At 41.2% G+C, this 65,860-nt stretch overlaps 2 protein-coding genes across 2 annotated transcripts; one reads left to right on the forward strand and one right to left on the reverse strand.

Annotated features, from left to right (window-relative positions):
• Window positions 1-6,388: 6,388 nt before the first annotated feature.
• Window positions 6,389-17,287, forward strand: TMEM254 (transmembrane protein 254). Its single transcript, XM_018573431.1, has 4 exons — window positions 6,389-6,539; window positions 8,519-8,622; window positions 14,092-14,151; window positions 16,966-17,287. The coding sequence occupies exons 1-4, from the start codon at window positions 6,453-6,455 to the stop codon at window positions 17,081-17,083; spliced, it is 369 nt and encodes a 122-aa protein (XP_018428933.1). The 5' UTR covers window positions 6,389-6,452; the 3' UTR covers window positions 17,084-17,287.
• A 4,487-nt stretch (window positions 17,288-21,774) lies between these two features.
• On the reverse strand, window positions 21,775-58,062 carry LOC108801539 (L-threonine ammonia-lyase-like). The gene is given in 12 exon segments (XM_018573427.1): window positions 21,775-21,962; window positions 25,993-26,050; window positions 31,712-31,879; window positions 33,709-33,834; window positions 37,562-37,637; window positions 41,918-42,014; window positions 42,868-43,033; window positions 44,947-45,188; window positions 47,444-47,560; window positions 48,640-48,966; window positions 54,507-54,537; window positions 57,944-58,062. Coding segments are annotated over 12 exon segments (1,626 nt in total). The 3' UTR covers window positions 21,775-21,863.
• Window positions 58,063-65,860: the final 7,798 nt, after the last annotated feature.

Genomic DNA, 65,860 nt, shown 5'->3' on the forward strand with positions numbered 1-65,860 from the left:
GTAAGATATCTAAAATATACAGTAGATGAGAACGGTAAACACATACTGCATCAGTTTGACGTTTCCTGGATGAGGTACTCTGACTGTTCTTACAGGCACATTTCTGTAATATTCGGAACAGCAGGTTTACCTTAAAGCTGCCCACCCCAGAGAGCCCTGTTACAGGTGCATGCCCAACGCAAATGCCCTCAGGTATCTATGTCTTTGTTGGGGTTCCTATGCATGGGATCCTGTTTTTTGCAATAGAGATGTTTTAAGTTTATCTGTTGCAACTTATTGACAACCTAACTGCTTTCCAAATTTGTTAAAATAGGAGATATTAAAAAACAGGTATCTATGAGTACCAATAAACATTAGACATAGGTGACCTTAGGTCTGCAGGACAGCTTCTTTCTAAGAACACTAGTAATCTGACAGGTTATAAACCCAGTCCTCAATGCTACCTTCCTCTATGAATAGCCAGTAATGGCTTCCTGATCCCTGGAGCAGTTGAATAATGGCCAGGTGAGAGCTTGTCTTAAGAGCAGTTAGAAGTATGGCCAGCACAAGGACAGATATATTTACTGTATATGGAGCTTTTAGAGATGAGACAGATGGAGGCACATGCCACATAATCCTAAAAAAGGATTATCTGATAAGGAGTTTGAAATGACAAAGTGGAGGACAAAGGGTACCCACAAGCAAGCCATGATGCCGACACTTGTTTTAGATGAGGCATTAAAGCAAATATCCAATGAATTTGTTTTCAGAAAGATTGAGTTTTCAGCAGTCAGCCACTGGCCCTATAGACATGAGACTGTCAACTAATCTGTCCAAAAACAGACAGATTTAGTAAGTGCCTATCTATGCTTATTGGTCACTGTGAAAGTATGATCTTTCTATTCAAACACAAAAGTGCTCAGGACCATTTTCAGGAGAAGAAGATGATGCTCACTGTATGTGGATTAATTAATTAAGTCCTTGATGACTAGCAGGACCAAGGTGATAACATGCCTGCAAATACTGTGTGTGCACCCAGGACACGTTCTACAGATCTCCCCACTCTCAGGACCCCCTCGTCTGTGCTGGTTCAATCATCACATAGATTCTCTTTAAACAACGCAGGTGTCTGTAGACATTAAATGACTGGCACCGACGCTCATGGTTTTTAATGCCCAAGCTCTGCAGATCTTGGCTGACACCCCCAGTTGAGAGATATTGGAGAAGAAAACTCATAGGCTGGTTGGCATAGTCCAGACTCATTCTTTAGACACCCTCAGATAACTACAAGGCTTACAGACACGGATGCTTATCCATGCCTGTTGCATTTCATTCCCATGTAAAAATGTCAGAAAAGGTGATTTCCATCTAATACATGCCCCTGCATGCCAAATACAGTACAAATTAAAAGTTGATGTACCAAAATGTTATGTGTTTTTCTTCAATAATGATGATGATGTTAGTGTGAGTTAGTTATGGAGTAATTAGCTCTTGTCTATCAAGACAACCATGCAAGGTGTAGAGGCTTTGAAGTGAGCCCCTTTATAGCTTATAGACAAGGTCCATTATGCTTTCCCAGATTCTACTCTCCTAAAACTGAGCCCACAACGCAGCAGTGCCATTAGCTTGTTGATTCTGGTCCATGTGCTCTCTATAGTATGAACAAAACCTAAAGTCTTTGGGTCACCATTAGCAGCAGTGGAGAGAGTTTAAGCACAAGAAGCATTGAGCTAATGGCCAGAAGCATTGAGACAACATTGCCTTAGACCTCACACTGCAGATGTAAAGCTTTGTGGTTGTAGGTACAGGAGTGCCTAGGTACCCTCACATATCAAAAAGTACACTGCTATTTTTCAGCAGGAATTCTGGACTCATAATCAATTTTTATGATACTAACTGGGCACAATTGTCATTTCTAAATGTTCATTTAAAATATAACAAATCTTTACTTTTTGAGTTTTAATAATGGCAAATGCCCATGCATTACCATCTCAGCCTGCAAACACAATGTTTTTTGTTTTTTTTAAATGTATATAAAAAAAAGGTGTGTGTCTCCTGATGCGTGCCACTCACTATCGTGAATACACTATTTACACTATTGTTAGAAGAAAAACAAGACTTTTTTGTTTTTGTTTTCAGCAAGGCTGAGTGTTCATCAGTCAGCCACTGGCCCTATAGAAATTAGAAAGTCAACCAATCTGTCCAGAAACAGACACATTTGGTAACTGCCTCATATGTCTATTAAAATTGTGATGTTTGGGGAAGTTAGCACAAATGACGAGCACTTAAGGACCAGTCTTGAAGCCGTTGTAACATAAAAAGGACAGTCTTTTATTTTCTTCCATAACAAAAAAGAGATTTACTTCAGCAACACAACAGTCTGCTTATGTTTCAGCAAGTAGACAATATCACAATGTCTCACCAATTCAAGATTGTCACATATCCTCCATGTGACTCTTCCACACATCCCTTGTGTGTCACAGGCTCACTAAGCCTCCTTGGCTCCACTCTGGCATCTGGGTGGAGTCCTCCTGAATCCTGAACACCTCTGTTCCTCTTCCCAGGCGGAGCCCTGAACATCAGCCAGCAACCTTTGCATAAGGGATGTGCACATGTGTGCAATCATTAGGTGCTGGCCCCTACTAAACCACAGACCCAGGACTGGAGATCTCATCCCTCCCAATTCTCTTTGAAATCTCCTAGTTCCAGGATCCCATGCCAAATCCATAAAACCTGGTAAGAACTGCAAAGTCCGCTCTTTCCCAGTACAAGAACCTGCTTCCTGGAACCGTTCAGCATCTCTGGCTGAGAGTCCAGGGTGACTACAACCCCCAGTTCTACTGTGGGATTGCCACACAATACCACAATATGAAAAACCCAATCCACTGTTACTAGCCTACTAACCTAATTAAAGAAAAGTCTGGCATAGGACTTTACAACTATAGAGGAAATGGAGTCTCTAAGTCAATGTTTCTATACCAGGGTTCCAAGGAATCCCAGGATTCCTCATGAAGTTGATAGGGGTTCCTTGAGCTGTTAGCAATGGTGGACTGATATCCCACCTACACTGACCACTGCTGCAAAGGGGAAATTATCCACTAACCACCAAAGTAAGGGGTCACTTATACACTGACCATCAATGCAAGGGGGCAATTTTCCACTAACCACTAATCTAAGGGTCACCTCTACAATGACCACCAATGCAAGGGGCAATTACCCACTAACCACCAATATAAGAGGTCACTTCTACACTAATCACCAATGCAAAGGGCAATTACCTACTAACCACCAATATAAGAGGTCACTTCTACACTGATCACCAATGCAAGGGGCAATTACCCACTAACCACCAATATAAGAGGTCCCCTCTCAAAACCACCTAATTTTAGATGACGCCACAATGTTTCCTATCTTCCTGTCTTTTCTATTGATATCATTCATTTTACTTTAAAGTAAATCATTTTGTAGGATGTATTAGAAAGGTACAGCAGATGACTTATTCTTTTATTGAAATCCTTCTACCATGTATTGAGCACACTGGCTATAGGGAAGTCTGTATAATGATGATCACATGATGACTTCACATTCATCTCTTGTACATTCATTACAATGCGGTTTATTCTACAGAGAAAGGAATATTGTACCCTGTATCCCCATTGTTATTATTATGAGCTGGCATCAGAAATTATTCCACAGGACATAAGTGACATATCATCTGCCACCCGTGACATTATTATAGTGGAATAAGGTGATGGTGTTGGAATGTGCCCATAGGTATGAGATGGTGATTCTGAGGTCTGGTTGTCACCTGCACTATGGAGCCTGCATGTATCTTGTAGGTGACCGGGACAGCATATCCTTGTGTCATTACATATAGGAGCAATCCTGTCCTACAGGGGCTCATTCACATCACCCCGCTGCACTGAATATACAGCCGATGGTGTACGCTGGGAGGAACAACGCTGCTGTGTCGATCTCAGCAAATCTCACTGTTTCTTTTATTGTTAGATCTTTATTGAAACTAAATAAGTGACATTTAATTCCGATCTATTCACCATGGTGGTGGTTTGTGGCGCAACACCCCAGATAGCAAGGATAACTTGCCACAGACTTGTGGCAGGGTTAAATTGTAATTCTTGTTAAAGGAGAACTATGGGGTCAGGGCTTTTCCCCATAGTTCTCCTAAGGGTAACGGGAGGACACACCCTAGCGTCCTCCCGTGACCCAAAGCTCAGTATACCGCGAGCTACAGCTCGCGGTATACTGAGACCGCCGCAGCCGGGACGGATCTTGACATTACTGTCTGGATCCACCCAGCTGCGTGATTGACAGCTGGCTCTGCCTCCAAAAATCACTCGCCTCATAATTCTCCTTTAACCACTTGAAGTCCGCGGTGTTAAACCCCCTTCTTTACCCCCTTTTTTGTAAACTTTTTTTATACGTGACTTTTATTCTTTCAACTTTTTTTTTATATATATATTTTTTTTCACTTATTGTTATTGCTATTACAGAGGGGGATAACAATCTCCCTATATAATAGCACAGGTACACTGACAGGTCCTCTTTATGGAGACATTAGGGGTCTCTAGGACCCCTAATGTCACCTGGGGACCCCAAAAGAAGCTGATGAAGCACAGATCTGCTTCATCAGCTTCTTTTCTCTGGCTATAGCAGCCAGAGGACTGACAGGTGAATGCGGAAGTGATGTAATACACATCACTTCTGCATTCACAGCCCGGAGGGAGATCAGCAAGGAGCTGATCTCCCTTCCTCTTCCTCCTGACGCCCTCCCGAGCCGCAGATGGGCTAGCGGATCCCGGGATTGAAGGTGAGGGATCAGGGAAGGGCGGCGGCGGCAGCAGACCTCTGCCTCTGGCTATAGAGCCGCCGATCGGGTATATGTTAAACAGCCGGTAACGCCTCTCTGCAGTGCACGGGTTTCTTCTGCCCGTGCGCGCGCGCTAGGGGTCACGCGCGAGCAGGAAAAAAATGTCGTCTGGAGACGGCAACCCGCTAATGCAGCAGTGCCGTCCGTCCGTTTTTTTTCAACGGACGGCCGGCAACTGGTTAATGATGACACGTGACCAGCAAGCCTCTGCATGAGCAGCTCTGACTGCAAATACAAGAGCAGACTAGGTGCGCTATTGTTCATAACAAGGGGCGGGGCTGCATGGCGATTGGCTGGGTGTAAGCGGGGCTAAGGTGTGGCTGCTTCTCAGAGGGAATCACACTTCGTGGTCTTGCAAACAAAATTACTTTTAATGGCCGGATAGGCGTCAGTGGAAAATATTATTTACAACACTTGAGAGAATGGTTTCCTTTCAGGTATATAAGGCACAGATTCACAGTACATCCGCAGAAGATACAGATTGCAGCTTTATCAATTGATACTGCAGGCAATATCCATTCTTCCGGCACAGGTATAATACACAAAGCACACAATGAGTACTTGCCAGGGGCTGGTGTCCATAAGCAGGTTACCCAGATGCAGCAGTAATCGTTTAGCAGAGAGATATATTGAGTCTCATTATATTTTCCCATACACACAGCAGTGGTGCTGATTCTGCATCATGCATCTGGGAGTCTCCCAAACGATTTAGTTTTCCTATACATGACTCCTGAGGATCCCTGATTTGCCCCTGCAGACAGGAACACTCTCCCTGAGTAAAGCCTAAGGCCCCGTTCACACCTGGGCGTTTTGTAGCGCGTTCGAACGCTCTGCAAAACGCTCAAACACCGAAATCCCATTATTTCCTATGGGTATGGTTCACACCTGGGTGTATTTCAGCCCGTCTGAACGCGCTACAAAACGGCCTACGCCCAAAGAAGTACATGTACTTCTTTTGGGCGTTTTGGTCGCGCGTTTCCATTGGGATACAGCCAAAAAGCCCTCGGAAACGCGCGTTTGTCGTGCGTTTTTTTTTTAAAAACGCACGACACGAAACGCGCGACAAACGTGCATATTCAATATGCCTAGGTGTGAACCTAGCCTAACTTTCCCTCATAAGCTGGGTATCTGTCCCCTTCTATAATAACACATATACTACTGCCCATGCCCACAATGGTGGCTGGGCTCTGTTTATATATAAAAGCCAACCCAAAATGGCTGACCAAATCTCACGAGATTTCGTGCCCTATCAGGACACGAGACTTCTCCAAGATGGCTGCTGGAGACAACTACAGAGGTCAGCTAGTTCCCAACATGTTTTCACATAACAGCAAGAAACATAAACAATAATCTACATGTAACATAACATTTCTGCGTGAGAAGTGAGTATCTTACAATCACTGACCCACTTTATCTCACAGCCAGCCAGGCTGTCCTGACACTGACAACTGCCTGTGAGGGGACTTCCAACATGGGTGTCGCCTCTCTGTCTCTCTATTGGCTGTACGGGTGACAGTGTTATAGGAAGCTGGAGCAGAGGTGTGTGTGGGTTCCCGACATTGGAGCTGTGCGCGCTTTTGACATCATGGCATCGGCCGGTAGTGCTGCCTATTTCCAGAGAGCCAGTTTATTGTGGATGGTCGTCATCACCCTGTCGATGGGCTTCTTTGCAGTAAGAGGGGGATGGGGGCAATCATGCCATGGTCAGGCTATAGGGAAGTCTGTGTAATGGTGATCACATGATGACTTCACATTCATCTCTTGTACATTTATTACAATGCGGTTTATTCTACAGAGAAAGGAATATTGTACCCTGTATCCCCATTGTTATTATTATGAGCTGGCATCAGAAATGATTCCACACTGGGGACATAAGTGACATATCATCTGCCACCCGTGACATTATTATAGTGGAATAAGGTGATGGTGTTGGAATGTGCCCATAGGTATGAGATGGTGATTCTGAGGTCTGGTTGTCACCTGCACTATGGAGCCTGCATGTATCTTGTAGGTGACCGGGACAGCATATCCTTGTGTCATTACATATAGGAGCAATCCTGTCCTACAGGGAGTCATTCACATCACCCGGCTGCACTGAATACACAGCCGCTGGTGTACGCTGGGAGGAACAACGCTGCTGTGTCGATCTCAGCAAATCTCACTGTTTCTTTTATTGTCAGATCTTATTTGAAACTAAACAAGTGACATTTCATTCAGATCTATTCACCATGGTGGTGGTTTGCGGCGCAACACCCCAGATAGCAAGGATAACTTGCCACAAACTTGTGGCAGGGTTAAATTGTAATTCTTGTTAAAGGAGAACTATGGGGTCACACACTAGCGTCCTCCCGTGACCCAAAGCTCATATACTGAGACCGCCGCAGCCGGGACGGATCCCGACATTACTGTCTGGATCCACCCAGCTGCGTGATTGACAGCTGGCTCTGCCTGTCCAGAGGCAGAGCCAGCTGTGCCCGCCCCCTCCCCCGTCCGTTTCGTCAGTCAGCGCTGGAGGATCGGACAGGGGAGGGGGGGAATGCCTGCTGGGAGCCGTGAGTGACAGTCACGGCTCTCTGCAGGGATAGATCGAGAAGTGACGGTATGTGTTCGCTCACTTCCCGATCTACTGAGCTCAGATTATGAGGCTGAGTGAAAATCACTCGCCTCATAATTCTCCTTTAACTTGCTGCACACATTCCGGGCAAGTTGTAGACTTGCAGAACACTCGCAGCACAAATTCTAGTTGACACTTTAAATGATGCCTCTTGATCCGATCATCTTCTTTCCAGTAGTTTTCAGGAGTCCCTCCAGCGCTGGTGTCGGTCTATGATCCAGTGCTGACTGCTGTGTCTTCCTATCCCACGGAGTCTGTGCGCGTGCCAGCTGCCTGAACTGACTTACCCTGTGTCTCTCCTCTTTTCCCGGCCGAAGATCACTACTGCGCATGCGTTTGCCCCATGATCCTTCACAGCCGCTCGAAAATCTTCAGGTCTTTGGACAGGAGCGAGTGGCGGAGACACAGGCAAGTTTTTACCTATTTGGTAACTTTTTTTTATTTATTTTTTTTCTAATGTTTTTGCATGTATCTGCTTGCTAGCAGTAGATCTATGCAATGGTTTAATTGTACTTTAAGCAATTAACCTGGAGTTCTGCTTTCATATGTGACTGAGACACCCACAAACCATTGGTAGTTCAGACCAGTGATGATTCACAGTCTATGTGGAGGTTGTTTGATATGCTTTTCAGGGGGGGGGGAGTGGTTGGGGGACAGCGACATTTACCATGCAGATCTGCCCTACTAGGCAAATATTTTGGGGGGAGTTGACCTTCTTGGAGCTTTCTACCATAATAATCTTGACGATCCCCTTTGGCATGATGTCTGATGATCTGAAGGAGTTTCTGTCCTCAGATGGCCACCAGATCATTTGTTTTAGGGGACTTTTGATGATCTTTAGGTCTGCTGGAGGACCTAGAGCTTCCAGATTTTCCATAAATCCCTTAACCAAGCTACTACCTACTATGTCTTACTGGATGAAAGGAAAATCATTCATAAAAAGAATTCTGGTAAATTAGAAATATATGTCTCTGGAATCTGTAACGCACAATAAGATCTTTAGAGTCTCTGATTATATATAAAATGTTCTTTTCCAGTTGACAGTCTTCTGGCCTACAAAGGTTCCGTATGAGCAGCTTGGACCTCTTGGATCACTCGTCCAGTATCTGGTAAAGAACCACTATAGCACCTTGTTTAACGGGTAAATTTCACAACCTTCTTTCAATACTATTATTTCTTACCAAAAGTAATGAATGCATTGATGATATGGTGCGCTAGTGTTTGGAGAAGTACCACTAAGAAGCTTTAACTGGAATTGTAACTTAATTTTCAAGGGGTGGTCAGAGTATTTGTGTAACCTGCAGGGGAATAGTAAGGTTTATAGGCAACCTTGGCATTCCAGCTGTGGTGAAACTACAAATTCCATCATGCCTCTGCCTTGGGGGAGTCATCCTCTGGCTATCAGAGTCCTGAGTGCCCCATGGGCCTTGTAGTTTTCACAACAGCTAGAGTGCCGTGGTAGCCCATGCTTCTAAACTTTGCTATTCCCCTCCAGGTTACAAAAATACAAGTCCCATGGAGCATTGCAAGACTCGCAGCTGGGGTGCAGAGGTTGCCTACCCCTGGGTTATAGTATTACACACACCCATCTTTATTTGCTTCAAGTAGAAGTCCTGGCAGTTTTTTTTTTTTATAACTGTAAGAATCCTTACTTTGACTCAACATGCCTCACTTTATCAGGTCCTAAATCCTACTCCCGATATTGGTAACTGGTTTTCTGGGCCATACAGGTGGAACGGCAATAAAATGAAAAGTGATGCTGCCCCTTCAGTTCCACCACAGCTCTGACTATGTACCAGAGAGGAACTCTTCAGTGACATAAATGTATCTCCACCACTTCCGCTCCCCCATAGATGTTGACTGATAGCCTGTAACCTCTCATTGTCATCTGGATAAATGGCATGTTACCGCCTTCTGCCTCTGCAGCAATCCCTCCTGTTAGGCGTCTGTCTTAAGCAGACCTGTAGGGTCATGTGATCTTACAGGATGGATTTATAGTACTTTTACTATTTATTTTTATCATTGAAGGTTTTTAGCACATGTACCCAGGTTTTCTCTAGTGACCTTTTATTTTTTTTCTGGTTCCTCTAAATCCACTTTAAGGGCCGGTTCACACCACAAAGAGTGCGTTCCGGAGCGGTCAGGCTCTGGAATGTACTGTATCACCTGTATCACACTCTGGTCGGCTCCCTGCCTTCAGGGGTGGAAGGGGGCTTGGCGGTGCATTGAAGTCAGTGGCACCGCAGCCACGCCCGCAGTGCAATCGCACGAACACGTGGCACATTAGTGTCTGCGTTCCGTTGCAATCTGCAAAAATAGTGCTTGCAGCATTTTGGCAGATCGCACTGGACCAGAAAGCATGCACTATTGTGCCACGCGTTTGGGTGTGGGCAATGCTGCAGCGATGACTTCAATGCACCGCCACGCCCCCTCCCACCCCTGAACGCAGGGAGCTAGCCAGAGTGCAATACAGTGCATTCCAGAGAAGATCATTGTAGCGGGCAGAATATTACATTATTATAGCCACTAGAATGAATTCACACCCACATATGCATTTACACCAGTCTGCTCCTCACATGTATGCAGGTTTGGTTGATTTATTTTTTCCCCAATCTCTGATCACTGCTCTAAATTATGGCTCTAAACACCAGAATGTGCATGACACATTGGCTATTATAGAGCTGCATTAAGAAGAAAAAAAGAAGTGTTTTTTCACTCTTGTGCATGAGGCCTAAAATCGTATCATTTAAGGCCACATTCACACGGGGGACTTATTTTGTGTTCTGGGATTCCTGTGGGGAGAACCTACAGATTCCTGCAGCAGGTGTCCCCCGTTCAGATGCAGCCACTGTGCTCGTTCAAGTTAATAACACGCTGATAGCAGCAACATCTGTCAGCAGCAGTCCCCATGGGATATATGATTGTCCCTGGGTGTTGGAATTTGTAGTTTCTTGGCACGGGTATCCCAGAACGCCCCATGTGAATGTAGCCTTACACTGTTACATGTGGCAGGAATTTACTAGTCCTGATCCAATTAGCTGAGCTGGGAATTGATTACATTGTCTGTTCCATCCAGTGAATGTCTATCATTGGCATAGGTGTAGTATAAAGCAGGATGGAACAGAAGAGGGTAAGGGTGGCTTCATTGGGGTGGGTCATCCATACCAGGCTCACTATGTTATTAGTCTGACATAATGCCCTCTCCTTTATGACCACATATCATGTATAGGCAGACAACATTGACCATTGCATGTCATTTAGAGCAGTGGCTCTCAAACATTCTTCTCCAAGTCCAACATTCTTATCATCTGACACAAAGGGGCTGATTAATAAGTCTTCTGCCCAGCATAAAGCTGGGCGAATGCTGTTTGCATGGCAGTAGATGGTGCTGAGGAGTATAGGAATTTCCTGTGCTCCTCGGCTTCATCTAGTAGCTGTAGTTTTGTGCGAATGGCATTCACCCAGCTATATGATGGGCAGAAGATTTAAAAACCAGCTCTTACTGTGAGCTCACCACTCATGTTACATTCTGATTGTACAATCTCTGTTAAGCTGCCCATACACCTTGCGATCATCGGGCGAAACTTTTCATCAAATGATCGAACCGTCGTACGATTTTCGAACTCCGGCCCCATCCTGCCCCGATTATTGCAAGGTTCAATCGGCAGTAATTAAAAGAAAGCACCTGGACGAATTGCGGTAATCAACCGCACATATTTTCGCCTGAGCAGTGTAAATCGTACGAATTTTGACGTACGGAAACACCACCAACCTTGCGAAAATCGTATATGATCGACCAAAGTTTGAGGTTGTACACTGCCCATCAACCTTACAAATATCAGACGAAAACACGATCACATACAAAAATCGGCCGATATTCGTAAGGTGTATGGGCAGCTTTAGGTCTACATGCAAGTATGTCATGCAAGGTCCTGCCTGATTGCATACAGGTGGATTGGATAATTAAGGCATTTCCTCATATTAGATAAGATTAATAGATCTACAGTTGATTGTACAAAGAATGTATGGTCAGATTGTAACGTGTGTGGTGAGCCTTGGAGCAAACATGTCACCTAAACTTTTTTTGCAGATTGAACTAGACTGGAATGCAGGCACTAATGTGCTTGCGTTCCGGGTGCGGGCGATCGCAGTGTGGGTGGGGGGCATGGCTGAGTTGCCATTGACTTCAATACAACCCCACGCCCCCTCCCGCCCCTGAATGCAGGGAGTCGGCTGGCTTGCATTCCATTGCGTTCTAAAGGCGCCGGCGTCCTGTCCTCCCGCGGTGCTCGTGTGGCCGACGTTGCACACGGGGAGAGGTGTCCTGCCCCTTTCCATCTGCGGCGTCTAACACATTCAGCCGGCAGCCACACAATCACCGTGGGAGCGTAGCCGTAGCTAGCTCCTTTTGCACCCGAGGCAAGAAAAAAAAACGTGCCCCTCCAACAGGCGTGTGATGTCACCCGGCGCCCTGCCTCCAGGATTTTTTCTTTTTTACTATTTTTTATTTCTTATTTAATTTTAATTAATTCATTTTTTTTACTGTTGGGGGACTTTGGAGAAATATTAGGGGTCTTAACAGCCCCCTGATATTTCCCTTTTAAAATAGAAAAAGAAATTGAGGACACAAAGTCCTCAATCTCTTTTTCTGGAGGCTCTGTTCTAAATGAATAGAAAGCAGAGGCTTCCCATTCATTTAGAAAATATTTACTATCATCCAGTTTCTGAATGGGGAGGAGCCTCTGTACAGAGTGCTACTCCCCATTGAGAAACTCATGAAAACACAGGAAGTTATGTAAACCACTTCCTGTTCATTCATAACCGGGGACACATAGTACTATGTGTCCCCAGTTATTTACAAACACTGGAGTGATCAGCTGATCGCTCCAGTGTTTGTCCTGCACAGAGGATTGGTACAAATCACTGACATGTACCGATCCTCTGCCGCTCGGCCACGCACACAGGGGGGCTCAGCCTGCAACTTCTCCTCTGGATCCCCGCTGCTCTCCCGGGCAGAGGCAGCAGGGGACCTGAGGAGAAGTGAAGGAAGCACTTCAGCCGCTATCACAGCAGCATGGACAAGCGGTGAGGAGAGAGAGAGCCGCCGGCTGTCAGATCCTGGCCGAGCATCTTTCTCTCTCTCTTCCCTCACTGCTCAGCCATGCTGCCGTGATAGCGGCTCCCTCCTCCACCTCCCGCCTATGGCTGCAGCGCTTCCTTTACTTCTCGGATCCCTGCTTCATACAGATGGGGGAAAGCAACGGGGGTCCAGAGGAGAAGCCCCACGGCGGGAGGACAGGACATTGCGATCTACCAGTGATCACTTTGCGATCACTGGTAGATCGCAGCCGACCTAATGGGCACCCCTGCTTTAAAGGATAAATATACCTTTTAGTACAGTTTTTTACTTTAAAGAGACCCTGTCACCAGACTATTCATTTCAACCACTCCTACCAGTAAACTATAGATGCATTTTACCTCTTTCCTGTTGGTTATGTACCTGTAAAAGCTCTGATACGTGTGTTTTAACTCGCATGAAATATACAAGCAACACATTTAAATTCGGTGTAGACAGAAGTAAAGGATCACTCATTTTTGACAGTTAAGCAGCCATAGATTTTTGTAGCAAAGGCAATTTAGAGAATTCATATAAATAGAACTGCTCTTTACCCTCTTCTAGCAAAATCAGATAGTTAGGCAGATAATGGAGTTCAGTGCGTGTTTTGTACAAAGCGCTCTCCACCTTTGAACCCAAATGACTGAACTCGAAGAAGAGTTCATGTTCAGCAAAAAGAAAGGACATCATACATAATGCTGACTAATCGATCCTACATACCATGTTGCAGATTTCCTTGCAAAGCTAAAAACGTAATTTTCAGTGGGACCCTCCAAGCATACCACATTTTTGAACTGCCTTAGATTCAGGTTTCCAGTATCTTGATCAGTGATTCTCAATCAGAGTGTCACAGCACACTTGTGTTTCGCCTGAGTTTTATCGGTAGCCCCAGCAAAAAAGATCTAAAATTTGCTACAGCCTGCGTGTGCCCATTTCCGCTGTAGCAAGGGAGCAAGTGGGCCAAGGAGCGGGGGCGAGTGGGAGTCCTAGCAACCAATTAAGTCATCCCTTGCTATAGATGCTGTCGGTGGCCACAGTCTTGAGCTGTGGATGCCGTCAGCGTCTTTAGCGACAGATGACATCAATGGTTGCTAGGAATCAGTTGGGTGGCTTGCGGGACACCAGCTCCGGTCCCTGGCAAATATTGATTTGGTTGGCAGGCAAGCCTGCACAGCATCGTTTGCCAAGAGCTTAGACACTCAGCAAAGTATGCTGCGCAGGCCACCTGTCAGCTGAGATCATGTGATCTGGGGCATTTGGACCAAAGAGACAAGTTCAAGGACTGCCAGAATAGGGGTAGAGCTTTATGTTCCGTCTTTACACTTCGATCGAAGAGCGAAGACGATCAGGAGGTAATTTTTTATAAAGGTATGCTTTGATTTTCACTATAGATCCCATGTAGGCTGCTTCTATTTCTTGTACTAGATTTGTTATAGATTCACATACTGTTTGCAATAGTAAACCCTCTTCATACTGACAATTTTATCTTGCCAGGTTCTGGGTGGCGTGGCTGTTACATGTTGCTGAAGCTGCTTACAGTTTACGACTGTGCAGGTTGGTATTTAATAACCTGTTGTTTTACTGTTGTGTATAACCGTTACATACATACATACATACATACATACATACATACATACATTATTTATCTGGATCTGTAAGTTAGTATATTAACAACATATATTGGTAAGCTGTCAGTCCGCAACACTGGTTTAGCAGACTAAAAACTACAAAGTTCACTGGTGAAATATAATTATTCTGTGACCATGTTTATCAGCTTACAGCTCTGCTACCTTTGTCCTAGAGTCCCAGGGCACAAGATTATTTCTATGTTTGCTGCCTTTCAGACATAAAGCACAGAGAAAAAGAGAAGACATATATTTATAATGCAGTGTCTGTGACAGTAAAGTAAAGTAGAAATGCCATTCCTAAGCCATTTTTTTGGCTTTCTGTGACTATACCAGGATACAGGGTTGTATTTTTTTTTTTGCCCTTAATAAGGACCTGTACTGTGGAAGCAGAGGACAAAAGGGCTAGTTACTAGTATTGCCTGTAGGCTCCGTGCAGTTGATCTTTTTCCCGTTTCTGACTTACCATGCCATATTCCAAGCAGCCATCTTGATAGAGGTAGGACTTTGTTTCCCTATGTCAAGCTGCCCCCCTGATGGCTGCTGGTGTAATGAACTAGAAGCAACAGGAGAGGTGCAGAAAACACAGATCCACAGAATGAATGAAATAGAAGCAGGGAAATCCTTTTCACTGTAGGTCCTCAGATACAGCTTACTCTCCAGCAAAGAGAAAAGTGAGCCGCACAGTAGTGACATAACCAAACTTCATGGGTTTAACATTTAGAGGCAGCGGTGGCTTGATCTCGCACTGCAGATGTACAACGGTGGCTTGATCTCGCACTGCAGATGTACAACTATGTGGCTCGAGGCAGAGGAGTGCCTAAGTACAAATGTGCACTGCAGTTTTTCAGGAGGGATCCTAGACACAAGGTACATTTTTCAGGGTATTGTCCAGACACAATTAACATTTCGAGGTTTTCAGACAGCCTAAACATACCTGCAGCAGCCTCTAACACCCTCCTGTCATGGCCAAATGCTGGGCTGTTTTGACAGGCCAAAAGTTCTAACACTTTCAGGTAATGTCAATGTTTGCCGCTAAGCCCCCCTCACCCCCACTTCTATTGGTCCATCACAATGATGACTCGCCTCACTGGCCAATAGGAGTGTATAGAAGGCAGGCAGGATCAATCAAGCTTCAGTACTTTCAGGATGTGATGAAGCTTTTGACTTTTTTAGGTATGTGAGTAACCTCTAGGTTTCGTTCCTGGCAGTCCTCTCTTGTCCTGATTAATTGTGAACTCCTCAGTGTTCATACCTATCAGGAACTCGAGGACCAACCCTACACACGTCTCTGACCCAGGTGCAGAGAGGGGAAAAAAGATAGGCCATTCAATACTATGATAATATTATTAACAGTGTTTTCTTTACAATAGTGTGTAGATGTACTTTTAACATTACTTGCGTCAGACATTTTTATAGACCTCCACAACCATTATTGTGCCCAAATGAACACCCTTTTAAATGTAGACTTTAATATTAAATTGACTAAATTGTGGGGTGGCTATTCATGGACTGATTCTATCAAAGTTCAGTGGCCAAATGTGATGATTGTGTGACACTTCGCCAATAGTGATAAAAAGTGCTGCTGACCACCATGGGCACACAGAGATCTTCCAGATTGTTGGAAAATCTCTGTGTTAAGGTAACAGTTCATTACCAAGTGCCACTTCTGTTGTTTGCTGTTGCTACATCATAGTGGATCTTGGTGGCTTTGAGGAAATTCAGATTTCTCCATGCCCATAGCTCTGGTTTAGATTCCAGCCTGTTTATGGGAGTTTTAGTATTGTATGATATAGTAAAGGTTGACTAATATGAAGGCTCCTGGTGTTATTCAGAGAGAACTAGTTATAACTAGTTATGCTCAGTTGTTTGGTGACTTCTTTCAAGTTTAGAATATCTGACGTTTATGCACTAGGGGGCAGTATGCTCTGTGAATGAATTTCCTAATCCTAGTCCGTTGACCCAACAAATATGATCCTACTTTTTTTTTAATATGTAATCTTTTTTTCAGTTTGCATGTTATAATAATTATCTTTGTTTTTAACACCATAGCAACCCAATGTAATTAAACGAAATCATTGTTTTAGTGTGATTCAGTGATTAAAGTGAATCTCAGGGAGTTACAACATGTGATTTCTGTTTAATCATTGCTGTATAAATATTCAGCATGACACATCTGGTTTGTTGTTTCTATAATGTGTTATGGATCTGGATGGAAATATACTAAGAATTGTTCCACTAATCTATGTGGAGTATACTGGGAGACCTTTAAGAAAAATCATTCCAGAAATTGTTAAAAAGACATCTTTTTTGTAAGGCTAAAGAAGTAAACATACCTTTTAAAACCCAAACCCACCATGCTGTGCTGAGCACTTTTTGGTGCTTTACTTTAGTGCTGCACCCACTCACTCTGATCTCAGTCACCTATGCTCCAACTTCTGCATTGTGAGTTGGTGGGGGGGCATGTCGCGTGCTCCTTGTGCCCCGATTTTAAATGAGCTTGGGTGAGGATCCATTTCTAAAAGGGATCATGCATGACATGGAAACATGTTAGATCATGGACGATTCATATGCATTTGTTCAGGAACTTCATTCAGTGAGTAAACTATCTGACATTTTGATACTTTTACAAACTATGATCTGTATAATGCTGGTAGCGTTTTTATTCTCAATTACTTTGCAGGTTGTATTTGGCTTTGAAATGGTATATGCTTTGTATTAATACATTACACACTTTTTCCAGTGCAAAGGGAATCACCGACTCTGGAGCCAGAACACAGTGGGTCCTCCAAACCTTCCTTTTTGGAATCGCTTCGCTCTCTCTGCTTATCACCTACAAGCCAGCGAAGAAGCGACGATAGAGCAAGCAGAAGGACTGTATGGAAAGCACGCTCTCATGTGTTTTCTGGATTGCAATTCTTCAATTGTTGACATTTTAAAAGACCCGTTGTATCAATTCATGCACAACCTCTAAGCTGCAGGGATTTGAAAATCAATTTCAATTTGAAAATCTCTCCATAACTGGCTCCTCTATACCTGCTCGGCCTAACCTCAGAAACCACACGCAGGAATTCTATAGTAAAAAAATTATAAGGGAAAGTATGAAGTAGGAAGAACTTGTGTATCTGTGCTGTTATCAAGGAGACCATCCAATAAGACTGAATAAATGACCCACAACAGTCACCTTTACTAAACCTGAAATGCATTGACAGTAAGCATGTTCTTAAAGTTACTGCATATTTTGGTTTCTTTTTGGTTTCAGGGTGTTGTGTAGAGGTACAGACGCCATCTACATTGCAGATTTTAAACTGGAATATATAATTAATCAAATAAAGGATTATAAAAAAAAAATTTTTATAAGAGGAACTGATTTTATGTACGGTATACAGTATAATGTAATGCTTGGTCTTCTTACTTGCAAATCCTTTAATCAAAGTGTAATATGGTCTAATATGGTCCTTCTGTTGCAGCTAGTTTTGCACGATTCACTTATCCTTGAGGGCTTGTTCACACCGTGTCCATTGAGCTGCAGTTTTCTGCACACCATGGCACATGTAAGGTGTGAACAGGGTTTATTAAAACAACAGTTGTTCTCAATGTGCCCTGATCACACCTTACATGTGCCATGGTGTGCAGAAAAAGCATCTCAACAGACATGGTGTGAATAATACCTTAAACCTGACAGTTTGTAGCTCCCAAATACTTAAAGGAAACCTGTAATAAGGAAAACAGAGTCGGTCAATACAAACCTGAAAATGCTAATTGTCTGTCTCTCACTGACTTTACAGCTCTGCGTAACAGACCTAGGATGAATACGAGGCAGGGTGGGTTATGTTGAAGTTAAAGCTCCCGATTTGCATACTTGTTAGTATCTCAGAAAGTACTGAAGCTACTGGATCAGCTTCACAGCCTGTCTTTTCAGAAGAAAAGTTCAGTACTTGCAACCTACACATTTTGACATTAGGTTTCCTTTTAAAGCTCTTCACCTGCACCAGTATTGTACACAGGAAACTAAAAAGCTGAAATCAGAAGCAGTGATGGCAGATATGACTGTTCACAGGCACACACATATTAATGATAAACCCAATTTCTCTTTTGTTCACTGAAGGACACAGTGAAGATCTTCAGATCTCTACAAAGCGCTCAAACATGAAAATCCCATTGTTTTCTATGGGTCTGGTTCACACCTTGCCGTATTTCAGCCCGTCTGAACGCGCTACAAAACGGCCTACGCCTGAAAAGGTACATGAGCTTCTTTGCGGCGTTTTTGTCGCGCGTTTCCATTGGGATACAGCCAAGTAGCCCTCGGAAACGCGCGTTTGTCGCGTGTTTTTTTTTACCGCGAATCGCGGTAGAAACGCGCTACAAACGCGCATATTCGATACGCCTAGGTGTGAACAGAGCCTTAGGGGTAGGGCACTAGGCAGAAAAACAAAAGCACAGCCTAGGGGCAGCCCCTGATGGTGGCCAAACCTTTACACAGCTAAAAGCATCTCAGTTTTTTGCCTAGTGTCAAGGAGTTAGGACCTAAGCTCCCTGCTGGGAATCTTAGTTCTCTTGTTTGTGCAAGGATATTTTATTTTCCCTTTTGCATCTGTCTTCTCGACCTTCAATCAACAGCTGAGCTGGGCGACAAGCTGGATAATAAAGAATCCTTGTAGTCTTCCCAGCTCAGCCATCGAGTGCATGCAGATCCATAGCTACCTGCGGGGTTGGCTGCGACAGCCCTATCCTAGATTTGAGGGCAGCGTGTGAGTATTTCTCACAGGGGGAAAGTCCATGAACCCATCACACCCCTGACCACTTTTTCCATATAAATTGGATGGGTACAGCGGTAGTTAATGAATAGCAACTGACTTGAACACAATTAGCAATAGGGATACCAGCACTCTAGATAGGACAAATGTTCTGCCTGAGGAAGGGGATCCTGTGAGACCCCAAAACGTTGCACCCCTGTGATATGCTGCATTTACGTCAATAAATAAACGCATTTGATCTGCATCTGGAGTGGCGGTGTCCCTATTTCTACTTGTTTTCCTCAGGAGGGCACATATGACAGTGTGACTTGTTGCCCTGTCACAGTGTTCTACCTATCAGACAGCACCCCAGCTGTGACGGGAGGCTTCCTGTCTTGGGAGTTGGTGCCCTTCATGAATCCTTCCGGAGATCCCAGCGTCTCATAATGTTTCAGATAGCCCTGCGAGCTGTCTGTCAAGGTGCTCTAGCATTCTAGCAAAACTTGAGCAGACAGAATCTGTCTTCTAGACCTTCAATCAACAGCTGAGCTGGGTGACAAGCTGGATAAAAAAGATTCCTTGTAGAATGCTCTAGCATTCTAGCAAAACGTGAGCAGACAGAATCTGGAGCAGTTGCCTATAGTAACCAATGAGCTTCTGTCTTCAGTTTGTTCAGTTAGGCTCTGTAAATGTAAGATAGAAGCTGAGTGGTTTGCCATGAGCAGCTACTCCATATTTTGTGTGCTCCAGTTATGATAAATTCCCCTCATTGTGTATAAAGAGATCTCTTGCCCACAGGGCTGACATGAGATACATTTTTAAAAAGTAATGAAAAATAAGAGCACGGCATCTCTGTCAACTTTGGCATATTGTCAGCCCTGTGTAAACGGGAGATATCTTTGTAATGCATTTCGTTGTGATGGAGGCTGCAAAAAGCCCTATATCTGTAACCCTAGTACATAAGGATTGCTAGTTGCTGAACAGGCAAACCGCAATAGAGCATCTTCACTATTACAATGCTTTTTATTTGTGTGTGCTAATTCAAAGTAAAGCATGCACAACAACCTACCTGTTTATATCAAAAAAGTTATTTTTGTTATAAAGTGTGGGTAAAATATCAACAATACATTTATTTTTCAATGCTGGAATACAAAACAACATAAATACAATAACATTACTTTTTTTTAACAAAAATGCATAACACAGCATTGTTATAAGCCAATAACATTGCTTATTTTCCCTTCTGCCAATGTCAACTGCAGGACACAGTAGGGGAAACCACTGGGCACTGTGGGACCAGGAAATCAACAGTCTCAAAAGTTTTATTTTCTAAAAAGGACATTGGGGGAGGATTCTTCTTGATTGATTAGAGCAGGCAGAGAGAATAGCAAGTAAATGGTTTCTTCTTTGCAGGACTGACTTAGCTTACAACTTTTATTTAAGCGACAGAGTCACTTTACACTGCTGTAGGGAAATATTGATGATGTCTGAGGAGATGCTGATCTTGCTGATCCTCTAATTATACTACATTTTACTAAAGTCTACCCTGCAAGGTCTGTCTCACACCTTGCACAGTCTCTAATGACATGAAACACCCTCAATCCTATTAGTAGTCAGAGACCATATAAATTCTTACATGATAGTTTTTCAATCAACATGAAACCCCTTCCAAGTGCTCAGACTCCTCAAACCTACATATTCTGTGCATATATCCACCAATTTCATCTGATTTTACACAGACATTAATAACAATGGGTACAATATTTCTGCAAAAAAAATAACAATGGGTACATACCCCTACAAATCCCTGATATCACCATGCACAGATACCCATTGTCTGTGTCCTCAGATATCTAACCTAAAACAATTCTTTGCTAAAGCAGTTTTCATTTACTCTGCAGCACCATATCCAAGTGTCCCTTAGCACTGATAGAGTCAGTGGGAGGAATTTATAAAAAAAAACTGGAGCAGACAGAATCTGGAGCAGTTGCCCATAGTAACCAATCGGCTTATCTGTTCAGTTAAGCTTTCAAAATGAAAGAAAGTAGCTGATTGGTTGCCATGGGCAACTGGTCCAGATTTTGTGTGCTCCAGTTTTGATAAATCCCCTCAAGTATGTTTCCTACCTATCCCTGTGAGTAAAAGTGTATGTTTGAACTTGAATACGATTGTGTTGCATGAACAGGGAAAATCCTAATTTCAGAATCTATTGTAAATTAAGTCAGCTGAGGGTCTTTTAAAAATGAAGTTTTAAAGAACAATAATGGACAGCAACCTGTGCACAGTAACTAATAGAAATAATAGTCCGACCTCACCATCAGGCGAACACTGGAGGACTGGCTGTTATGGATTACTACACATGATCGCAACATATTACTAGAAAGATCACTGAAGGGAAGCAACTGTTGGTTTAGTTAGTTGGGGTGGAGGAATGTATGTATTACAGCTGTGTTTTTTGTACTTATCTAACATAATGAGGGGCTGAATAATAAAAGATATTCAACATTTGCATGGCATTACAGTTGCTAGATGGTGCCGAGGAGCATAGAAAATTCCAATGCGTCTTTAGCTCCTTCTAGTGGCTGTAATGCCATGCAGATGTAATTCCTCTAGCTACAGTATATGCTGGGCAAACCCATTATAAATAGACCCCTTAAAGTATAATGTACATTACATTTCCAGCATATATTTTTTAAGAAAACAAGCAGTGTACATTCTATTCACACGCTGATTGGTACTTTCCTCTATTAAAAATTAAACATAATTCCATAAAGAAATACACAGGAATCGTCATGATCTGCTTTTCAAACCTGAAAGCAAAGTTGGCATGTTCTAATAAAAAGTCTATACTTGCAGGTTGTGAGAACAAACACACATCCCATCTGTGACGACCAAGCCCCTCATCCTATTGGTCTATCCATTTCAAGGTGGAGTATCTGTCTGCTAGCGCAGTCCTCAACTGTGAAGAGTGGCTCTTATCCCTGGTCTCCACCAGACAGGTTACCTGTATTCAATGAAAATAGTCAGCAACAATTAGAGCTCTACCTGAATTACATTGCTTATCCAATATACAGCAAATTGGTCATAAACCTAAGACTGAGAAAACAATGCAAAAATGTGCAGTTCACCTGCAGTCAAAACCACAAAATTATCAGCTGAAGTAATATGCAAACTGTAATTTTCCTGTAAGGGCCCATTTAGACATTTCCAGTATGCTGCGTTGGGTTGCTGTACATGTGTTAACGTGCAGTATTTCACATGTATGTTGCTATAAGGCACCTTTTTTTTTTTGTATGGGCTGCCCATGCACCCACACTGGTTATAATGCACCTGGCACAATTTTGGTTGACATCTGTAAATTTTGCTGTACTACAGCACACATGTGCTTTCCAGGTATGTTGGGGTGCCATGGAAAATAAATGGCACCACACCGCACCACACTGCACTTAATGTCATGCCTTTCAGTAGCTCACAGTAAAATGCATGTTTTTTACAACAGCACACTGGTCTGAATATTTTTATTTTTATTATACAGGACTTATATAGCGTTTACAGTTTGCGCAGCGCTTTACAATATAAGGCACATTATAAAGACATTACAATCACAATACAATTCAAGACAAGATGGTAAGGAGGGCCCTGCCCCTGAGGGCTTACAATCTAAAAGGGAGGGGGAAGTGATACATGAGGCGGTAGCTGTGTGGGGATGAATTGTTTGGGAACGTGATGGTTGAGTGGTTAGGTTGAGGTGAGATAGGCTTCCCTAAAGAGATGAGTCTTAAAGAAACGCCTAAAGGCAGTTAGAGTGGGAGATAGACGGACAGGTTGGGGGTAAAGAGTTCCAGAGGATGGGAGAGACTCTAGTGAAGTCCTGGAGGCGAGCATGGGAGGAGTTGACGAGGGAGCTGGGAAGCAGAAGGTCTTTTGAAGAGTGGACGGAACGGTTAGGGTGATACTATGAGACAAGTTTTGAGATATAGCCGGGGCAGAGTTGTGGATGGCTTTGAAAGTCGTTGTTAATATTTTGAATTTTATCCTTTGGGATAAAATTTAAAATATTAACAACGACTTACAAAGCCATCCACAACTCTGCTCCTTTGTATTGAGATTGTAGTGCATCACAGGAGCAAGCTTGGAGCCACCCTCCAGAAGGAAGGACAGTCTCAGCACCAATTCAGAGATGATTTGAGGATCTACAGCCGAGTAATATACATAAAAGATACATTTTTATTAATAGTTAAGGTACATAAATGCATTTTTAAGATTCCTGAGTTTAGTGTTACTTTATTTACATCTTGAGCTTAGTCTGAATTTCTCAATTTTGTGTCAATTGTATTTAAGGAAAGCCACTTCACTTTGAAGTAAGCCTGGTATGAGAAAGTGCTAGTTGCCTGGCTTGCTATGACTCTCTAGCTCCAGTAGTTTCTGCGCCACAGGCCAGGACAAGTGCACAAATCACAAAAGTCCTTATTAGGACAATTGCAAGTTGCTGACTTGCGATTTCCTTCCGATTCTGTTGTGAATGCACCCTTAGTATTGGCAATACAAAGTGCCTGCTTATAGTGTTATTATTCTTAAGGCCTGCCTGATGAAGGCTACACATGAACAGTTTGTAGCCCCTTGGCTGCAATTACTTAACTTTAGTAGGCTTGTGCATGAGGTGATTGTGGAATTTTGATATTAGCTTATACACTTCATATTGATATTAATTAGCATATACATTATTATTATTAATAATATGTAATACTTCAAGCCCTATAGGTGACAGAGCACTATATAGACATATACATTCAACAGACAAACTTTAGATGAACCCTAAGAGCATACAAGACATATTAAGGCACAAATGCATGTCATTCCATATGCTTGGGCTGGAATAGAATGTATATAGAAGAGTCTAGAACAAGTTAAGAGACATGCTGTCTGCAGGAATATCAGGTTTATGTTTAGTCGCAGTGATGTAGGCCTTGGCAGCCAATCATGTTGTAGCCCATATGGTTGTACTATAACATTTCTTATAAAAAGCGGCCTGCTAGCCTCTGTTCTTTGAACTGCTTGTTCCCAGCTGCAGTTCTTATCAGTAAACCTGTTAAACAAAAGCTTCTGCCTGGTCCAATCCTTTGCTATTCTACTTCATGATTATGATTGTTGCTCAAACCTTTATAGATCAAATTGTCAAAATTTCTCTCTTTCTTCAACACATTCCCCACATTTTACAAACTGTTCCCCACCCCAATGTCCTTCACTATACCCTGCCTGCCAGGAACAAAACATACATTATCACTTTAGGGGCATACAAAGTACACTGCCAATTGTACGAATCCTCCTAATTTTTCTAAGAGTGTTAGTGACAAAGAAAAATCTAAAACATTTATAACAAGCTATGTTTAACCAGTATTGATCAAGCATCAAATAGCTGCAATAATTGATTAATTCCCACAAAGGCAGCATCTATACCTGTATAAAGACATTGCATGGCTCCAAGCTGCACAAGCAGATACTCAGCTTAAGAACCATAAGAATATAAAAACAGCAGAAATCAACAAGATATATTTGCATAGAATTTAGAAATTATAAGGGCTTCGTTTAAAAAAAAAAAAAACGCAGTCAGTGAACCAGTAAACTATTACAAGCACCATATACTGCAAGAAAAATAAGCTGCTTTCTGTTTTTTTTTTAAAAAGGACATATAATACCATATGTGCAGCGGTGTTCAGCTTTGAAACATGAACATGATACAGACCAGGCCGGACACAACACAAATGAATGGCTGGGTATTCCTGTGTGTCAAGGCTCATGATTTATTCTCTAATTTCCTTCTGAAATACCATTGGTATTAATTTATATCTAAATCCAAACGTTTTATTTCCATTTGGATAGAGTAATGAATGGTTAAAAACCCTTGTCAATTTTTTTTTTCCCTTTTGCCTTATGTGTTTCATTGGGGACATTTCCCTTCACGTCCTGTCGATACAACAAGAACTCAGGACTTCTGAAAGAATGATGCGAATGATTGAGACCATTGGATCAGCATGACATCCAGGCAAATAGCATTTTCAGAAAACAAGATCACAAATGGCCCACCTACATTTTTCTTTTAGTATGTTTTAGTGATTTTTATTATTTCCATGCTTAAAAGGAACTTGTGAGGCCATAAATATGGGAGCTGTCACAGTTGACTTGTTTCAAAATGTGAAGGCTCTTGGACTGTCACCTAATCCTAGTGGCTGCAGGACCAGCTTCTCCGACTTCACTGGTCTGGAACCAACACCTTTGAAAAACAAGGTAGCAATGGCCGCTCCCAAATTTCTATACTCATAGGTCCACTGTAATTAGCCAAAGCAATCCAATACTTCTTTTATGTCATAAACATAATATGCTCTATGCCTACTTATTTAACCTTGGGAGATACATACAATTGATTGTTTTTCTTCGACTCAACTACAGTGCTCATAAATGTTGAAATATGTTAGTGGTTGATCCATAAGGAACATTGTGAAATATAGTCTGTAACCCTTCACTTATTTCCTGTGAGTCTGCCAGTTGGGTGTTACAATGAAGCATATTGAATGACAAATAGTCTCTAGAGGGAGAGAAACGTGTGTTCCTCTTTATTCAGAGCAGCAACTCCAGCCCATTGAGAATGTGTAGCTGAGTCTTTGGGCCAGGATTGGAGGAGTTAAGTCCCAGTGTTTATTTTGGTTACAATAATGGGAACCATTTGTGAATTACAACAGCAAATTCCATCTCCAAAGGGAAAACAAGGGAGAAGGTTTAAGAGACTGGAGCCGGGAATGTACACGGCCTTTGTGATTCACTATTTGGCAGCAGTGGATAACATGTTAGAAACACATCTGGGCTTCCAATAAACACAGGTTTATCCAATAAACACAAAATTCATAGAGAATAAGAATACATTCATCCTTATTTTAGATTAATCGATATGAATTACTTTATGCTCCATGGTGCTTCAAAACATTTTTTTATCTCATACCTTTTCTACTGCATATGAGGACCTTCATGCCATTACCTACCTCTAGGGTGAACAGGTCATTGTTCAGGAAAATATTTTCCTTCTGCATATCCAGCACCCTGAATTAAAAAAGTCATAATAATTAAAAACCAACCAATCTACATAGGTACACAAACATTAAACAAAATGGACACTAAAGACTAAAGTGTTAAATGCCACATTTAAAAAAAAGTCCAGACACCATGGCAGGTCCATTTTGTTGCAAAGCAATGAAGATTCCTAACTCTCAAAATCACTTTATTAAATGTGAGCTAGCAGTCTGCCAATGTCTTTTTACTGGCAAACTCTACTGGATCACAGGATGTTCGGTTCCAGATGCTTTAAGACATGCTAAATCAAAACAGTTTTCCTTTTTTGGGATCAGATATTAACAAATAAATTTTTGTCAAATGCACCATAATACTTTACAGTTTTTATAAACTGATAATAAATATTACAAACCAATGCTACACCTAAGATGTAGCAATCACCTGACTACAACAATGTGAATTCAGTTTGACACATAAAGCACACTTCAATACCCTTCAGCAATACTCAGTTCACACTGCCCCTTCTCTTTCCGCTATTCACAATAAGGTCCCACTCTACCTCCCTCTCCCCATCCACAATTATCTTCCCCTATGCCCCCTAAACACGCCTAGTTGCACCTGTGTTTCTTGTGCAGATGACTTTCAGTCCTCTCTATTCTCTGTCCAGTCAGATAGCCTCTCTTTTTCCCTGGTCCATGGTCATACTCTCTCTTTCACTTCTCCCCATCCTTGATCAGCTCAAGCACTGCATTCTTTCTTTTACCCCCCATCCATGATCATCTACTTTCTTAGTTAATTTTTTCTTACTCAGTCCTTGATCATCATCTGCTGTGACTCATCTCTCTTTACTTCATGGTCAGCTATTACTCCATCTCCTGCCATGTTCAACTATCACTATACCTCTTTATGTTCCACTCTCTGGTCTACAACATGTTGCTATTCTGCCTCCTATACCATCCTCCAAGTCCATTTTTAGCCACCATTCTGCCTCCTATTTCTTCACACAAGTCCTATGACCAGTTAATGCTCTGCACCTTCTCCAAATGGTCTACATGTAATAAAAGTTAAGTATGAGCTCAGAAAAACAAAAACTGCTATTCTAATACTAATAACAGACTGCATATATGTCATGTTTTTGCACACTTTTACATGAGGGTGAAAGGACAGTAAAATACTTGTAGCCCCTACCACCTTTTGTGGAGTGGCTACTAGAAATGTAGTGTTGCCAGAGCTGTAGTCAGTCTGGCTGAATTATAGTTGGCATTTATCTGGTTAATTACTGGTGTTCTTACATTGATTGTACCTGCCTGAGTGGGGTGTGACCAGGGCCGGATTTACTCTCCCTGCTGCCCCAAGGCTAGGTTCCGCAATGCGCCCCCCTCCCCACCAACCCCCCCCACCCATCAATGGATAATGGCAACCGGATGGCAGGGGCGGCAGGGTTAGTTTTAATTGTGTTTATTGTTTCTTTCTGTAACATTTTTTATCACTTTTTTATTTTTATTAGTTTTTTACTTTTTTACATTTTTTTTCATCTTATCGTTTACTTTTTTACATTTTTTTTAATCTTATTGTTTATTTATTTTTTTATAATTATTTTCTTCTTCTTTTTTTTTAAAATGATTATTTTCTTATATAATTATTTTCTTATTATTTTTTATTTATTTATTTAAATAATTTTTTTATTATTTTTTACTTTTTAATCACCTTTTAATTTAATTATTATTTCTTATTATTTTTTACTTTTTACTTTTTATTTATTTAATTATTTTTTTATCAATTGATTTTTTTTCCACTTAACTTTATCGCTATCACACAGGATCTAACAAGCCCCTGTGTGATAGCATTTGGAGGTGACAGGCTTACACGGAGTGGCAGGGTTTTAACCCTGCATCGCGGCCAGTAGGGATAGAGACTCGGTGGTGGAGGAAGGATGGAGCCGGGAGGATGGAGCTAGCGAGGAGAGAGGTAGGTGCGGGGGGGGGCGGACGGACAGGCTGCAGTGTTATTACAAGTGATTTTGGAGACATTGCCAAGATCACTTGTAAACAAACAAGCGTCTTCCTCACACTACATTTAGCCCTGCTTGGGCTAAAGGTAGAAAACTATTTACCGTCCGCCGCCCAGAACTGAATGTTCCAGGCATCAGGGGATTGATTCCACACTGCTGCCGCCCCTCTGCTCCCTGCCGCCCCTAGGCCGGGCCTCGGTGGCCCTGTGGCTTATCCGGCCCTGGGTGTGACCCTGCTGCAGTGTGGGATGGCCAATGGGGGAACATTATGAGCGTGTGTGTGGTTCACCAGCCAATCACTGGTGGTTTCATGGCCAGTGGTGAATGCTGGGGAAGGGCATATATACTCAGAGATTTCCATGTGCTCAGTCTAGTTCCAGCCTGGTTGGAGTTCCAGTCTGCCCCCAGACTTAGGCCTGTGGAAATGCTTGAGTGGGGAAAATGTTCACTAGGCCTCAAGCCTGGAGGATGTTTCTGTTGCGGATTATGGAGAAGAACCAGGGAAGCTGATGGCTGCTTGAGATGCCTGGGATAGAATGGACCTCAGGAGTAAGCCTTTTGTCTCCTCTACTGAAGATTCCATACCTATCCTTGCTCAATTGTTGCTCAGATACCCAAAGTCAGCTTGTGCTCCTGTTGATTTTGCACTGGAATACTGAAAGGGACTGAGTCTTGAGTCTGTTTACTGTGCCTTGGATGTCCAAAGCACTAAACCCTCTCTCCCAGTTTAAATGTTCTAATAAAGTTAATCAGCATCATTCTTCTGGCTTGGATTTTGGCTCTGTCGGTCACTATAGGAGGGTGGTTAAGGCTATTGGGGCAGCTGGTTGCCAAAATCCCCTAGACAGGCTATGGATGACCCGTATATTCCAGCAGCTCCTTCGGGGCTGAGCACTACATGCTCACTGTGTATCCTCTTCCCTGACTCTCCAGATCACCTTCTTCTTCTCCCAGGTGCTGCCATATTAACAGCAACACATATTTCTACTTTGATACACAAGACTAGAAAAATGGGAACTGTGCTCCATCCCTCCCAGTACCTGCTCAGCTGCCCAGCAAACTGACTATGAGCAATACAAAACAAAACAAAACCACTTAATTTCCAGGGATATGGAGCCATGACTTGCTGTTACAGGTGTGGGCTTTTTATGGATAGCTAAATAGAAACTAGTCTTAAACTTCTAATTTGGTGTTTGTGTCTTGTTCTTTTATGTATAATAGCTAAATGATGAGGAGCTAAACAGTCATGCAACCTTACTATCTATGTAACAAAATTTTGGTTTAATATATTTTTTATTGTTTTGTTTCCATAAAAGTACATTTATATAAACATTCATAAACATTAGTTTCACATTATCTCTTAGTTTTAATAATTATTTATAGCTCTAATTGAGATAACTACAACTTTCACCCACTTCCAATATCCACCACTAATCATCCATCATATTTTACTTCCTCTATCACTCTCTTCTCCATTCTAACTCCCGTTCTTATGGTTTCTAAGGGGGGGTGGAGGGGGGGAGTGGGAAAGAGGGGGAAAGAGAGTGTACCCATCCCTTATACTTCATTTAGAATACCCCTCTAGTATTTGTGTCTTCTATAACCCATAATATATATGTGGACCTTACTGTATCCCCTTATATTGTCCACGTTCCTCTATTCATATTATTATTTCCCTCATGTGTTCACTAGTGTGATAGCTAAACAATATACAATCAATAATAAACCCTTTTATTACAAACTTAAACCTTATTCCTTCCTCCCCACTGTCCTTATTTATAGTGATCCTACTTTTATTGTGTGTCCTAACTACTATTTAATTATCTACTTTCCTATACCCTATGTGTACTGCCTTCCCCTTCTACTTCTTCTATATATACCTCGTGTCCTCACTTCTTAATCCCGTCTTCCCATTTCCCCTCCTCTCCATAGAACCATCTTCATTCCTTTCCGTCTTTCATTCATACGGGTCATATAATATATTTGTCTAAATAATTTTATAATCATATATTTCTTTATTCCTATTTGACCATACATGCATTACCCCTTAATCCTTTTTCAATTACTGCCTTTAACCTTCTTTCAGCATTTTCTCAAATTCCTCCGATTGTCTAAATGATTCCCATTTCTCCCGTATCTTCTTATAACTATCATTCCTATCTGTATCCTTTGCACTTATGGAAGAACTAAGTGCAAACTATCTATGTAACAATATGCAAAGGTGCAAAACTGAAATATTGTTTGAATACCACTTGTATCTTATATAGGACATACAAGTCTATTCAAGTTTTAATTCAACACCCAAAACATAAATTGTCACTGATTCAGAGTATAAAGACACCACATCCCCCAAGGTTCAACATACAACATAAAAAGGTAGAATTTTAAGATGTTAGAAAATGAAGAAAATACAAAAGTACACGCTATTATAATATCACTTCTGATATAAGAAGAATATGTTACAGGTTGAGTCAGAAAACATTTATGTTTCCACATATCATAGAATTTCTTTATATCTTATATTGAAAACCATCTGTGTGCCCAGATTGTGAGATAAGGGAACACTTGTGTCACGTATTTCACAGAACTCAGTCTACTTCTTCAGACAACATAAGTATGGTATCTGGTCAGATTGTAAAATAAGGGCATACTTGTGCAAGGCATTTCATAGAACTTAGTCTACTTCTTCAGACAAGATCAGGATCGCATTACACAGTATATGGGAAGGCCTGAATCAAGGTATCAAGTATGCATAACATTGGTGCCTCCATGGAACTGTAGGTACTATCCTGACTAAAGGGCCCCAACAGAGAGAAGGACAAGATATATTGATATGGGCAGAGGGAATAATGAAAAGTTAAGGAGATATCCAGAGGAATCACTCCCAATGGCCACCCAGAGTTCAGAATCCAATGCTCTGCAATATGCAGGGGTGCTGGAGAGGGAACGCAGGGCACCATCTCTGCTGGCTGGCTGGCTGGGAGTCTCAATTCTGGGTGATGGGCCATTTGTGATCACTGTGATCAGTCCTGCACTAATTAGAGTGATGACATTGGCATGAGGAGACCAGTCAGCTGCATGAAGTGTGATTGCAGCTGACCAGTCACCCTTCCCAGAGCTGATGGCTCAGAACATACTGGAGTGTGGAAGGAGGTAAGTATAGCTGGGTCTAAAATCTTTATTAAAAAACAAAATTGGCTAGGATCAGTCAAAGTGCTAAACATTAATGTTTATTCCCTAGCCAGCATTCAGCGTTAAAAGGATAATTTGAAGCAACAGTGAATGCATTATTACATTACTGTTCTTTCTGGGGGAAACACAGCAATAACAAGCACACCAACTCTGATCTACTGTATACCCATTTGCTGACTCAATACGAATGTGATTGTAATAATTCCATTCTTACAATCTCATATTTACATTAAAAGGCAGAAGGGTTAACACTGTGGTTTGTCTAAATCAGAACATAATTGTAATAATCCCATTGGTGAAGCATTCAGACCACCTGCTTTACATAACACACATGCTAACATGGCTGCCATTAAGCATATGAGAAAAGCACCATAACACCATGAAGAAAAAGCTGTTTGGTCAGCATTAAAATAAGTGTTAAAGCCCTCGAGGTGTGAAAGGGTGGTTGGGTAAACTTTCTAACCTGCTTGGTGTACTTGTATAATCACCTGACTTCTTCTCGACCAATTGCTTCCAAGAGCTTGGTTATCTCCCCTGGAAAATCTGGCAGCACGACTGAGAATTTGCAGACTCTATTATCTAGAACAAGAGCTCTGTCCAGACAGTGACGTAGCAAAGACAATGGCAGGTTCCCGCTGCACACAACCACCGCCACTCTGTAGAGAAAAGGTGATTTGCATATTATTAATTTCAAAGCAAATATAAAAGGTACACAACAGAAAGTTCTCATTTTAAAGAATCAGTCAAATGAAAAGGGCTCAATCACCCATTCTCCCATCGGGGGCTTCCAAGGTGACACCTTCCTGTTGTATCTTTAAGGCCTGTCACTACTTCTTTTCCAAGCAATATAAAAAATCATAAATTTAAATTAAAAAAAAAACAGCAGAGAGAGAGATAGACCCCACTCATGTTGGAAATGGCAGGGAGGCAAAGCTGACAACTCAGTAGTAGAGATCTTACCACTGAAAACCCTGAAGCATAGAATATAAGAAGAATGTTTTAGTGCATTGACATCCTCCAACCACAGAAATATTAGTTTTGGGTGAACTTACTTTTTAATATCTAGAAAATCTCTATTTTCATTGTTTATGCAGCAAATCCAGCTATCCAGAATTATTACCATGAATAATGTGTATGTATTAGGGCAGTAATCTAGAGCAGAGGAAGTATGGTGTGGTCTTCAAGAACTTGTTGAGCTAATTCAATAAAACAATGGATAGAGCATGTTGAAGTAATCCACAACACAACAATTATGGCTGAGTTTACAGCAGTCAGCTAAACAAAGATGATATAGGATTGATTCTTGCTACGGGGTGTTGTGTCACCTTTTGTCTGTACTGTGGTTTTCAATAAAATACCACTGACTTGCTTTGGAAGATCCCCCTATCCCAGCAACTCAGCCTGTATAGTGATTGGTGTACTGGTTGAAAGAAACCCTCTGGACACAACACAGAATGTCAAATAATGAGATAAAGATTGTGGTGAAGGCACAGTGGGTATGTAAAATTGATGATCCCTGCTGAATCACATTGTCAAACTTTTATAATGTTAATTAGCCTAAAATTTTGCTTTATCAACATTTAAAAGTTTGGGAATGCAGGCATAGTGGTTAAAAGAAAGCCTCTGGACACAACAGAGAATGTCAAGTAATGAGATAAAGATTGGGGTGCAGGCATAGTGGTTGAAAGAAAGCCTCTGGACACAACACAGGAGGTCTAGTAATGAGATAAAGATTGGGGTGCAGGCATAGTGGTTGAAAGAAAGCCTCTGGACACTAGACATGCAAATTTCGTTTCGTTGTAAATGGATTTTCATACGAATTTCCTAAAATTCGGACATTCGGATGCATCCATATTTCCAAATTCTAATGCCCCTGAATGCAAAAGAATCCGAAAGCTTGATTAATGAAAATTCGGATACGTCATTCAAAATGAAGCTAAATCAGACATGTGACTGTTCTCTGGCCAATCAGATGGTTTTATTTTGCTGTTGGAGGTTGCATTACAGGCATGAAACAAACATGTGGACGGATCTGAAATCCAAATCACGAACCAAAATACATTTTGCATCCGAAATCAGAAAAACAAATGTAATACAAATCTGAATGGATCCGAAACTAAACGAAACAAAAAAGTTTTGAGGTTACATGTCTACTGGACACAGCATTGAAGGTCAAGTAATGAGATAGAAGTTGCGGGGCAGGGTTTGTGTCAGTATAGTTGGAAATAATGGGCTGGTACAAGCTCTGGCCCACTTTGTCTTCATCTCAGCTCCCACCCTTTCACTGCAATATCTGTTGAATATGTTTTAAGCCTGTGTCGCACCCCCTGTAAAGGCATCTGTGGAAATGGAGGGTAACTTCTTAACCAGTTCAGCTGTAATACGCTACAATTTTCAGTACATGGGTAGTTATTTAGAACACAATCAGTATACACAAAAGGTATAGTTTATGCTTCAAGTGTCAAGATTTATCACATGTAGATACCTTTTCCCTTTCAGGTCTGGTAATGCTCCAGATATTAGAGCAGCAAGTCCCATGGCACCTTCTGCGTCCACTGTAGCCCTCTCACATTCTAGTAACCTCAGCATTGACAGCAGTACATCTTCCTCACTGGAATGAAATACAGTGACTTAGTATCACAGGGCCATTCACATGTAGCAGTAAAACCCAGGTCAATGTGTAAACAAACCTATGGAAGGGCCAGAGAATGAGGTTGCCACCAGTCTTTTGTCAGCTAGTCCTCTTAGTCTACACAGATTCGACTAAAGCTATCTACAGTTCTACACATGTATAATCTTATTAGACTGGGGGATATTGAAATCCTTTTTAGATTTACCAATAACTGTGTTGTGATAGGGCCTTTCTTAACAATGTATTCAATTTATATCCAGTCAGATATGCTCTTACACTACATAGTTTTTGTGAAGTCTAAATGACAATCAGATTGTAAAGTGTGTGGTCAGCTGTCATCAGTTGACTAAAATCTCCTTTTGTTTTTTTATGAGCATTGATAAATATGAGCTGTAATCAGAATCCGGAATCGTCTTTTATTAGTATGAACTAACGCCACCTTGTAGTGGAGCTCCATACTCCTCTCAAAACCCCTAGCTGAAGTAACTATTTTTTTTGCTCATCATATTTGTAACAGTTTTGAGTATGGGGAAGCTGTGTCCTAGCACAATAGATTAGTGTTCATAATTGGAGCTTTACTGATGTATTTAACACATTACTGGTAACATTTAAACTACGCCCATTGTTTTAGATGATAAGGTTAGGAAATAGGTTAAGGTTAGTGTAAGGGTGAAGGAAAGTGTAAGGGTTACATTAGAAGGTTAGGCCTAGGTTTTAGGGGGTTATGTATAAGAGGTTATTATACAGTATTATTATTGTTAATGTACAGGGTTTATATAGTGCCAACAGTTTGTGCAATGCTTTACAATAGAAGGAAGACATTACAGTTACAATACAGTTCGAGACAAGATGGTTAGGAGGGCCCTGCCCATGAGAGCTTACAATCTAAAAGGGTGGTGCTAGTGATACAAAAGGTGTGTGGAAATGAGTTGTTTGGGAGAGTAATAGTTCAGCGGTTAGGTTGAGGCAGGGATATGCTTCCCTGAAGAGCTGAGCCTTCAGAGATTCCCTAAAGGTAGACAGAGTAGGAGACAGCCGGACAGGTTGAGGGTAAGGAGTTCCAAAGGATGGGAGAGACTCTAGAGAAATCCTGGAGGCAAGGCCAATGAGGGGGGAGTTGCAGTAGAGATAACGAGTGGATGAGTAGCTTTGAGGTTTCATTGGTGAAGAACGGGCATATTTTGGAGATATTACGAAGGTGAAGGCGGCAGGATTTGGATAGTTATTGGATGTGGGGAAGAAAGGTGAGGTCAGAGTCCAGGATCACGCCTAGCACCTTGGCATGGGGGGAGGGAAGGATAGTTGTGTTGTCAATCTCAAGGGAAAAGTTGGGGGAAGGTTGCGTTTTAGGGAAAATATTAGGGTACACCTAAAGTTAACCCTTTAAATCACTAACCTAATCTAACCTAGAATTCCTGGAGCCTGGTGATTAGTTACCTCTCTACAACAGTGGTGACCTACTATAGTGTTTACAATCTCAGGCCCAAAGTCTTCTCCAGCTCTGGCCCCCCTTCAGTTGGGTCATACTCTAACAACGCGCTAGGAACGCCGGAAAATATTTTGGGATGCAGGATGAAAACATCACAGTTCTCCCTCCATCACGGACAGGTAAATAACTCCATTCAGTAATGAATACTCCATTAAAAGATAAAATTTCTAAAATAGCTTTTGCTGCACTTTTCATCTTCAGTTTAGAGATTTCATCCCGCAGTACTTCTCCCACTAAATGTCCTCAGTCTGATGGCCAGCATAATTCAACCAACTTCCTCAGAGCCCAGGTCATCCTGGACCCACTCCAACCTGTGACTGGGCAGTGAAAGGAGAAGCAGGACAGTGATGAGCTAATTTCTCTGTCACTCTGCTCTCTCCTCCTATCAGCATGCTTTTGGTCAGCTTATGAACTAATTAGTTCCTTGTACTACTTCCAGTCACACTCCAGCCCTACTGTACAGGGACTGCGAGAGGCCAATACCAGGTCATTTTGAGGTAGTCACACTGCTTACTTTAAAAAATAAATGTAATTATGTATTAAAAGACATCCCAATTCTCCCGGATGTTCCGGGAGTCCCCCGCTATTAGATAGCGGCACCCAACCGCCCGGGAGAGAAACATCTCCCGGAAAAAGGTTTACTCTGCTCGATCTAGTAGAGTAAATCTTTCCCTGCAACCTGTTTTTTTTTCTGACATCGGGGCCGCCAGCCGCCGTCAGTCAGAGAAAAAAAAAAAACAGCATAGGAATGCATAGCTGGATTGCTATTGGCTATTTCACTTTGCAATAGCCAATAGCAGACTAGTTATTGCACTCGTCCTCTGCTGCTGTCAATCAGCAGAGAGGGACCTGAAGTTCTCCAGTAGAGTTTGAAAAATACATTTCATAGTTTGTTAGTGTAGCGCCCTCTAAAATGTCGCTATTCAATTTAGAGATACCTGGACTGTAACCAGTCCAGATACTGATTATACAGAGCTCTGCACTCTATAGATGTCCCTGAATCTGCTGGATCGATTGCTCCTCCTGTTGCTGAGGAATAGGGAGCCTTGGCATACAGTGAGGGAGGATCCACCCTCAGGTTATGACTATGCACCTGGCCCTAGCCTATCCCTGAGTAGGATGACTCAGAGGCATGGTTGAGGGCAGGTAATAAAAGGTCTGGGGACACTGTGGAGAGCTCTCTTCCCCCTAGAGGCCTCGCCCTAGGAGGACTGTGTGTGATGCAGGAAACTGGCCTGGGCCTCAGCACATGGCAGGTGCTGAGGGACCTAGAGGCCTAGGATACACTGATACTTTGCTGGGCCCATGCATGTGGCAGGTGATGGGTGCCTTGTTCTAAGAAGATACGACCACTAAACTGGAGTGCTCCTTGGCAGTTGCAGATGCTGAGGGCACAGAGATTCCAGATCCTGTTGCTAAGGAAAATACCTGAGGGAAGCTGGGTCGGGGAGGAGTCCGCTTGTTGAGGGGTACCGCAGAGGAGCTGGTGCCAGCGTCCGTCTGGGACCCACAAGGGAGATCCCACACCCTATTCCAGGTATCGGTTCACAGTACTACTACTACCACTATTGGTCCCTGGGACCAGATCGCAGTGATTTCGGCCTTAGCGGTTGCTAGGGGAGAAAGCTGTCCTCAGAAGATTCCAATGGCATCCTACAGACCCTAAACCCTCTCTCTCCTATTGATGTTGCAAATAAATACCCTAAAAAGACCCTAAGACTCGAGCCGTTTTGTCCGTGAGTGTCGGTATGCTGTTGCTGATCAAAGGGGACCGGTAGCTGGAACCAACAGGTAGGAGAACCTATTTCAATATTCAGCGGCTCCTTCGGGGGTGAGCGCTACATTACCAAACTCGTAACTGCATTCAACTGGAATTTAGTGTATAGGTTTAGGGTCTGGTGAGGAGGGTTAGGTTTGGCCTAAGGATTAGGGTAAGTGTTCAAGATATGTTGGGCAGTGTTTTTTAAGTTAAAAGAAAAACAAACCAAACATTACCATTACCAGGTTCTCAGCACTAAAACATACTTAAAAGTATATAGCATATGGCATGCATGGTTGATCTACTGACCCAAGATTTTAGGATAGATAATGCTTTGATCGCAATCGTATGTCTCAACAGGAAGAGCTGCTACTGGCAGAAGGGTTGGCATACACTTTATTATTTTAAAATGTAAATACTGGGTATAGAAATTTGCATAACGCCACAGAAGTACTCACCTCACTGAGATAATGTGGTCTATAAGCTTCTTGGTTAATTTTATTGTATTGACACCAAAAGAAGGCCCACCCAGTTCTTTAAAAGAGAGAAATGAGAAATCAGTTTACGTGATTCACTCAGAAACAATCATCTATTAATCACCTCTTTTTACACAAACAGCAAAGAATGTCTTCAATTATTTGATAGTTGTTTCTATCCATTTTACACTATGTTGCTGTAATGCTCTTCTGAGTGTCTTCCTTCAATGGTAGAAAGCAAAGTTTCCACCTACATATTCATTAGCATGAATTTCATAGACTGCTAAAACAGTGAGGGCTCATTTACACTAGCTGAATGTTAAAACACAACGTTTACCATGTGGGTAGTGTCAGGCTACATGGCAGCAGTGAGCTGCAGTGCCTTGAATTGTTACAACACAAGGCACTCTTTGCTTTTCTTAACTTTATTTGGAGTGTACAAAGTGTACACTTCATTAATTGTTTGCGCACGTTAGCACTTTATATTGCCCTTTGGTCAGGTGACCTCCGGTGGCATCCAATGCCCTGTGGAAAATGCGGTATGTCTGCATTTTACCACAGTCTACTGGACATCACACCCACATAGTGCTGTGAACAGGGCACATAGAAAACAATAGTTTTTTAGCAGTGACTGGCATTAGTCCGTGCGGAAAAATGCCACATAATGGGGGACGCCTCAGGGAGCCCACAAACTCATTGGAGTTCTTGTTAAAAACAACTGGGTTACATGGATGGTCAATGTACAGTATATCCTGCTTTATCTCTGTTAAGCAACAATCATAAAACTCATTGTACATTGAAGACCAGTAGGAATCAGATGTGGGATTCATCTATCAGTATAATATCCTACATTCCACACCAAAGATGAGTGGCCATTAAGGAAGGGAGATTCCGGGGATGAGGGGAGCCCTCCTGTATAATCCTATCTTTTTTTATGGACATAGTTTTTAATAGGACACTTCAGCTCTAGGAGCTCCATTCATATTGACATAGGACACCTACAGAACCGTATCTCTCAAGAGCCCCTTTCATATACACAGTGGTTGGAAGGTTCTTGGGGTCAAGGCACTGTGGGACAGAGAGGGTTGTGAATAGGCATAGTTCTGTAGTCCAGCTGATAAGGCTGGCAATCACTGTGTTGTAAGCCCAAACAGAAGGTTAGGAGCACACTTGATTTCTGAGAGATCAACAGGTATTTTTTTGTACCTGTAGCATTTTAAAGGGATTAAAAAATGGGCAAATGTGCTTTTCTTGCAGATAAAGCACCCATGGATAGGCCAGCACCCAGAATGCACATTTGCACACATGTAAGTAATCCTACTTCACCCTGCTTTTAGTGAAAACAACCAAACAGTGTGTGCAGTCACCTAGGTCTCAGTATAATGGAATATTAGATAGTAGGTCTCACTTGGTGGGTCATGACTGCAACATGATGGTTAAAGTGCAAGCACGGCATACTACAATGCAAAATTATGTTTCAAATCAGAGGTAATCCAACATGTCTTTATATTACTGTCACTCTAAAACCTTCTGAAATATCATTAGTCTTTACACATTTAATAAAGACAAATTTAAGGTTGGTATAATGTCATACAGAATTTCTCCTTCCTTTTTCCTGTAGCATAACTATCTAGGGAGCTGCTGGACAGATGGGTACATCTGCTGTCCACTTTGAACGGAACTCAGATCCCACAAACAGACCAGTAAGGTAAAGTGGACTTTACTTTAAAAAAGGAAGAAAGCCCTGAAATGGAAGTTTAATTTAAACAATTGCAACAATAACAGAAATAAACTGACACTATACACTGACACAAGCAATATTGATTCAAAAATCAGTAAAAATACAATAAAACAAGTCATTTTAAAGGAGAAGACTATGGGGGGCAACAATCAGTATGGCCCTAACTAAACCAATGTCCAGTGAAAAACTGATAAAAAACTTGTTGGTGGTGGGGCCCTTAACTTTTGTAGGAGTGCTTGCTCTCAAAGGGAGAGTATTTGTAATCCACTATAATGGAGTGGGTGTAGCAGTCTTCTTAGATTAACTCTTCTGGCAGCAGTTTAATCCCCACAAACGTAAAAAGATAGAACTGTAAAAGATTGGCAAGAGGTATTTTACCACCGCTGTTGGACAAGTGTCCTGAGGTCAGCAGTCAGTTCACAAATCCTCCCTGGCAGTCAGATGAGAGGTCATGCCACACTAAGGGGCTCCCCTCTTAAGCCTGTGCTTGCTCCTTCTATGGAGTCCTTAGCACAAGTTCCCAGCAAGCTTTCTGGGGTTTTCTTCTTAGTCTCTCCAGGCTCCATACACTGCAAATCTTTTTCCTTACAGACATCTTGCTCTTTAAACAGCTCACAGCAGCACCTCCAATATCACTCTTCCTCCTCTCCCCTGGAATTTCCTGTTTCTGCCTTCTCGCCTCCCTTCTCCTGGCAAACTTTCCATTCAGGCCCAGGGAAGTAGAGGTAAGCTGTAACTGTGAATTAAAGGGGCCACCAGCCAGGGCACACTCCCCTGTCCTAATGGCAGAGCTTTATCAGACTTTAGATGGCTGTTATTACCTCTAATAGTCAAGAAAGCTTCTTCTCTGAAGCTTTCTGATTCAGTTTCAATGTATTGCTTGGTCCTAACTTTCCCTTACTTAATGGATAAGCCCTGGTCACTCTCATTCCATTGGCCAATGAGACTGCCTCAGTAGCTATAATGACAACCTCTTTGAACAGGGTAATGGACGTTTTCCTGACATCAGGAAATTTAAGGACCACCTAACAAAGTGAAGCTGCAGCACAGAGGGGCACATGCGTGGCTTTTCTACCCTACAACGCTAATAGCTGGCTTCTTGCTGTGTCTGCTTTTACACTGTATTTTTACTTTAGATAGTTTTACATTTTGTGCCGGTTCACTTTAAAATCTGTTTAAACCTAACAACATTTTCTGTCACTGTAACCATACCCTGTTCCCAGAAATGAAAGTTTTTCCATCCGCCTTGTACTGTACAATATTATCTCTTATGTATATTGCTTTGGGCGTATCTAGCCAGGGTCAGGATAAAAAGCAAACATATGTAGCTGAGCTCAAGGAGAACACCCTCTACCATATATGGGTTCTTTTCTGCACTAAAATTAGATTTCATAGCTTTTATTTCACAAAGCATTGTCTTTGTTGTCTCAGCAAGAAATATGAAAGGGATTAGAAATCAGCACAGCACAGATATAGACATGCTATGCTTTTCTATTACATGAGCACAGCATCAATTAAAGTTAGGTTAAACTTTTAAGCTATGAGTGGAAGTTTATTCTGACAAGCAGATTTGTCTTTCACACACTTACAGAAACAATTTAAATTTTCCTATCTACAAAGAAGCTTAAAAGCATCATAAGGTACATAACTAGTGTCACACCTACACTATATGGCCAAAATGTATTTGACTAGCCCTTCAAGTAAGTTTGAGTGTTTCCAGTAAAGCATCTAATAATGCTATAGCATACAAGATATTTTAGACAATTCTGTGCTTCCAACCTTATGGCAACAGTATGGGGAAGGCTCTTTTCTGTTCCATTATGGCTGCACATAGCCAACTCTGTAAAGGCATGATTTGAGGAGTCTGGTGTGGAGGAACTTGGGTAGCTTGCACAGTTCCCTGACCTCTATTTAAACACTTTAGGAATGAGTTGGAATACAGATTGCGAGTCAAGACTTTTTGTCCAATATCAGTACCTAACCTCACAAATGTTCTTTTGGGTGAATAAGTACATATGACCACAGAAATACTTTAACAACTTGTGGAAATCTATCCTTGAAGAGTGCATGCTTTTAAATCCTCAAAGAGGGAGCCAACTCAATATTAATGCCCAAGGTTTTGGAATTGGAAATCCACTAAGCTCCCATAGGTGTGTATTCACAAATATTTAGCCATGCAGTGTATAAATTACTACAGTATCGTGCCAGTGAATCAGTTAATAATATCCCACCCCGGGATCACCGTTCTCCTAACAAGGAAGGCTGCTTTTTCTACCCAGATTTTACAACCATTGTACTAGTTAGTAACTGACCACAAATAAACGTATCCATTTATTATGTGCCACCCACCTAATTTTTTATACATAGCAAGTCTTGATCTTTACACCTTGATCACAGATTAATTATTACAATTCTACACAATTGAAGAAACGAATCAGATTCCAATTATCATTCGATGGAAACCGATCTGAAAAAATAGGGATAGAATCTGACCCTAGTTTTCCTTCTTGTACCTTTTCAGAATCCACCTGTTAGTGAAATAGAGGTTCTAATATATAAGGGCCAGATGCAGTGAATAGTGCAACACAGCCTCCTACCTCCATACAAAGGATGAGTAAGATAGTCATGCTCAGTCAAGCAGCGTCCAGCTTTTAATGCCTGTTGTACTATAGGGAACTTCTCACTTTCCACACCCTGAAAATAAAAGAGTAAGACAATGATGATGTTAAAATTCGGTAGGCGTAACAGTCTAGCTTCTCTAACCCCTGACACAAAGGGGGGTGATTTATAAACCATTTGCATAGTAAACAAGGTTTGCAGCATATTATGGCCACTAAGTGAAGCCGAAGAGCATAGGAATTTATGGCCATAATACAATGTGATCTTATTGCTGTACGCTATGTGAGCAGTTTATAAATCACCCCCAAAGGGTAACCTGGACTACACAATTCTCCATTATTATCGGGGTCAGTCCACCAATAATTGATTCTAGTTTGGTAGATGCTGGTGAGCGATATCACTCCCTGGCTTCCTTGGTCTCTTGGAAACTCTGGTGGTAATATCTCTATGCCTAGAGTTCCCAGCTCTACCTGTCAGTGTTTGCTGTTACAAATAATTTCACTCTCCCTGTTAGTTTTTCATTTTGTAATATGGAGGCGGCATAAGACGAAGTGATATTTCCCCTTCTTCAGTTCTGGCAAGACAGCTGGAAACTCTTCCGGGGTGAACTTTTCTTGCAAGTCTCCAAGAGAAAAAATTATTGGATAGAGTATTCACTTTACCAAATCTAGAGAATGAACAAGAATTCCGTTTGTTTCGAGCAGCACTTCCACTTTTGTAACCATTAGTCCCAAATGGTCAACATTTACGTCTGAGATGGATCTACAAGTCTGCATTTACTGCCCTTCCAAAGAAACTTCTTCCAGTAGTAAAAACTGCAGTGCACAGCAACTTTCATGACCAGCACAGAATGATTGAAGTTATATTTTTTCTTAATGTTCATGTGTTTAGGTGCTTACATTTTAAAGAGTGCGATAATGTAACTTACAATAACTGTGATTTTTGGATTTAGATGTTTTAGGGCAGCTGCTGATCCGGCCAGTAACCCACAATGTCCACCTGCTGGAAATATGACTGCATCCAAACTGGGCACTTGTTCATATATCTCCAGCCCAACCGTTCCCAGGCCAGCAAGATATCCAGCACTGTCTTCTCTAATCAGAAAATAACAATGTATCAGATTGGGGAAATTATTAGATACAGCACATGCAGTAATCAGATAAATCAAAGAGTAAAGCTGGCCATACATGAAAAGATTTCTTTTGTTCAACCTGCAGAAATCTAACAGATTTCTCCATCCACACTAAATAGCATGGATGGATAAATTCCCGACTGCTACCGAACAATGAATGCACGTGATAGGCCGATTTTTGGCCCGGCTCCAGCTCAGTCGACTTTTGTCTAGGCAGTGTAACACACTGTTATACAGAAATCGGACCAAACACTAACAGTGTACACCCAGCTTATCATGTACAGTTATGTATATGAAAGTATTTTTTTTTTTAGTCCTTCCACTATATAGATCACCAGTGATGTACATTCTTATCTGTACATCATTCCATTAGAGTTATATAAAAGTATAATCTTTATTCAAATTCCATTTAAAACATTTTATTAAAATTCTTTTTTATTTGCTTTACATGCAATCATAACTTTTTAGAGGAAGGACACAGTCACTATTTTATTGATTTTCCTTCTCCCACACATTTATTTATCTGTCTGCAATATTACTTTCTTTCCTATCCAACTTGTTATTCCATACTTATGCTTGCTCTCCCTAACTAATCTTATGAATCCCTAAAACCCACATCCAACTTTGACTTTAAACAGACTTCATCAGGGGTTAAATTCAAATATAATAAATCATAACATCAGTGCTAAAACTGCAAACAATAGGCTTACAATACGTGCGACCATGGGTTCTGGAAAGGGGCTTGGAAAAAGATTCAGTGTTTGTCAATATGTAAAGAGGTAAACATGATTTTTTTGGGAGCACAGTAAGAATAAAAATGTGAAAGTTCAGGTAATGGAGTAAATCTATAAAGAAACATTAAACAATCAGGACAATGAGGATTTTATAGTATTTGCAAGTGTTATATGTGCCCCATTAGGGGAGACCTCTTGTCTGGAGACCCACTGCCACTGGGACTGAAAATTATGGAAATGCTCACGAGTGGGGATCAAGTTTCATCTTAAAGTTGTTGAGTTGTAGACTTTCAGACATGGAAAACAAATACATTTGTACAGTATGTATAGAGTTTTGAGAACATCTCTATCTAAGCACTAAACATGCTGTAAAGTAAGAGAAGAGATGGAGATGAAGGTGGTATATTTGGATCTTCCAGTAACACAGTAACATAGTATTTGAGGTTGAATAAAGACATAAGTCCATCAAGTCCAAGTGTTGTTGGTTTTAATGTATTTTGAACTTATTTCAAGTTAAAGCCCATTTTGGGGTCTTTGTTGCCTCTCTTTGTGCAGCTAAATTAATTAAGTAAATGTTTGAGATGATAGGCTCAGATGTCATTTAGCATCATGGAACTTAACTGTGACACTAAACCCTTCCTTAAGCTGGCCATACAATGGTGGACTTTTGTCAAACGGAGGGCCCCACACAGGGCCCCACACACAGGGTTGCTGACAGGGCCCCACACTGCTCATATTCGAACAGTGTATTACCAGCTTTAATCTGAACACTTTACAGTAGCCATTTGCATAGGGACTTTGGGGTGGAGTTTAGCTAGTACGTGTAGTGGGGTATAATCAAATCAGTATGCTAGTAAAGACAAGTCTATATAAAACTCTGTTAAACTCATTAAGGGGAATTTATCAAAACTGGAGCAGACAAAATCTGGAGCAAATGTGCATGGCAACCAATCAGCCTCTCCCTTTCATTTTCAAATCTTAACTGAACAAACTTGATTGGTTGCCATGCACATCTGCTCCAGTTTTGATACATTCCTCCCATTAACTTTCTGCTGTTCTCCCCTCTGTTCTTCTATGTTTGTTTGTTTTTGCAAAAATGGCCTTTACAGACCATTAATAACTAGTTGAAATTCAAACGTACTCTTCTATATACAGGTAGCCATTCTCTTGTGCTAGTCTCCTGGCATGGCTCTGAGCATCTCTTGCTGTGGGTCCAAAAAGGATAACCATAGCTCCGTAATCTCGGCATATCCTGACCCGGTTTGGAGATGTTCCAGCTGCCATAATAATAAACACTGGGATTTGTAGCTGTGCTGCATGGAAAGCCACGGCCATGGCAAAATTACTGTCTGCAGCTACAATGACGCCTTTCCTTTGCTGATCCTGTGGGGGAAGAGAAAGGTAGAACAGATGACTAGCAAGTAAAACATATTTTGTACAGGATTGTAAAAGAAATGGAAGAGCTGACCTAAAAACATAATGTAACAAAAGCCATCACAATTCAAAGTGATATTCAAGCCAAACTGGTTTATCAAACAAAATCCACAGTCCACATTGCACTATTTTTCTGCTGAGATAATTTGCGGTATTTTCATAAATATTAATATCCTATTGCTACACATTTTAGAAATGTACAAGTAAAAAACAGTCAATAGAACAAAAAACAATATCATTATTATTGTGTGTGTATATATATATAGGCAACATTTCCTTGTAGGTTATTGTCACAAAATTATAAGCCAAATTAGACCCATCAGAAGAAGCAAATGTTGATCCTAGCACAGGGGCATTGCTTAGGATACCAACAATGTGATGTCTATGGGTATTAGTGATGAAAACCTGGCTCTGACTGCAGTTTTAACATGTTTTTTACCCAAATAAACATGCCTAAAAGCATAACTTCATCTTTTAGAAAAAAGATTTAAAAAAATAAAATGCACACCCAATGTAATTTACCCCCCTTTCTTTGAGCAAAGGTTGTTATGGGCAAACCTCAAGGAGTTGCATCATCATGTCCACCTAGGTTCATGCTACAATGTTGCAGTATTTATGACTACCAATTGTCGGAGAAGAAAAAAAGAATAAAAGGGCCATATGCTTTATGTGACCTGCCAGAAAAAAAGGTATGTAAATGTTGTAAAAAATAAACATGGGGTGGATTGCAGAGGTAAGTACACTGCCAAAACTAGAATTGAGCTTTAGGTTGACACTATAGTATATTTTCATTGACTACACACTTTGAGTTTATAATTTCAGATGTGACTTTTTGATAAGCAATAGGAACATATCACAAACAATATATAGGTTAAAACATGGGACACTATAATTTCATTGCTCACTATGTTAAAATCTGTAGTTAAGTTTACTTTTTCAAGAAGTCCTTAAGGTTTAGTGTTTTTACACAATAGTGTTACTTTATAAATAGATATTTAAGATATTTAAGCGCTCAAAAGGTCACAACTTGTAATGCACCTGCTCCCTCTATCCTGCACATTCAAAATCTTAAGATCTGTACCAACACATGGATGCCACGGTCAGGGGTGTAACTACAGATCATGGGGCCCCATAGCAAAATTTTTAAGGCCCTCCTGGTGACCTCTCTGCTGTCTCTTATCTTAACATAAAGTATCCAAACCAAGAACAGATAGTAGGAGACCTGTTAGCATTGTCAGTACATTACTAGTGACCAGAGCTGAGGACAGAAGTGAAGTGAGAGGCATAAGTGCAGGCAACTGACTTTTAACCTTAATTTTTCCACTACCCACTCTGTCCTTAGTAGCTCACCCTCCTTCTTCAGCATCTAAGATCTTGAGGCCTCAATGTAAATTCTAAGGCTCCAATGGTGTTAGGATCCAAAACACCTCCAGGTGGCGCTGGAGCTAGCCCTGCAGTTCCAGTGCTCACCTGCGGGTGTCTCCCAGCACTTACCCTCCCAGGAAGCACCAGGTGATGGCTATTTAAACCCTCCCTGCAGTCAGGACAATGGCTCAGTATTGTTTCCTGATTGTCCTGAAACTTGAACCCTGATTGTTTCCTGTGAATCCTGAGTCCCCAGTTCTGTCGCCATTTCCGGTAAACCCTGCTTTCCGTCCAGAGTCCTGTTACCAGTCCTGAACCCTGTTTGCTTTTTGGTGTTGTTTAGTGTTGCTGTTTATTAAACCGTATATAATACATTCTGCCCTGTCCGGTGTGGTCATAAGTGTTTGGTCTGCCTGTGTGGGTACTTGCGCAGGTGTGGGGTCACCTGTGCCGGTATCCCTGACAAATGGTATGGCTATTGTTACACTACTGGCCACGACTCCCATGGAAGCTCATCCACAGTCTGATAAGCTGACAGACAACTTTCCACTGACTGAAGGACTGCACAGGTACCAATCAGCAGAATTTTGAAGAGTTTGGTCATAGTAGTCTTTCTCTTCCATCAGGTACCAGGTGTTCTTTGACCAATATAACCATGCTGCATATGTTACCTTCCTCCTTTGCCACTACTAAAAATCATTTGAGACAGCCTAACACAAAATAGGGGGGTCAAATAGAAAATTGTCCTATTGGATAACCTGTAAAAAGCTGTAGAAGTGCAGAAACCATCTCAAGGTCACTTTATTTAGTTATTTGGACATTTGTGCCAATGCCCTTACCTCCTGAAGGGATGTGAGCAGGTACAACACTCCCCTCTCCTTGACTGAGCCCGTGTACTGCAAGTATTCCTTTTTCAGATAAATATCTACTCCATACTGCTTTGAAATCCTTGAATACTGAAAAACAGAACTGCATAATATGTATACAAGATAATAATATGTAATATCTTAAATAATCAAATATAGGAATGCTTGCAAATCAAATGATTCCATAACTATTTAATATTGGAAATACACCAGCATATACTGTAGTTATGTCTTTTGAGCACTAGATGGTGATGTAGTCAATGTTAGTCTCTATGCCTATGCATGTTTTATCTATGATACTGCATATGTTTCCTTCACATTGCTCTATAATGCTGTATTCAGATGTAATGTCCTTATAAACAAGTAAAACTGAATTCAGCATTCCTCAAGATCTCAGTGCTTCATATAAACACATAACCAACATGTAACACATAAAACATGAATATTGTGTAATCCCTTGGCAATTTGAGAGGTTTTTATTAAAAAAATGAGTATATTTTTTTCATTTCTAAATTGTTGTGAACACAAAATCCAAAATGTGCAAATTCTCCTAACAGTATGAATTTTTGTTGGTCTTTTGACTACTTTAACTGGAAAATTATAGTCATAAAGTATTACTAAATCCAAAACATTTATTTTAATTTTGATTAGAGCAGGGAACAAGTAAAACCCCATGTCAGTTTTTTTTTGCCATCTGTGTTCCTTTGGGGTCTTCACTTCCTGTCCCAGAAACACAGCAGGAAGCAAAAAAGAAATCTCTCCTAGTTGAAGGAAAAGTCATTCTTAGACAGTTGTCACTAGACAGATGTCCTTCTTGGAAGATTTAATCTTACTTCCTGCTCCAGTGACAACTATAACATTATAGATTTTTAATTGTCACCAAGACAAATCGAGACTGTGAATATCTACAACAATAGCCTACACTGACCCCCCTGGGACCCAAACTGACCACCTGGGGCCTGCACTGACCACCTGGAACCCTCACTGATAATTTTTAATTATTGTTTGCATTTTCTTTCATTATGGGTGTGGGGGGCTCACTTTTGAGTTTCGCCTAAGGCCTCACAAAGTCTAGAGCCTCCTCTGCCGATGGTAATGGCCATAACACAGCTCATTGGCACACAATTTGTATGATCCATAGGGTATCATGTTACTAGCTGATGTCATACCATACAAGGGGTTTTCAGAACGCCACTTTGGATTTTGAAGGCCGCCGCACTGATGTCCTCAAATCTCAGGAATTCATTCTTTGGTCGCACACTGGACTTCCTTACTTTCGGAAGAACAGGTTCTGCATCTCCTTGTAGCGGTTCCTGCGCGACTCCAGTTACTTTTTTCTCCCATGTGATCAGGTTTCCATTGAGGAATTCTTCTTCCACAAAGTCCTTCAGCCTCTCAGGATGGATGGGTGGCCCGTTTTGTTCACATGGAGCTGGGCCATTTTTGGGAGGCTGACCTTTTTCTTTCTGTGAGATACTTGGCCTTTTGGCAGAACCCTCATCATTTCTGAAAAAAGAAAAAACTATTTATATACATGATGAAATATTATCAAGGACTCTACTGGTTAGAACCACTACCTGAAATGTGTAGCTTCACCCAAACCCCACCTGTTACTATCTTGTTTAGTGTTTGGGTGAACAAGTTAGTTCACCTCCTCCTATTTACATCTCATTTCATTTCTAGGCCAAGAGGACAGTAAGAGGAGAGGTCTGGTTGATGGTGTACTATAAAGATATAAGTAAAAGGTATGTGCTGTAGGTTGTCATCATGTCCCCAGTTTTCAAGTTTATTGGCACCTTAATGGTACACTTTTTAAATTCATGCTGCCATCATTACAAGAAGCTTTCTTCCTTCTGTAATTGCATTGTATTGGATTGTAGCATTAAAGCTCATCTCCAGGCTAAGATTTCCCAACACCTCCTAACCCATTCAGAACTTATTTTCAATAAATGCCTTATGAAGCAATTTTTATGTTCTTCAAACTCCGCCATCAATGCCCATTGCCATCACCACTTCCAGAAGTGGCGGCCGGTGGATCCAGCACTGCAGTGTGTGCTCATTCTGACCAGTTGCCATTCATGACATCAGGCAATGATGTGGACACTCGAATAAGGATCCCAACTCTTGTGCAGGAAACCAGATAGAAGACTCTCGACCTGGGGAATCACGTGGTAGTAGATTTAGGTAAGTAAAAGGTACATTCTCTGCAATTAGTTTGGTGTAGACAAAGAGTGGAAAGGTGGGTTATGTCCAGAGTTCTGCTTCAATCTGCACACTGATTTACAACAACAAAAAATTGCTCTAGTTAATAAATTTCCAGATGCCCAACTACTTTTCCTGGTGAAATTCTTCCTTTAAAAGGTAAGTGCACTTTTGTGACAATTCTAAATGGCATAGGATATTGGTCTACATACCTATTCAATTGAAGGCTTCAGTGCCAGAAACTATCATGTATTATTTCTAGACTGCATTATACTATACACTATATTACAGGAACCCCATGTTGCCAATAAACATGTCATCAGAAGCTGGAGAACACTACCCTACCCTATGTAAGTGTAGAAGCGGTATTCAGGTCTAGAAGGATCTCTCATGCCTCCTTGTTCCCAATCCTGATGGTAAATTATGCAGATGGCATGGGTACTGCAGAAGTGTGAATATAAACAAAGCAGCATTTATATTGGCCTGATGTGATGACAGAATATGGAGAAAGAAACTGTAGGAGTAAAAGTTTGGTGTTCTGGGATGCATTAAAAAGCTAGTATGTTGTTAAACGTGCATTTATCTTTTAGTTAGTAAGGTGTTATGCACTAATATGGCACACAAATGTGTAAACAATCTCGTCAGCTCACACATACAGTATATACTGAAGGAGATCTACAAGCAAGATTTTGTAGTAAATAAGTCATACACACTTGTTACCTTAGTCAGTGTTTGGATGCACTGTTAAGAATAAAGGCTGATAATTCCCATCATAGTTCTGTGATAGTACCCATTAGCTGTAGAGGGCAGTTGGTCAGATACCTGTCTGATTGTGCAGAGAACTGTCAGGCGGCTGAGTCTACATGAACCTGCAAGCCTAAGATTGGAAAATGGCCACATTTTCTTTCTTCGTGCAGCTCAGCTCCCAACTTTCCTCTTCTTTCTTAGTGCAGCTCAGCTCCCAAAAGTCTATTTTTAAGACAGAGTTATCTGTGTATGCTGAAGTGCATGCTAATGGGGTCCAACACATAGACTGTGTGATCTGGGCAAAATTAGATGCACCCCAAATGTAAAATGGCAAAACGTTTCCCAGCATACTCACCAGCCAGCATGCAAGCATGCTGGCTGGTGAGTATGCTGGGAAATTTTTTGCTGCTGTACTGTATAAAGCCCTTCCATGTGCACCTTGCTGTAAAGTTGGTAACAAATTGATGAGTGTGTTTGCCATTTGTTTTGCTTGACCAAATGTAAAATGGACACACAGACCTGTGGGTATGTCATTCAATATGAAGAACTAGCAAGTAGGTATAAGCTGCTATTGTGTATAAATACTGCTGGTTTTGGTCTTGACTAGGTTAAGTTAATGAATGCACAATCCAGATTTTTTCAAGCAGTTGTTACCATGTTTGGAAGATAATTAGATTACAATCAATATGAAAATGGATAACATAGGCAGAGACTGTGGGAGCACTTAGTGAAGGAACAAAACTGGAAAAGGGAATAACTTGAAATGCAATATGTTGCATTCTGATCCTCTTTCCATGACAAAAGCCTGTAGAGCACAGCAGATGGGTTGATAACCCTTTTGCATGATTTTTTAGGCCTGTAACCCATTAAATTCATTTTCTTACCACCGTATTCTCAAACTGTCCGCATATACTTGGATTTCACCCAACACTGTTTATTTGAATATTAAAAGCAGAAACCAGTCAGTACATTGATACAATTACGCAACTGAATTCTGTAGCGATTGTACCCTCCAATGTAATCTTGTTTAACTATCTGCTTATCAGTTTTAGCCAAGAGAATCTGATTTTCACCTTCACAAGATGAAACTTTTAATGTTGTCCCTAATTTATTTAAAGATGAGCCACTGGAAAATCCACTTTTCTGGTAAACTGGCAGAGTGCCAGTCCCACTGGCTTCCACTTGCCCAGAGGATAAAATTCAAAATATTAACAGCCACTTATAAAGCCATCCACAACTCTGCCCCCGGATATATCTCAGACCTTGACTCAAAATATCACCCTAACCGTCCCCTCCGCTCTTCCAAAGACCTTCTGCTTTTCCAGATCCCTTGTCAACTCCTCCCATACTCGCCTCCAGGACTTCTCTAGATTCTCTCCCATCCTCTGGAACTCTTTACCCCAACCTGTCCGTCTATCTCCCACCTTGACTACCTTTAGGCGATCCCTAAAGACTCATCTCTTCAGGGAAGCCTATCCCACCTCAACCTAACCACTGAACCATCACGTTCTCAAACAATTCTTCCCCACACAGCTCCCTCCTCATGTATCACTTCCCCTCCCTTTTAGATTGTAAGCCCTCAGGGGCAGGGCCCTCCTTACCATCTTGTCTTGAATTGTATTGTGATTGTAATGTCTTCCTTATATTGTAAAGCGCTGCACAAACTGTTGGCGCTATATAAATACTATGTAATAATAATAATAATAGTGCACTCCACTGTTTGCTCTTCCAGCTGAATATTCACTTAGTAGAGTTAAGTGAACTGATACAAAAGTGGACCCAGGGATCTTTTATGACTTCAATAGAAATCCATTCTTGCAGCATGTGTGTTCTTCCCATCACCTACAGGGATCTGATTGGGTCCCACTTTTAAACCTGTTAGGGGTTATAGAGTGGAAATTCCCATGTTCCTATTTGATATCGCTTTTTGTGTAGGGAGTACATGCTTTTCAAAAACATAGGGGGGAATTTATCAAAACGTGAGCAGACAGAATCTGGAGCAGTTGCCCATAACAATCAATCAGCTTCTATATTCAGTCTGTTCAGTTAAGCTTTGAAAATAAAAGAGAGAAGCTGATTGATTGTCATGCACAGATTCTGTCTGCTCCAGTTTTGATAGATTCCTCCCTATGTTTTTGAAAAGCATGGGCCTCCTGCCCCAACAGCGATGTCAAATAGGAACATGGGAATTTTCACTCTATAACTCTATAAATTCCCCTCATGGACTTTCTGCTTTGGCTAGGCTCTGCGGCAAAGGAAGGGAATTGCTTAGGTGTCTATTGGACCACATTGCTAGATTAAACTGTCACAGATCGGCTCAGTAGATCGGGAAGTGAGCGAACACATACCGGCGCTCGCTCACTTCTCGATCCTGTCACTGCAGAGAGCCGTGACAGGGGAGTGACTGGATTCTCCCCTCCCCTGTCTGATCCTCCAGCGCTGACTGGCGGAACGGACGGGGGAGGGGCGGGTACAGCTAGCTCTGCCTCTAGGTAGGCAGAGCAAGCTGTCACTCACGCAGCTGGGCGGATCCAGACAGAATTGTCGGGATCCGTTTCAGCTGCGGCGTCTCAGTATACCGCGAGCTGGAGCTCGCGGTATACGTAGGTTAGGGTAACGGGAGGGCGCTAGTTTGTGTCCTCCCGTTACCCTAAGGAGAACTATGGGGAAAAAGGAAAAGCCCTAACCCCATAGTTCTCCTTTGAATACAACGGTAAAGCTCCAATAATGAACACTAATCAACTGATCAATATAATAATATTGTGCCAAAATACAGAGGCTAACAAATCCTGACAGAAGTTCTAATCCTTCACCTCCACCAAAAAAAATGGCTTGAATGCCTCTTCAACTCTCAAAACTGGACCAAGTATTGCACCAATTGTCCATAAATCACCCTAGATTTATATACTTGGATATATGTACCTTCACAATCACTGAGCAATGGAATTTATATAACTGTTTTATTGCATACATAATTTCAGCAGATGTAATCAGAAGAGGTTTATGTTTACCCCTGGGTAATAAGGGAAAAGGTGGAGGAGTAATGTTTTGTATTTTACTTTCAACATCTAATAAATTGGATACAGCTGTGTTTGCTCATTGCCACATCTGGGTACTTCATCATACTTAGCACAGAGAAGAGTTCACAAATGTTTTATTAAAGTTGTTCTTTTCCCTTTAAGGGGGTTGTGTAAGCATATTCAATACCTTACTGCATTCGTATATCAAAAGTTTGAGCCTTGCTAAATTGGACTTAAGTGTTAATCCTGGCTCAACCAACATGCATGTGCCAGTGCTAGCTTTGTTTGTATATAGAAATTCTGATCGTTAAATGATTCAGCTATACTAGACTTTGTAAGTGTCTATCCAAAAAGCCAAAAAAGGTTTTGGCTGGAGGTGGGCTTTAACTTTTTTTTAAAATGATGCGGCAACTGCTCAAGCAGTGTTGTGTTTTTCCCAGCCACTGCCACTATTTTTTTTGTTGGGCAGCTTGACCTGCATGAAATTGTGGGGAAAATATAAATAAATAAATAAAAAGCATGAGATTTTTTTCAAAAATAGAAAAATGAATCTACTAAATAATATAATTAGACAAGAGTTTGTGTTTTCAGTATTCAATAATTTTGCAATAGCTGTCCTTTATTTAAAGGCAAAGGCTTTCCAGCATATAAGAAGTGATCACACTGACTTATAGTGCAGCAAGCTGCAGTGAGATAACTTTGGAATCACACAAGGGTTTAGGGCATCATGATTACCCTATCAATCTAAATAATAATGTTCATTTCCTTCATTCAGTCGTCTGCAAGGGGGTGGCTATTACACCACTCACAAAGTATGTTAATACTGAGGTACATCAAATTCTAATATAAATGTCACTATTGTTTTCTGATGTAATGCAGGCTTTCCCATATAGAGATCGGTATCTAATCTATGTGCTTTGGCTTGAAATGTTCCTTCACCAAGTACAGGGCGGCACACAGAGGATTATTCTGTAATGCGGTCACAATGCAACTGGACATGCAGGGCCTGGGAATGTAGCATCAAAACACAGCAAGCAGCCAGGAAGAAAAATAAAGCTATAATAAACCTACTTGTCTAGGAACAACTTCTGGACACAGCTGGAACACAAGCAAAGAGGAGGACAGGATGGCAACAGTATCACATAATGACACATAACTGATAATACAGTGATTCAAGGAATAGAAATGTAAGCTTGGCCACAGAAACTAACCTTATCTCTTCATGGCCAAAAAGTTTATTAGATAGCTAAATTTATAATAATTAATTTCAGCCAAAATCCAGTGTTGCTGGTTACTTGGGCTAAATACATAGAAAGGCATATTACGAAAAAACGATTGGATGTCTCTGCTGCGCCCGCGTAGATATTCCCTAGACAGTGTGCAAAGTAACATCAGTAGATAAACAGGAAATTGCACCTACAACTCTTAGCATACTACTAGTGTCATATCTGAAAAACTAAATTTTTATGGGATCCCTGTGATCTCACAGCAAGGTGGGCATAGTCACAATATAATTCTATGGGGTGCCAAAAATAAAACAAGGAAGAATAGTAAATGGGGGAGAATGATGAAAAAAACTGGAGAATAGCAAATCTCTACAAAAGCAGCGTTGTTGCTCTTAGTGACCCATCAGGTTTTCATTTTTATTCCACAAGAACATAAAATAAGGAATATGATCTGCCACTATAGGCAACAACTTTTGTTCCCATGTTTTTCTTACATTTATAAATGGCCTCCAAGTGTGTGGCTTAGAACACAGAATCCTATCTTTAATCCTTTAATTTAAAGGAATTAAATCATCTATGCTATTAAGAACTTCAACAAAACTGTAAAGTGTTTTAGGCCAAGGTTCTTTCTGCCCTGGTACTGATAGATTAGTTTTAAAATAAACGGTTAACATTTTAACAATACATCTCACTGCCCTATGACACAATCACTAGGACTGCCATATACAAATTTACTTTATGATCCAACTTTCATAAAAAGGTAACACTATCATCCAATACACAAGTCTAGTAATATCAAGAAAGCCTTGGATCAGAAGGGTTTTTTTTAAAACAAATTTTAATTTGAAAAGAGACTTGCCACATGATTCCTCGACAGACAAATATCTTAAAGTGACATTAAACCCTCAGATTTTTTAACATAAAACAATACTGTAATGTGCGCCTTACTGTAATCCATGGTAGTTTCCCTTCTCTTTGATGTTCTTCCTTTTAAATCTGTATCTGTTCTCATGCTTGGAGAGAACTTCCCTTTTCAGCAGACTGCCTTGTCTCAAACGGTGTCTGTGTATAGGTTTCTATAGGCTGTAACCTGAGCCAGCACTACAGGAAGAGGCCCTGAGCTGAAAAGGGAAGTTCTCTCCAAGCATGAGAAAAGATACAGATTTAAAAGGAAGAGCATCAAAGAGAAGGGAAACAACCATGGATTACAGTAAGGCGCACATTACAGTATTGTTTTATGTTAAAAAATCTGAGGGTTTAATGTCACTTTAATGTAATCTAGTTCCCTGGTAATTGCAAAGTATTATAATCGCAAATGCATATAACACTTTAGAGGCAAAGCTAGCAATACATAAACCTTCTCTCCCATATCCTATCAACATTCAAGTTAATATGAACTACAAACAACGCTTACACCCCTCTTGCGTTATAGTTACTATAGGCCATTGAAATAAATGGCATCCCACCTAATAGGCTTTCTGTTATCAGATGGTAATCAGCAAGTCAAGTTTATAGACCTTTACAGTACAACTGTTAAAGAGAGAGTGTGTGTGTGTGTGTGTATATATATGTGTATATATATTCTACTACAACTATGCAAAAAACACAAAGACAGCGCCTTCTCCTCGTGTGATAAAGTTTATTTTTACAATTATTTGAAGGATAAAAAAAAATACTCACATGTACACAGTAGAAATGGGCAATATACATATCTATACATCCAGGGCAGAGGCAAAAGTGCTGACACGTTTTTATACTTCAAATAATTTAAAAAATAAACAAGGAGAAGGCACTGTCTTCTTTGTTTGTGTTTTTGCATGCTCCATGAGGATACATCCCGGTTGCCTTCTGGATGGCAGCCTCTCCTTAAGTGGCTGGTTGTGAAGATTGTGGAGGAGTATCAAGCTTTGTCTGCTGAGCGTTGTGGGTGTGATTTTTCTACCTACAACTAGTTTAAATGCAGGAATTTTACTTGGATTCAGTCTTTTTAAATGCCCTGTACTGGGAGCAGCACTGAGACTGGGAGAGGGAGCAGCAGTACTTGAGGCCAATAAGGTGTCCCACTGACAAGGAACATGCTTATAGGAGGCAAAGGCAGAAAGATGAGCTCATAAGCCTGTTTAAAGGCTGACCCTTTACTGACCAATGCCAGTAGGGGAGTAGGGAGGGGACCTAGCTGTGCTTCTTAACTGAAGAAGAGAAAAGTCAGGTCAACACACTGGTTGTGCTGTTTGGCAGAACTGTGTTAATTTCAGGATATGATAGATATACAAAACCTTGGGCAATTACCACAGGTCCCATATACTGTATGTATTTCAACTGCACATTTATTGTAAATACCTGGGTTTAGGCTTTAGATACTACCGTAGTTACCATTCCAATGTCAATCGACTGTGAGGTCAAGGAAAGGCAACATTAAAAGCCAATAAGAATTATGTAAATACACTGTCAAATAAACATTATTTTAATGTTTGGTTCCAGTTGGACCCAAAGGAACTGTAGATATCATCATCATCCTTTTAATTCATAGCTAGTCTAGTCTGTAGATATTCATTGATAAATCACTAGTATAAAGTTTACAACAATAAAATTATCAATAAACATCTATTGACTGTTGACTGTGTCTAATTGGGCCCAAGACGCTCATCAGAATCCATCTTGAATATTCATAAAAGTTTCATATCTGTTTGGAGAATAGGGGTGAATAACTACAGCACTGGGAACTGCAAGAGAGTCTCCATAATGGGGCAAGTAAAAACAAACAATCACAGATGATCTACAACAGTGTATTATGTGTTTCCTAAGAATCATTATTGTGCTCATATTACAGTATTTAGTTTAGATTCACAGTTTGGCAAAGATGCCTCTTTAGCAGTTATTAGTCATATCTGCAGAAGAAAAGGGGCAACCGACAAGTATATGAAGTCTGCTTTAGCACATGACCTGAGTATATGTGTTTTTGCATGCTTAGAACAAAATCAAGTCACAATCAAAGCCCTATATTCCTAATATTTAAAGTCCTAATATTTTCCAACTTTTATTTTATTTGTGTTTAAGTGTGACACCTCTTTTACAGGTGGAAAGGTGTGGGGTATTGCTTATTTCTAACTAGTTTATTATTTTGGTCTAAATAAAATAAAGCCAGTTAGTGCTTCAGATGACATTAAATAACAGTTGAAAGCTAAATGGTATAGCATATGAAAGCATATGAAATTAAAAGTATTTGCACATAGCCAATAAACAAACAACAAATTATAAGCCACATTAAAGGGAATTACCTATATAGCACAGCTATGACAAAGACAGCGAGGTGAAGCAAACCCGCCACTACTGCCCCCAAGGGAGGGAGGAGAGGTTCCGGATACAGAGGGGTGCCCAGAGCTCTATCACTGCCCATGCCTTCTAAAGGACTACAGTGGGGTAAAGGTTGCCCAACCTGCTCCAGAAGGGATCAGAATCTTCTTCTCGCTCGGAGTCCTGGGCAGGATCCCTGCTGCTTAATATTTTGGAGTACAGGAACTGAGCAGCAAAATTCATAATTTGCTTCTTCTTTGCCTCCCACTCAAGGAACTACTCCATGAAAGGAAAGCAATCCACTCTTTAGTGGGACACTTTGACTGAGTCCCCAGCCTCCAAGTTCAGGACAGAGGACATTCACTTGTACACAGCAAGTGTTGGCGAGTGCTATATATAGAGATTACAGAACATGCCAACCTGTCCCTGCCAATTTTACTCACACCTCGGATTAAACTGTACTTTGAAGATGGAGGATTGGCTAAGTCCCTTAGAGGCTTAGTTAGTATCTCTTTGCTACATCATCGCCCTAGTTCAATACAGTGCTATGTTTAATCCTTTAATTCAAAGGAAATTTAGAGTTGGAAAGTACTGCAGAAGTATTTATTGCAGTCTTAGTAAAGTAATACCTGTGACTGACAAAACCGAATGGTAAAGAGCATGGACTGCATTTAAGGTAGTATATGGTAGATGTAGACATAATAAATTCAAACTTGGTAGATAATTTGACTACATGGGTTAGTTTTACAAAGCTTCCAGAGAAGCTGACATTTTTAGTGCTCAGTCTTTGCTATCATACCTGTCTCTATGCAGAGTCCTCTTTGTTCTAGTTGTATGTTGCACATAATTGGCGGAGGGAAATCAACCATCACAGGGATTTCTGGCTCCAGTAAATAACTCCTGTAGAAGAGACAGTGTTTGTAAAGTTAGAAATCCTACATTATCTCATCCGGAGACCTGGAATTGCTGCCTAATCTAGGCTGATGGTGAATTGCTGCACTAAGGTGAAAGGTCATTGGGATGTGTGCTGCAGTTTTAGGAAGGATGTGAGAGTCTTCTAATGGAGTTTTTGACAACATGATATATTCACACTGCTGGATGTAAAAGCCTATAGGCAAGTGGTTTCCCCATAGAAATGAATACTGAAATACACAAACTTTATAAGGAAACAAAATGGAGTAGGGTAATTTTTTTTTGTATGGGTGTGTTTGATCAGATATTGTTATACCGCCTTTACAGTATAAATAACCTCCTTATTAATACACATTTAATACAGGGTAAATATATGACACTAGTGTCACAGAGCATTATGAGTGTTTTTTAAAGATCGCAGATGTTGTTACCCTTTTGACTCACTGGAACTCTATATGGCCCTGTATGAACATACCGGTAGGAAGGTGGGTAGTAGCGCCACTCTTACTAGTCATTGAGTTGTGTATGTAAATCTGAGCTTGAGCTATTGAGCTCTGCTCAAATCAGCTAGCATTATCATGTCTTGAGCAAGCACAGTAGCACATTTACATATCTCCCAGGAGCAACTGAGATACTCCCAACTGTAGGGTACTTAGGAGCCCTAAATCAGGCTCCTTAGTGAGCCAGGCGGAGCTAAAATAAGAAACTGCACCTGGCCGTAGTGACCACTAAGTTCCAAGCCCTATATATGTACCAACTCCTCCAGGAGTTTGTTCGGTTGCAGGCAGAGGGAAGCTTCAGTAAAGAGTTGTAAAGTATGCAGTTGTACTTGGTTTAGATCAGCAGGTGATCAAGTGCAAGGGTTGCGGCTTATGTCAGACAGGGTACTGGTCCTTTTCTCAGCTGGTGGTGTTGCACTGGTGGTGTTTTATTATTTAAAAATGTAGGCTATTTCCTAAAGGGACAGTAACTAAAGTAAAAAAATGCTTTATTGTAATTATGTATGATGCTTTTTGATTAAATGTACAGGTGGCATTGTTATACTGTGTGATGTACTGTATAGGTGGCATTGTTATACTGTGTGATATACACTTTGTGCTTTACTTCCCTTTGACCTCTGCACCCTGTACGTTGCTTCCCTTTGACCTCTGTGCATTACTTACTCCTGACCTGTGCCTTATTCCCTCCTGACCTCTACACTCTGTGCCTTATTCCCACCTGACCTCTGCACCTTATTCCCTCCTGACCTCTGCACTCTGTGCATTATTCCCTCCTGACCTCTGCACTCCATGCATTACTGCTGACCTCTGCAGTCTGTGCATTATTCCCTCCTGACCTCTGCACTCCGTGCCTTATTCCCTCCTGACCTCTGCACTCTATGCATTACTTACTCCTGACCTCTGCACACTGTGCATTACTTACTCCTGACCTCGGAATTCTGTGTGTTACTTATTACTGACCCCTTAACACTGTGCATTACTACTGAGCTCTGTGTTATTTACTACTGAGCAGTAAAGCTAAACCAGAACAATTCTGCCATTTAGCTCTCTTTCCAAATTGCCTATATTGGCCTAGATTTTGAAATTCTCCTACAAATTCCCCTGTAATTCATCTTTTAGTGAATAGATCTGCTATTTTAAAAATAGTGTAGAGACATAAATTCTGTAACACAAGATATGGGCAGAACACAAGGGGGCCACAAAATCTCGTATTGCCCGGGGGCCACATGTGTTGTCAGTCCGCCCCTGATAGAGTGGGAACATGGGTACTTGTTGCTGTGCCTCCAACCCCTACAGAAGTGTGTCCATAAATACAGAGGTTGAAAATTGTCTTAAAATATAAGCAGGTGTCCAAACACAACCAGTTCTGGAAATTCTTTGAGGCACAGATTCCAGAGTGTGTAGGCCACAAAACATGGTGACTGCATTCTCTTCATTTTTCTTTAGGCGCAGTGCAGACTCTTAACACTGTCAGTGAATGAACCCAAAAAAGTTCTACAAGTGTATCTCTGATGTTATTACATCTGATGCCCACATCCTTTCATGGGCTGTATAAAATATTCCCAGCTTTTTCCACAATTGAATTCCACAGCATCATTGGGCAAGAATTCTGTTTTCGCTGATACCTTTCCTGAAGTTTTCCATATCTGAACTTTGACTTTTTTATACATCATGCGCTTGTTATGTGGAATGAAGTAATTGACTACGCAGCGGCAGGAGACTTGTGTAGTAGAGAGTAATGAGAAACAGCCCTCATGGGTCTTGAAAGACAGTATTGTGATTTCATAACAACCACTACATACAGCACTAAACTCATAAGGCTGGGAGGGATTCCAGCATCTCTGTAAAGACATGGAAAACAGCCAGCCACCCTCTATGGGAAAATGGAGCTTCTCTGGCAGCATTGTAGCCGGGGACTTTTACTCAGAATGTGAGATTGCGTAAAGGTAGCAGGAAATCTTTACTGGACTATATTGTCATGAAAATTACATTTAGGTTTTCTCTATGTCAGGCTCCTTGGAAAAGTACAAGTAGTACAGTTATAGCCCAGAAATCTAAATCAGAAAGCATGTAAATAAAACTCATACCAAGAGCAATGTATATTTTGCCACTACTAACTTTTTGAAAATGTCAGCTGTTTGGCTGTCTCTACCTTTATTGCATTCTGAGTTACTGAACAAGAACAAGAATGCTGCAAGTAAAGTCAGCGCTCCTGTATATCTCATTGGTCCCTCATTTGGAGCCAAATCCCTCTGTCCCTCTTTAGTATTCAGACCAGGCAGTGATTATGACATGTAGTCATTCTCACTCCTTTATCTATGGCGATTAGTGACCTGCAATACATTATACAGCAATGCAGGATTATACCACCACCTACAGAGGACTACAAATCCCAGCAATACATTATACAGCAATGCAGAATAATACCACCAACTATAGAGGGACTACAAATCCCAGCAATACATTATACAGCAATGCAGAATAATACCAGCAGCTATAGAAGACTACAAATCTTAGAAATGAATTATAGTATAATGCAGAGCAGCAAGAATATATATATATATATACAATTGGTAGGGGGAATGATTGTGCTGATCCATTCCTGCTGCATGAAGTGCCCAACATACTGCTCCTCTGTAGTCAAATCACATGCTTCTCACAGCTCTGTAATGCTCATCCTGCTGCTTCAAACACTGCTGTGTTATTGGCCTCTGTACAATGATCAATTGTGGATTATCCTGGAGCCAAAATATTATTGTTTTTGGAAAGGTTCAAGCCCAAACTGCTATATAACTAATGTGACTAATGTGGGTTTATAGGAGATGGTTGTTTAAAGTACACCATGAACTTTAGAGTGATTTTATGTCAATGAAATGTATGAGCACTGTATATTCAAAACATAATTTTTTTATGGAAATACTATATAAAGTTGTTGACCTATCTTTGGACCACTGAGCCCCAATAATATTTTTTATATGTAAGAGAGCACACTCCATCGCACACTCACACCACACACTCATCGCATATGAGTGTATGGTGTAACACTGAGGTCAGCGGTGAAACGCACAGGGCAGAGGTCAGCGGAGTGACGCGCAGCGTAGAGGTCGGCAGAGTGACGCGCAGAGGTCAGCGGAGTGACACGCAGAGGTCAGCGGAGCGACGCGCAGAGGTAGGTGGAGTGACGCGCAGAGGTCGGCGGAGTGATGCGCAGTGTAGAGGTCGGCGGAGTGACGCGCAGCGATCAGCGGTGTAATGTAGACGTCAGAGGGCAGTATGTAACGCACATTGCAGAGGTCACCGGAGTGACGCACAATGCAGAGGTCAGCAGAGTGACGCACAGTGCAGAGGTCAGCGGAGTAACACACAGTGCAGAGGTCAGGGAGTGACGCAGAATACAGAAGTCAGCAGTGTAACACACAGTACAGAGGTCAGCGTGTGACGCACAGTGCAGAGGTTGTTTTACAAGATCACACAAGTCCCATGTTTAAAAGACCGTGTTGCTGTCTATTACATTGCTGTTTTAGAGTACAAAATGGACAATGCAGTATACATTCCCACTGGTACATATCCCTTCCATATACAATGGCCTCAAGACTTGTTTTCTGATTGGTGTCAGCGATTTTATTCCCTTATCCATTTGTATCCTTCCTGCTCCAGGAAATCATTAAATCATCTGACGCTATGTATGATAGGGCACAACATTAACAGATGTGCAAGGAAACACAGATACTGCTATGACATGTTTTTAGAGACATTCACAGTACAGTTTTTTTTTTGTTATATAAACTCTCCAACCAGATAATCACAGCAAAGAACTTTCTCCATATGTAGACATTCTTGAAATGTGCACATAGCATGAATAAACTTCAGGGTAACCGGGAACTAAATTGCAATGGTCTAAGTCTTATCTGTGTAGGGCAACCTTTCTGAACCTTCTGGCATTGCTTCCTAAAAGGGGGCTCTAAGGTAAAAGGGGAAACTCCATGGCACATTTGTGCAATGTATACACTAAGTAGACCCATGTTCTGTTGAATCATGCCTTTATGGGACACACTTACGTTTGTGGCCATGCACAACATTCTCCGCAGGTACACCAGTTTAATATCCTCATAGCAATGAATTGAATGTCTTTGTGTGTTGCCTTAGGGGCATGCTCTGGTATAACACGCACATGCTAGAGTGTGTTGTTTGGGGTGCTGTGAAGCTTTGTTACAACAAATTATGCTGTTTCTCTTATGTCATAAAATCACTTTTAATTCAGCTCTATGCACTGTGTCCGGTTGCAATTCGCTTTGTTGACATACTGTGACGTGTTGAGCTGAGCAAAAACAAAATTGTGCTGCATTCTTACACATTGCACACCACCGAACATGTATGGTGTGACAGGGCACATAGGAAACAGTTGTTTGTTGCACTGAGCCTGTGTTGATCAGTGCTGATCAATGCACCTGGTGTAAATGAGCCCTTAAAGTAGTATTCATCTCTCAATCTTTTTTTTAACAATAATGAATCCAGATCAAACAAAAATACATTGTCCAGCAAAGTATTTCTTTATATTTCCGCCCAAGCACTTCCAGTCATCATGGTTCCAAACTGCTCCAACTCTCTCTGCTCTTCTTCCCCGAACTTCCTGTCCAGTACACGATTATAAGGGACACAGCAGACTCCTGCAACTGTCTACTAATTAGGAGAGAAGGAGGAGTGGAGAGCTGGAAACAGGGAAGTGCGTTGCCTTGCTGTGTGTTTGTGGAGACGCACACAGCTTACTAGCACACACAAAGGTGACTCCTTAGGACAATGCAAGCGAAAGGAGCCGCCCTAAAACAGGATATCTGGGCCAATTCTTAGGGGGCCAGATGAATCTGCAGGAAACTATAACGTTTTATCATCAAGAAGCAGCATCCAACTTTTGAAATGGCTTAAAGACTTTTTGACTTCAACATGTGTCTGATGTGCCATTCAAAAAGCACCCCAGCATAACTATTCACACTTGTCCATTTTCCAGCTGCAAAACGCATGAGTTTTATGCCATGAAAACATTTCAAGAATAATTTTCCTATGTGGCTGGTTAATATCTATCCACTACTGTTTAATGGGTTTTTAATGGGCACATTGACACCTAGGCATGTGCTTTACTACTCACATAGGTGTGAGTGGGCCCGTGTAGAAGTATGTTTTCCTAAGGTAAGTGTGGTGCTGGAATGATTGTACCTCAGCAGGATACAAGAATACATGTTTTTTTTTTTTACATTTTGGGTAGGATTGATTCCTGGGTCTGAAATTTTTTTTTTGGCTTATGGTCAACTGTTAAAAATGAATAACTCATATTTTCTTTAAAAAAAATAAAAAGTTACAATTTAAAGGCTATATGGAGTCTATTATTGCTGGGCTTGTCTTCTGAGAGTGCTAGGTGCCTGGTTACCATAGTCCCTCTCTGCCTTCTATACTATAGGGCTGATGTATTAAATAGTAGTCCTAAACTCCGATCCCTATGGCCACTATAACCAAGGGTGCCAGCAAAAATCCTGTTTTTATATGTTTCCTTACACGTGATTGTGTATTAAATTCTCCATGGCTTGCCTTATTTACTAAAACTCACTTCCTATTCAATGTCAGTAAATCAACCCCCTCTGAATCACTGACTAGTAGCCATAATTAGATTTGTTCTGTCTTTTCTGCTTGGTTTAGTTGTTGCATGTCACGGTCTCAGAAGTGAATAAAACTTTTGGCTGCAAATAACAGACAGTCAACCATACTTTTCAGGAGGAGGGTAACAATGACACCCCCCACCTAGTATTTATTTAACAGGTTTAATGTAAAGCCGAACTCTCAAGATTTGTACAGTAATCCAGTGTAAAACGTTGACAGGGAGTTTCCTGTAATAATGACCAGCCACTGCTGGTCCTCTTTTGTTTTTCCTCTTTTGTTCAGGGTGACTGATCTTGTATCTGCCCCTCCTGTAGTTTCATGCAGGCAGCCTGTAGTGGGTGGGGTCTGCTTGGCCCCTCCCACAGCTCTGCTCTCTGCACATGCTATGTGCAGCACAGTTATGATGTCACCTCTACTTTTATATGGTAATACGTATTTGGGTTTGCAAAGGTATTTATTTGGTGGCTGTTCAGGCATATATTTCAATGAATGTTTTTGTTCCCAGAGTTCAGCTCTAAATGATCAATTCTTACTGTATAAATAAATGCATATTTTCATGTGAAAATAAATGTGTAAATAATAATGACCCCAAGGTTTAAGGAATATTTACTTTCAAGTAAACAAGTACCATGTGGTTTTGCAGCTGTTGCAGAGCACCAGGCATGAGTGAAAAACGCTTGAAGATCTGAAGCTGGGTCTCGGCATGTCATTTTCCTGTAATACCCGAGGCATGGACGGGGTTAAAGGCATGGATATTTTTTTCACACACTTTTCCTGTAAGGTTAAACACTGGCCTTTGAATTCCATGCACGCCCTATGTGTATAAATACAGTGAGGGGG

Source organism: Nanorana parkeri, unplaced genomic scaffold, assembly GCF_000935625.1.
Source record: "Nanorana parkeri isolate BGI_ZX_2015 unplaced genomic scaffold, ASM93562v1 scaffold2375, whole genome shotgun sequence".
NCBI lineage: Eukaryota > Metazoa > Chordata > Amphibia > Anura > Dicroglossidae > Nanorana > Nanorana parkeri.

Bases quoted from the DNA above. Each gene is read 5' to 3' on its own strand.
- TMEM254 (XM_018573431.1), top strand. From the start codon at position 6,453: ATGGCATCGGCCGGTAGTGCTGCCTATTTCCAGAGAGCCAGTTTATTG. The intron at 8,623-14,091 runs GTAAATTTCACA...TTATCTTGCCAG, and splicing joins TATAGCACCTTGTTTAACGG to GTTCTGGGTGGCGTGGCTGT. The intron at 14,152-16,965 runs GTTGGTATTTAA...CACTTTTTCCAG, and splicing joins TACAGTTTACGACTGTGCAG to TGCAAAGGGAATCACCGACT.